Source organism: Carica papaya, chromosome 3, assembly GCF_054855325.1.
Source record: "Carica papaya isolate Zhongbai chromosome 3, ASM5485532v1, whole genome shotgun sequence".
Taxonomy (NCBI): Eukaryota; Viridiplantae; Streptophyta; class Magnoliopsida; order Brassicales; family Caricaceae; genus Carica; species Carica papaya.
In genome coordinates this window covers 17,277,563-17,349,651 of record NC_142311.1, presented here as the reverse complement: position 1 = coordinate 17,349,651, position 72,089 = coordinate 17,277,563, and the positions used below count along the sequence as shown (strand labels likewise).

Sequence of the window (72,089 nt, the reverse complement as noted above, 5' to 3'; positions counted from 1 at the left end):
ATCCCAAAGTGCCCCATCAATCCCCCACTGTGAGCCTCATGCACCAGTAATTCCCTGAGTGAATAGTTGAGTACACATAACTTACCATCCCTATAGAGGAAATCATTATGCCTATAAAATTTCTGGAATGCAGAATGCTCACATGCATAATAAACAGTGGAAAAATCATTATCATTAGCGTACATCTCCTTATTATGTTCAAATCCTAACAAGTTAGAGCTAAATGTAGAAATTAAAGCATATCTGCGAGATAATGCATCAGTAACAATATTATCATTACCTTGTTTATACTTGATTATATAGGGGAAAGATTTTATGAACTTGACCCACTTACCGTGACGACGGTTGAGTTTATCTTGACTTTTCAGATGTTTTAGGAATTCATGGTCTGTGTGGATCACGAACTCCTTTGGTAATAAATAATGCTGTCATACCTCTAATACTCTCATCAAGACGTACAACTCCTTGTCGTAGGTTGAGTAATTCAACGGTGCGCCACTAAGTTTCTCACTAAAATAAGTCACGGGATGCCCTTCCTGCATCAGAACTTCTCCTATACTAATACTTGAAGTATCACATTCAAGTTCAAAAGTTTTGTTAAAATTAGGTAAAGCTAAAATAGGTGCAGAATATAATTTATCTTTCAATAAAGTAAAAGTATGTTCTTGTTTTTCAGTCCATACAAATTTTACATTTTTCTTTACCAGTTTATTCAATGGTGCTGCTATGGAACTGAAATTCTTAACAAACATGCGATAGAAGCTCGCTAAACCATAGAAACTCCTTACCTCACTGGCTGATGTTGGAGTAGGCCATTCTTTGATTGCTTTCACCTTATTTTCATCTACCTCAATACCCTATGCACTAACTACAAATCCTAAAAAATTATTTTTTCACTGCAGAACATACACTTCTTGGCATTTGCATACAACTGTTCTTTTCTAAGAACCTCAAGGACAGATCGGGTATGTTGAAGGTGATCTTTTAAAGACTTGCTGTAAATTAGGATGTCATCACAGTAAACTACCACAAATTTATCTAGAAAAGGTCTTAAAACATGATTTATAAGTCTCATGGAGGTGCTAGGTGCATTTGATAACCCAAAAGACATTAATAACCATTCATACAACCTAAACTTGGTTTTAAAGGCAGTTTTCCACTCATCTCTAAGTTTCATCCTAATTTGGTAGTATCCACTCTTAAGATCTATCTTAATGAAAATAGTAGATCCACTCAATTCATCCAACATATCATTTAATTTAAGGATATGGTGTTTATACTTTACTGTAATTTTGTTGACGGTTCGGCAATCCGCATACATCCTCCAAGAGCCATCTTTCTTAGGCACCAATAACACTGGAATAGCATAAGGGCTCAAACTTTCTCTTACATGTCCCTTACCTAACAACTCCTCCACTTGCTGTTGAAGTTCCTTTGTCTCCTTACGATTACTTCAATAGGCTGGATGGATGGGAGTTGAAGCTCCAGGGATAAAGTCAATCTAATGTTCAATCCCTCATGGCAGTGATAGACCATTCGGAATCTCTTCCGAGAACACATCTTCATATTCTTGCAAAAGAGAGAAAATAGAATTAGGTAAAAAAGTGTCAAGGTCAGAAAAAGTTAGATAGGCTTTATTGTACCAAAGTACAATTAAGCTTTGTTTCTCATAGATCGCTCTCCTCACTTCTCTCACCCTCACATATAAACATTCTTTTCTATTCTCTCTCTCACTTTCTCTCATTGGGCCTTTTTTATTATTTTTTTGGTATCTTTTATGCTTAATGGGCTTTCTTTATTTCTTTCAGTCTCTTTTTCTCTCAGTGGGCCATTCTTTTTCTTTTCGGCTTCTTTTCCTTCTTTTTTTTTCCTTTTTCTTTTTTCGATTTTTCTTCAAAGGATTTCTTGAATTGGTTTGATCAGCATAGACCTCTTTTAGAGATAGAGGTGTCAAAATGTGTTTTAGGCTATCTAGACGTAAAGAATATTGATTCTTGAACCCATCGTAATGTACCAGTCTATCATACTGCCATGGTCGTCCAAGCAAGATATGACTGGCACGCATGGGAATGACATCATAGCATACCTATGGAGAAGGGAATCTTGACTTGCTTGTGTACACTAATTTCTCCACAATGTAGTCTATAAGGGTTAGGGTGTTTAGTACAAGATAACCCTAACTTGTCAACTAGTAAAGTATTGGCGACATTGTTACAATTGCCTCCGTCTATAATCAGACTGCATACCTTCTTATTCACATGACATTTGGTGTGAAAAATATTCTCTCTTTGATCGTTGGAGCTTCTGATGTAATTCTCTGTCATAATAAGATGTGACAAATCTCTTTCTCATATTAGACTTCATCTCTCTCCAAGTGGATATAGGTTGGTTTCCATCTCTTCTCCTCAGAGCAGTCACTTGATCCCATCAAACAAGTGCATAATCTGTGAACTCAACAGCTGCTAACTTTACTTTTTTGGCTTCACTATAGTTGTGGCAATAAAAAATCAATTCTACCTTCCGTTTCTACTTAAGATACGTCTCTGCATCATTCACTCCTCTAAACGGGGATATCTGCATCTTGATGGATCAATGTCATCATCTTCTCTGCAGATTTTTCTTCTACCGACTTCAATATTGTCGCAATGTGACTCGTCATCATCCTAACGATGTTGGCGTCTGGGATGACTACGGTTCCTTCCTCCATCTCTCTCATCCATTCTTGTTGCTTATCTTCAATGACTATGCCCAATCTATTGTACATGTCATCCATCATAGCCTCCATGCGTTCTTCCAAGGTCATAGGTCGGTTGATTTTACTAAGCTCTCATGTCTTCTCCTATCAAGTTGAGTGTTGGAATTGGATCTCTTGAATCAAGATAAGTAAAGTTGTCTTTTAAGACTCTGCAAAGAATCCTAAAAAGGAATCTTGTTCTCTAAAATTTCAGAAGTAAGCACACAAATGAAGAATATGTGATGCGCTTATGTTTATAGCTAAGTAGTTATGATGCAATTAACCACTTAGATGTATAATGGAACTAAAGCACTTAAAAAAGAATGAAATTAAGAGTAGAAAAAGACAATTATGGATTTAAAGCGTCAAGAATCCAATTAATCTCTGTGGATATAACCGAAATGTTATACCTAATTATTCTACTCCAATGACGGTTGCGCCCTATGACTTGAGTTTCTTTTATGCAGATACTAATGCAGAATATTGGATGTAATATTGGGAAAAAAAATAAATAAACCAAAGAGCTTTTTTGCTCTCTGCTTTTTTTTTCAATTTTTTTTTTAATTATAATAACACTGTAAAAATTTCTTTTGAAAACAAACTAAATGAATTAGCATTTTATGTAACGAGTGCTAATTTTATGTAAGAAATAAATGTAAATAGTAAATAAAAAAGATAGTAGATTTACCGAAATCTGGCTTTGATAACAACTGATGCGGAACTCGGGATCAACAATGGAATCCAAAACCTCGCATATACATCAGCAATCAAAAACTTAAAACTCTAAACAAACCTTCCCTACTTGACTCGTACTCAATAGGGGAGTGAAAACTAAGATAACTGGAAAAGAAATAAAGTATTAGAATTGAAAAGATGTCACGAGACTTATCTCGATAAGTGATTCCAATTCTTAACACAACAAATTTGTCGAAAACTGACTCACTCACTCTTGCAAGCTTGAAATCTTAAAACAAGAATACTTAAAATTTATTAATAAGCTGAATATTCTGAATTCAATTACAACTCTAAATTGAATATCTATTTATAGTGTAGGTCATGCAAATAATAAGGGAAAAATAATCTCCTAATTAATGGTAGAAATTAGATAAGAAATTAAATTTAAACTAGAATGGAAAACTATCAAGAATTAAGAAAATTACAATTAAAATAGTATATATATGATTTCTCTACGAGGAAAACTTTTAAATAAGAAATATCTTAATTAATTGTGACTGATTTAGGAGAAGAGATTTTGTCAAAATATTTTCACTTTTTCAAGTATTTTCATTTTCTGCGAGATTCGGCATTTAAAGAGCTTTCCTCTTTTTCAAAATAGCTTGTAATTTAGGAGCAATTTTCCATCTTTGCTAATATTTAATTGTGAAGATTTCTCATATGATTAGCAAATAAAATTTCATGAGAATTTTTTCTTTTCATGTCTTGAGATTTTTTTTCTTTTCTTGTTTATTTCCCTCATGCACTTGAGGTGAATATAAGATACTATTATACCTTTAGGTTAGTGGCTATGTTGTCATTTTTTTTCGGGCTTCTTTAATGGGTCCAATCCGATCTTCCTCATTAATTTACGCTTGGATAAAAAGTTGGAGAACTTGTTATAAACTTTTAGCTCTCCCCCTTGTAATGGGCTCACTTGGCATTGAAATATTCTCTCTGTCAACTTGATCCATGTCCATAGTCACCTCAACAAGCCTCTGAAAGATTCTTTCTTATATATTATTTAGTATTGGCCAGAGACAAGAATGCCTTAGGCAGTCATGTCTTGGTTTTTGATGGTTCTGGCAGGCCCTTATGGAATATCCAACTAATCTTTTGAATGATTGGAGAGTAATGAAGCTTTGTTGCCATTGTTAGCTCTTTGCCAATTTTATCACTGTTTTTCACCAAGAAGGGGGTGTTCTCTCTAATTTCCTTATTACAATCTTCTCTTCCAGTTTGATGTTCCTTTTAGATTTCGTGGAAACATATTTGAAAAAGAAAGGCTTTTTCCATAGAATTTTTTTATTTCCTGCTTAGGAAGTCACTTGGGGCAAAATTCTCGCTTTCTACAATCTTAGAAGAAGAGATAAAATTATAGTTAACGATTTTCCTTTTGTGATGGAAGAATACCCTGACCATCTCCTCCTTTCATGTGCAGAGGCTAGAAGGTTTTAGGATTTGGTCCTTAGTCTCCTAAACCAGTCTTGAGTGGTTAGTAGCTCAGTCGCTGGTCAGATTTTGGCTTGGATTACATTAGAGGTGGCAAGGTAAGAAAGGAAGCCCATTTCCCTTATTCTATATGCTTTTATGTAGGTGAAATGGAAGGAAAGCAACACTGAAGCTTCTGAGAGTGCCAGCTCTCCTTTTGGTTAGCATTGAAGATTACTGGTTTCGAACCCTTGAGTATTTTGTTTAGAGTTAGTTCTCTCCAATATAGAGATGATTTAGGGGATCTTTAAATATATATGTACAATTTTGGAAATGTTTGAAGTACTTTTATACAGGGGAGAGACCTCGGTGCGTTGCATATAATGCTCTTCTTTTTCTCTAAACAAGAATACTAAATCTAACCCTTCAATCTATGCCCATACTAGACAGCCAGACCCGAAGCCAAGCAACCTAGCAGTCAACCAGAAGGAAATCTCACAAACCTTGGAGGTCCAAAGATATATACCAGCTTCCAACCAGTAGAACTGGTATTTCCTTCTCTCCTCTCATCTCAAAGAAGCCTAGGTGGCTACATTGGAAGCTCTCATGCCAACCAAAATGGGAGGTAAAAAAGTTAGGACAGTGCACTCTTGATGAGAGAGAGTAAGCCGCCCACCCCTTTTTTCTTGGTTCCTTGAAAATTGAGATGATTCAATTATCATGAATTTTTATGTTTCCAAAAGTTAAAACCGGTAGAGACAAGTCTGTTGGGGGTTTCATTTATTTTCCCTTGAAAACAAAAAAACAGGAACAGTTATGTCCTCCAGGGTGCCTATTTCCTTTTTCTCTTTGACTTAGAGTGGCATAACAATTTGTTGTCTTTTTAAATAATACGTTTTCACAAGTTTGTGTGTAAATGGACTCAACTGTGTAGTTTTCTCTTGACTCTAGAGGTAATAAGAGACCGTATGGTTGTCTCCCTATAAGTATTAGTATTATCTTCAAGATGATTGCCACAGAAGATGCAAAAGATATCTTTCATTTTTATTCAGCGAGCATGACATGCATGCCGGGCAGGACTACTGCAAATGGTTTCTTCTATTTGGATTACCATTTTGTTTGGAATGGCTATATTTATCTCGTTAGTTCAAGCTTACAACACCATAGATACTTTTGGAATTGAGTACTGTGAAATTTTCTGTCATATTTTCCAAAGTGAATATCTCAGAATTTTTGTTAACCGTACTAAAATGTAATATAAAATTCATGATTTTTGAAAAACTATGCTTTATTTCTTGCTTTCAAGTTTAGATATCCTTTTTTTTTTTTTTTTTGGCTAGTCTAGACGGAGGGATTTGGAGAAAGCACCTGATTCAGCTTATATAATTGTAATGTGGTATTATTAAGATTGTTTAGCTAGTGTCCTATTTAGTTATTCTTTTATTGTAAGCTTTTCAATTAACTAATTTATTTTTATATTCAGTTTATTTCCTAGGAAAGCTTACAGTTCTCTTATTTTGATTATATTTGGTGTCTATAAGTAAAATATCTAACTAAATTTTTATTTACATTGTTATGGTTATTTCATAAACATTTGTAAATGAATTAATTATTTAAAATTTGAGATATCTAATAAGTATTGGATTTAATCCCTCAATGCATTACATTCGTTTGTGACATCAATTTACCACGTTAATGTTAGTAGTATTCTTAGTGAAATTCTTTTTTGCCGTAAATTTTTTTAATACATCAGTTATTTATTTATTTATTTATTTATTTATTTATTTATCTAAATTTTATTGCTTTATAATAAGAGAAAGAAACTCTAACTATTCAAGTAAAAAATAATTTATTCTAACACATTATCTGATAAAAAGAAGTACAATATATTAGTCACATCTAAAGTTGAATCAACTTTTCAGTAATTAAGCTGCTTTTGCCAAATTTGAACTTCAGTTTCTATAAATTTTCTACAAAATTGTGAGATAGATTGAACTTGAGTTTGTTGGTTTTTCTACTTCTTATTTCCTTTGATTTGGCATTTTCTTTTCTATCATGTTAGCCTTAGTTATTGATTGAAGGAAAAAAAAAAAAAAAAAAAATTGCTCTTGCCAATAACAATTGTTATTTGTTTAGCCTTAAAAGGAAAAAAGAAAAATTGTCTTACTGTTCAAGTTCTCTTGTTCTAACATGAATAATTTATTAAAGCTACAAATTCTTACACTTGTCCAGCAAGTGCGATCACTTGATAAAACAAGCAAACATCAAACGTACAACTGTGTTGCTTTACAAAAAACCTAGTAAATACACAAAAGAATAACAACTCCTGATCACAAACAACTACAAGAATACACAATAGCAACAATATAAACTTCTCAAAATGTAAGCTAGAAACATACAAGACTATTGTTATTTTTTAAAAAAATAAAATTCCTAAAACAACACTTGTTATACTTATTCCACGATCTTATTAAGATTATCAGCATTACTGCCTTTTTGACAAGCCTACCTAAACATACTAACAAAACAAAGTTGTGCTAATATTTTCCATAAAATAAAAGTTGAGGCAATTCTTAGTAGCATAAAAAAAATCCTTTAGAACTTTAATAATTGAAGCCGGCACAAGAGCATGTCAAAATTATTTCATTACTATAGCAACACAAATATAACAAATTGTAGCCTCCAAAAACGCTCTTGATTTAATACTCATGAAAAAACACCAGTTTAGAACGATCCTCATTTGCAATTAAACTTTATATCAACCCACAATATACTATCATATCAACTCGTCCCCTCGTACAAGAAACCTATTTATCTGTATGCTTTTTACAAAACATTAACATTCGATGATCCTTAAAAAAGACATTGTCTCACCCTCTCCATCCAAATCACACTCCTTAGCCCACTTAACAGCAATTCCTCCCATATCCCCTTCATATTTGACCTCCAAACAAAATTTTTTCCTGAACAAAATAATAAACTTCTTTATCTCCCACCACTTGGCTCCTCATAACCATCCTTGCCCCATTATCACAACATCTCGTCTCCTTTCATGCATAAACCACATATATTGAACATCTATCCTCTCTCTACGCAAAATTCCTCTTAATAACTTCACAACTTCACTTTCTACCTCATGTTTATAACTCCTATCACCACTTCAACATATTTTAATAAAATTCCTACAAAAACTAGAAAGGATATTAGGTAATAACATAACTTCATTATCACACACAATGAATGTTTGCAAAAACCTTAAGTAGGCAAAAGCTAGTACACCTCTGCAACAATTAAATTCGAGTCAACAGAAAATTTTACAACCAGACACAAAATTCTTTTTCCCACCTAATGCAATTTTAATAAGGCTATTTGCAAGTGAGTTTTTCTCTCGATTAATTTTTATGGCCAACACATTTACTAATTGTCTTTTTATATTCGTAATCTCATTTTTAGCATAATTTAAATGCCATAAATACATATTGTTTTTTCCCAATAAGTTGTTGCAAGTGAATTTCTCTCCATTATAAGGTTGTAGATCCTATCTACTAGATTGTTATGCAAAAATTAAGAAAGCTCATTTTATGCAAACAACTCAACTTGAATCAACTCTATTACTTAGTATTTTTTAAAAAACATCAGTCTTATGCCTTAAGACTCTACCAACCACTAGAGGCCTTGGTTTTCAAAGTGAATAACCATTTATATTAAATTTTCATGAATGAACCATAAGAGTAATTCACACATCAGATCTAGAAAAGTACTTCCTTTTACTTGAAACACATAAATCAAAGATAGAGAAAAAAATATTACTCACTGGAAGCTACTAAGATATGGGAACTCTTGCCTTGATTCACCAAGCCAACTATATTATAAGAAGATCCACAACAAATCTCTAACAATCTCTCTTCCATTTTCCTCGTAGATCCCTTTATCTACTAAATAACACCTATATTATTAAAAATACAAGTGAGGAAACGAGAGAAAAACCAGAGGAGAAGAGAAGAAAATTGAGGCAAAAACTAGATTTTTTTGTTGCATTCATCACCTTAAAAATGAACATAACCAATTGTCCATAACAGATTCTACCATAGTAAATATAGCGTAGATACCTTGGATACTCTCTTAAGTATTCTTAGACACATGAAAGACAAGATAATACACTAACACAAGCTTTCTACAATTTAAGAATCAAATAAAATAAAATATAAACCTAGATAAAATAAAACTTCTTTGGTTCACAACAAAAATTGTCAAGCTATCAATACTCCTTAGAAATTTTGTTAACAATCCAAACACGTTTGTTAAGACTTCAAACCTATGGTTAGGAAGTGGTTTGGTAAGGATATTATCCCACTGCTCTTCAAACTTGCAATATTGCAAACAAACTTCTTATTTTTCTTTGTTTTTTTTACAAAATGATATTTAATCTTGATGTATTTGATCTTGCCATGAAACACAACATTTTTAGCAATAGGCCACAATTGATTGGTTGTCGTAAAACATGATTTTAGCGTCATTTTACTTCTAATAAACACCATTAAGCACCTTTTGAAGCTAGATGGCTTAATTCACTACACTTTTGCAACCATGTACTCTATTCCTACTGTAGATTTTGTCATTGTTTCTTATTTCTTTGAATTTTAGCTTGTCATACCTAATCTAAGGTTAAAAGCATGACCTAAAGTGTTTTTCATGTCATCCATATAACTTTCCTAATCACTGATAGTGAACCTCATCAATTTAACTTCAATATTTTTTTCATAATAAATTTGATGCAAGAGAGACTTGGAAGGATTATTTTGACTCCTAAAATCTCACACAACATTGCAATCAGAAACTTAACCATCTAATTAATCCTCCCTACTTGAATGCCAATCAAAAAATTAAATGCAAAATAAGGTAACTAAGAAAAATTAAAGGAATAGAAAATATATCACGACTTACCTGATAAATTGATTTTAACTCATTGACTCAACAAGGTGGTTTAAAGCTCCCTTACTTGAAGATGCTTGAAGAATACTCTCAATATTAGCAAAAACTAACTTAAAAATGAATCAAAAATTTTATTAATATCAAAATTGAAGTTGTGATTACAAACTTAATGAAAAAACCTTTATATAGGTTTTTATTGATTAGTAGGATTAGAAGTAAGATTACATATTTCTACTTCAACTCTTAAACTTAATTAGATTAGGAAAAAGTAAATTAAATATTAAAATATTCTAATTCTAATCTAAACTCAAATAAAATAATTAAAATAATTATTTGAGGAGGACTCTTTCTCTCTTAACTAAACCTCTATATGATTTTATCATCTTTTAGATTTCAAATTTGTGTAAAAGTTCTCTTGATTTTTAGCATAGAAAACACATAGGGAAAAGGTAAAGTGAGAGGATTCCCTTTCAAACTCCAATTCCCCTTATCACCATGCCTCACCCGTACGGACAAGGTTTCCCGCATGCGCTCGGTCTGCGCGTATGTGTGGCTCCTCATGCGTGTGGCTAGTCGCGTGTGTGGATCACTTATCATGCACAAGTAAATGTTCCCAGTGAGTAGCGCAGCATCTCTCGCAAGCTTAAACTGCTTTCACGCATGCGGGTGGTTCATAGATATGGGTTGTTCATCCTACACATGTGTGCCATTGCGTGCGTGCTCAATAAGCTTCCAAGGTCATGATATGGCTTAACCCTTTTTCCTTTGGCACGATCTCCTTGGGTCGAGGCTTTCATTGGCCATGAGGCATTAGTTTTCCCTTGACTTGGACCAAGACAAATCTCCAAGCCCATAGGTTTTTGCTTGAACCTCTAGCCCACTTCCTTAATTTATTTTGGGCTTTCTTTATGGACGATCCCATTTAGAAAGATATCTAAGGGTGACTTTACTTTCCTATTTGGGATAATTCTGTCTAGGAAATGAAGCATACTTAGAATTATTTTCATTCTTGATGTGAACTTGGCGAGGCTCTTTATGGGCAATCTCTATTTGGGGGGGCATTTTTTAATGTGCTCTTGAGGCATGTGACTGTGTGATTACTTATAGCCTCTTGTCATCACACATGTACAAGTGTTCGGATTATAAAAATATTCCCCTATATAGAATTCCCACTTGTCACATGAATTGTTTTCGTCCGTGATCACATCAAAATTCCATAGTTAAAAATCTCTTATTACTTTAACAATCTCTTCCCAATCTTGAAATATAGTTCATTCAAAGAATTCATGAATCTTGATAGTAACCTAGTTGCAGGCATGATGTCTAGCCTAATTATTGTCAAGTAGAGTAAATAACCCACCTAACTTATATAAACATTTGTATTTGTTTTTATTGTTCCATCATCCTTGCTTGTTTTTTTTTTTTAGCTAGAGGATTGTAAACTAGCTTGTACTTTTCCGTTCTAAATTTCCTTAGAACATCTCTTGCATACTTTCTTTAATTATCAAACCGTTTATTTACACATTAGTGTGCTTATATTCCAAAGAAATATGACATTTCCCTCAAATCTATCATTTCAAGTTATTTCTTCATTTCTTTATTGAATATGTTCATTAATTCCATTTTGCTTATAGTCACAAAATCTATATAGAGTGAAGCAATCAAAATATCATTTCCTTTGTGTTGCACATATATGTGGCTTTATTTAAGCTCTTTTTAAATCCCAACATCGTCAAATATTCATCAATTCTACTATATCGGGCTCCTGGAGCTTGTTACAAGTCATATAAGGCTTTTTTCAACAAACACACTTCACCTTTGATTCTTCTATTCTTCAATCTAGTTGATTAAAAAAAATACCTCTTTCAATTAGCCATTTAAAAATACAAATTTTACATCATGTTGGTAAATTTTCTAGCCCTTTTGTGTTGCCAAGCTAATGATGAGCCTCATAATGTCATATCTTGCAACTAGTGCACATATATCTCTAGAATATCCTAAATTATTAAGAATAATATTTTACCACTAGTATTACTTTCAATTTATTGATTGAAACATCAACAAGCAATTTGTTCCTGAGCCCCAATCGAGTCCTATTGTAACATCTCCAGACATTCAAAAGGAAATACACATAATAATCTGAGTGCGGAAGCGAAATAAAAGATTTAGGTTAACATCGCTTAAATAATAACTTAAAAGTAATAAATAATATCACGGAATAAGTTCTCTAAAAAAATACAAGAAATGATAAAACTAAAAGAAACTATAAAACATCTAACATCTACTCGCTGTCTTCTTGTGGATCGGGCTCGAGAACCAAGTCCTCCTGATCTGAAATGCTTAAATAAGGAATGAGCTACACTAGTCCAGTAAGGACATCACACTATATCACCGTCACAGAAGCAAAGATTGGTAGAAAACCAAAAACAACCAATGGAGCACAAATTTTAAACCAATACATTTATTTAAAATAAAATCACTTACCCATTTTCTTACCCTTGGAGAACTTGTGAAAACAACCTATAAAGACAATAACATCATACAAATAACAATTTCATGCATAATCAGTAACATAAAATATATTATAAATCTATATTCATTAACAATAACTGATTATCATCATTTTTCGTTTTCACCAGCCTACTAATATCTATGGGGATCCATAGGAGTGTCCCTGTTACACGTGAACCATTCTTTTTAACAGTCTTAATTCCAGGACCGTCCTCATACTCCGTCCAGTATGAGTGCCAAGACATTAAATCTCAATACTCCGTCCGGTATGAGGGTGAAGCAGGCCGTCCCTATACCCCATCCGGTATGAGCGCCAAATGACCAAGTCTCCATACCCTATCTGGTATGAGACGACGTTCACGTAGGGTTTCCTATGAACCCGGTCCGTCCACCATCTCCCAGGATATCTAGTGAGGCTGTCACCTTATCTGTTTTCCCTTAGTCTCCGTTACCAAGTTGAACATATTCACATAAACAATAAACATGCACCTGATAATACAATCATACCTTAAATTCTAAAATCACACAGTGGTCAAGTAAGACAATAACACATACATTTAAAACAATAGAATAGATAGATCAGATACCATAATGCATTTAAACTGTAAAATAAATCAAGTAGGAATCGACAGAGAATAATATCCGATTTTCGGCTCCATTAGCAACCTTAATTAATTATGCATATCTATTAATTTACACAAAATACAGTATTACCATTTATTCGAACTTTAATTCCATGATAGAAAATAGGGTGAGGGGTCCTTACTTGATTAGACGCTGAAAACTAGATTGTTACTATGCCTACGAGCGGTCCCTAGGTTCCTTAAATTTTTTTTCGGAAACTGAAACGCGCTTACAGTACCTACACATGTCCCAAATAACTCAAAAAAATCAGACCCATGGCCTACTCGGCCAATTTTGAAATTCTGGCATGGCGACTCTGCCGTGCTCCGGCGGCGGCGTCACCTCCCGCGGTGGCAATCCGCCTCAGGTTGGTTATTTTTGGCCATTTTGGGCTAAATTCAGCCAAACTTGCATCGATTCCTGTGAGAAAACACACTTAGGGCCCTCGGTGGGCCGAAAAACATAGAAAACTGAAACTCACCGGCGGTGGGGCTCTCCGGTGCGGCGGCTCCTCCGGTTCACGTTGCGGTTGGGTGTTTTGCTCCGGTCAACCTGTAGAGGAGGAAATGGTGATCACAACGGTAGAAAAATCACATCGAACGAGAATTAGGAAGGGCCTCATCGGAGGCAAAAATCAAAACACCCCGCGGCGGTGCCACTGAGTTTTGGCGGTGTTTTCCAGCCAATTGGCCAGTGCTTTCGCTCTAATTTTGCCATGGGTGGGTTTGGAATCAAATTCTGAGCAAAGAGTAGATTTTTTACCTTGTTTGACGGCCAAAAATTGCTCCGGTGCAGAGGTGGGTGACGGCGGTCGGCTCTCTGGTGACTGGGCTATCTTTTCCAGTAATAGGCTCTGGCGGCTAGGGTTAGGGTTTAGGTGCAGATGGGGTTATTTATACCCATTTGCTTTTGATTTGGGCCGTCCATCACTTTTAATCTGGGTCATCCGATCGCGATTAAATAGGGAGTGAATCTAGGTCGTTTATCGCGATTCAATCTGGGCCGTCCATGCGCGATGCAATCTCGGTTGTCCGTGCGTGTTTTCAATCTGGGAAATCCGTGCGTGCGGGAACGGATCTCAGCCGTTCGATTGCGCGCACGCGGATTGCCCACATGGCTCCCTCCCGCGTGGCCTATTGCGCCAGTGTCTCTGCCACCTGGCGCGTCCTGGTTGGTCGGGGCTGCTGACCGAGCAGCTGACGTGGCATAATTTTTTTAAATTATGTTTTGACTCCTGATTTCTGATTTTTCTTTCAAAAATATCTCAATAACCTAAATTTTCACTCATTTTGCCCAAAATTATTTTTAATTAAATTCCTAACCAATTTTTTTTAACCCTTTTTATTATTATTATTATTATTATTATTATTTTCGTTAAAATAAATTAAATTCAATTCAATTCAATTAATACATATTTATATTTATATAGAATTGATAAAAAATAAAATAAAATAAAAATAATAAAAATAGTTGGGTGTTACAACTCTCTCCCCCTTAAAAAGAAATTTGGTCCCTCAAATTTGTCTCTTACTCTCGATCAAAAAACTTGGGGTACTGGGCTCTAAAGTCTGATTCTAGCTCTCATGTAGCCTCCCTTGGTGTGTGGTTCTGCTATATGACATTTACAAATGATATTTTCTGGTTACGGAGTAATCTACTCTTTCGATCCGTAATGCCGATTGGTATTTTCTTGTAGGATAAGTCCTTCTGGAGTGGGAGAGGTTCGTTGGCTAAGACATGAGAGGGGTCCGGGTTGTACTTGCGTAATATTGACACATGAAACACATTGTGGACATTGGAAAGCTCTGGAGACAGTGTTTGTCTGTAGGCGGCGGTACCAATTCTGTTTAAGACTTCAAATGGTCCAATAAATCGGGGGTTCAGTTTTTCCCTCCTGCCGAACCTACTAATTCCCTTGAAATGAGTGACCTTAAGGAACACCCCGTCGCCTTTTTCAAACGCTAAATCTCTCTTTCGGGTATCCGCATAACTCTTCTATCTGCTCTGAGCCATCTAAATGTTCTTCTTGATCTTAACTATCTTGGATGTAGTCTCCTCTACCAGCTTCGGGTCGAACAATTTTCTATCGCCCACATCTTCCCAACAAATTGGCGATCTGTATGGGTGCCCATACAACGCCTCATACGGAGCCATGCCAATGCTCGTTTGGTAGTTGTTATTATAGGCAAACTCTATCAGGGGTAGATGGTCATCCCAATGGCCCCCAAAGTCAAGAACACAAGCTCGGAGCATATCCTCAAGTGTACGGATTGTCCTTTCTGACTGTCCATCAGTCTGAGGGTGAAAGGCAGTACTAAGGGACAGCTTCGTTCCCATGGCTTGCTGAAAGCTATTCCAAAACCGAGAAGTGAAACTTTAGTCCCTGTCGGACACCACTGTCACTAGGACTCCATGCAATCTAACTATTTCCCATATATACATTCTTGCCAATTTGTCCAAGAGATCGGTCATCCTGATGGCTAAAAAGTGGGAAGACTTGGTAAGCCGGTCAACAACTACCCAGATGGCATTATGTCCTGAGCGTGCCTTAGGTAATCCTGTTACGAAGTCCATGGTGATATGTTCTCACTTCCACTCTGGGATCGGTAAAGGCTGAAGTAACCCGCCTGTGCGCTGATGCTCTGCCTTGACCTGCTGACATACCAAACATTTAGACACAAAGTCAGTTATGTCTCTTTTCATCCCATTCCACCAAAACCGGGGTCGCATGATTTGGTACATTTTAGTGCTTCCAGGATGCATGACAAACTTTAAGCTATGGGCCTCTATCATGATATCTCTCTGTAACTCACTGTTACCTGAAACACACATCCTGTCCTAGAATCGAAGTAACTTATCGGTGGAGACTCGAAATTCTGAGCTAACTCCCTGTTCTGCATCGTTCTTGAGGGCTACTAGGGCGGGATCAGCTGACTGAGTTTCCCTTATTCTCTGGATTAACTCAGGCTGGACGGTCAGATGGCCCAAACATGTGACTCTCCTCAAGTCCTGAAGTCGAACTTGTTGTGTGGCTCTAATTTGCCTGCATTCTGAGACTATTAAATGGGGTAAGATACCTGCACTTTTTCTGCAGAGTGCATCGGCTATCACGTTGCCCTTTCCTAGATGGTACAAGATGTCACAATCATAGTCTTTAAGAAGTTCTATCCACTTTCTCTTACGCATGTTGAGATCATTTTGAGTGAATATGTGTTTTAAACTCTTGTGATAGATATAGATCTGAAAGGTCTCTCTATATAATTAATGGTGCCAAGTCTTCAAGGCGTGTATGATTGCGGCAAGCTCTAAGTCATGGGTGGGATAATTTCTCTCATGACTCTTTAACTATCTGGACCTATAGGCTATAAAATTCTCATGCTGCATTAGAACACAATTCAAGCCTAGATATGAGGCATCATTGTAAACTGTATATCCTCTAGATCTACTCGGTAAAGCCAGCATAGGTGCAGTAGTCAGTCGCTTCTTTAGTTCTGAAAAACTTCTTTCACAGTCCTCATTCCACTCAAACTTGGCATTCTTCTTTGTGAGTCGGGTTAGAGGAGCAACTAGACTATAAAATCTTTATACGAATCTATGGTAATAGCCTGTCATTCCCAGAAAGCTACAGATTTCTTTAAATGATGTCAATTTCTCCAAGCCAAGCACCGCTTCAACCTTTTCAGGATTCATCGATACTCTATCTTTTGATATAATGTGTTCCAAGAAGGTGGTCTGCTCAAGCCAAAATCCACACTTACTCAACTTTGCATACAGCTTCTTTTTTTTTTAGAACCTGCAAAACCTGAGCTAGATGGTGAGCATGTTCCTCTCTGCTTTTTGAATAGAGCAGGATGTCATCGATGAACACGATAATAAATTGATCTAAGAATTGTCTGAAGACTCTGTTCATCAGATCCATGAAGATGGCTGGGGTGTTGGTTAGCCCAAATGGCATGACCAGGAACTCATAGTGTTCGTACCTGGTTCGAAAAGCGGTCTTGAGGATGTCTTTTGTCCTTATTTTCACCTGATGGTAACCTGATCGTAGGTCTATTTTTGAGAAGACCTGCGCACCCTGCAACGGATCGAAGAGGTCATCAATTCTGGAAAGGAGATACTTGTTCTTGATTGTGACCCTGTTCAACCCTCTGTAATCAATACATAGTCTCAACTTTCCATCTCCCTTTATGGCAAAAGTGACTTTAGCACCTCAAAGGGACACACTATGTCTGATAAAACTACTGTCTTGTAATTCAGTGATCTGTTTCTTCAGCTCCTCCATCTCAACACGGCTCATGCGGTAAGGAACAACTGAGATATACTGGGTGCCTGGCTGTAGATCTATGGTGAACTTGACTTCCCTATCCACTGGTAGTCTGGATAGTTCATCCGGAAACACATCTGGGAAGTCTCGAACTATCAGAATCTCTTGAATACAATTCTCTTTTTTGGGTTTGCCTAGTTAGAGAAAATAGCAAGGTTAAGGTACTCGACAAATAAGAAAACTTGCCATCAAGGAATAAGTATTAAATGATTTTATTAATTTGTAAATGGCTCTTCATTAGGAGGATTGAATACAACCTTCTTGTTAAAATAATCTACGATGGCGTGATACGCCGCTAGCCAATTCATCCCTAAGATTACATCAAAATCCCCCGTGTCTAATTCTATTAGGTCTACACTCAGTTTCCTATTTGCTATCTCCACAGCACAAGCCCTGTAGACAACTTCTCCCTATAGTGTTACACTCCCAGCAGTAGACACAAATAACATTGAATCAAGTTTATAAGGTAATACATTAAAATTGGATGCAAAAACAAGTAAAACAAATGAATGCGATGCACCAGTGTTAATTAAAACATGAGCAAGATGGTTACAGATAGTATACATACCTTGTACCACGTTCGGATCAGCTTCGGCATCCTGCTGGGTGAGGTTGTAAGCCCTGCCCTGGATAAGAGGTCTGCCCTGATTCTGGTTCCTTGGGCACTCTCTCGCATAGTGTTGGGCACTACCACATATGCGACAAGTGTTTGTTGAGGCGGTAGCATAGTCGGTCCCCGTGATCCTTGCTGCAATGCTAACAGATCTTACCACGTCCTGCCACTGGAGCTTGAGGGGGAGCTTGGACCACCGGTTTGGGCCTCTTGTTCTGTTGGACAGGTGCAGTAAGTGCTGGTCTGTGGGGTGGAGCTAAGGGTCTGTGGTTCCCTACTAACTGAGGGAGGGTGTGGAGGCTCCTCTCCATTAACTATGTCTTGGCCAGAATGACCGAGCAAGTTCCGAGCTCTAGTACAAACAAATGCTGCTTGATCTTTGGGCGGAGGCCCCACTGGAACCTCCTAGCCTTCCTGCCCTCATCCATCAACGTCTTAGGGGAGTATCGGCCCAACTCCAGGAACCTATGAGCATATTCTAACACTGTTATGTTCCCCTAAACCAACTAGACAAACTCCATCTCCTTCAGATATCGGATGTGCTCTGGGAGGTACTTTGCATGAAAGGCTGTTAGGAACTGTTCCCAAGTAACTGGAACAGGCACGGTGGTCTACTTGAGTTCCATCAGCGGTCTGCTTCTCCCACCAGCATGTAGGTAGCAAGGGTGACCCTCTACTCGGGAGTCACCTCTAGGGTCTTGAAGGCCTTCTCCGTCTCTGCCAACCAGTACTGTACATCTTCAAAAGAGGATTCCCCTACAAAAGTAGATGGGGTACCTCTCTATGTAGCCTGAGTCAATCATGGGAGGAGCTAGGTCCCGTGGAAGAGGGACTGAGCCACGCTGAGGATAGACTGGGGGGCCCTGTGGTGGTACTTGCTGATATGGTGGGGGCACTCGATTATACTGTGGCGGTGCCCGATAGTACTGTGGCTGGGGCACCAGATTATACTGCGGCGGTAGCACCGGGTGGTACTGTGGAGGAGTAGGGTTGTACTAAGTTGGCTCAGGATCCTCTCGCTGCAGTGGTGGCTCAACTTGTGGTAGCAGGGGAGGGTCAGGTGGCTCCCTCCTCTCCTTTCGGCCCTGCTGGGCCGCAATAAGTCTTTCTAACATCTCAAATATCCTGTCCACGTCTTTCCTAAGCGAACCCTCCCGTGCTTCCCGGTTTAATGGGGGTCTTCCTCTTCTCATCTCTCTATACCTGCGTTTCACAAGGAAAAGTTGAGTGATAATTCATTGTTTGGTGTTTCTCTAAGTATTATTATGTAAGGGACGGGTCCGAGGAACGCGACTCTGATACCAACTGTAACATCCTTTGAAATTCAAAAGGAAATATACATAATAATCTGAGCGCGAAAGCGAAATAAAAGATTTAGGTTAACATCCCTTACACAATAATTTAAAAGTACTAAACAATATAACGGAATAAGTTCTCTAAAAGAAATACAATAAATGAAAAAAATAAAGGAAACTATAAAGCATTTAGCATCTACTCGCCGTCTTCTTATAGATCGGGCTCGGGAACTAGATTCTCCTGATCTGAAATGGTTAAATAAGGAATGAGCTACACTAGCCCAATAAGGACATCACACTATATCACCGTCACAGAAGTAAAGGTTGGTAGAAAATAAAAAATAACCAATGGAGCACAAATTTTAAACTAATGCATTTATTTAAAATAAAACCACTTACCCTTTTTCTTACCCTTGGAGAACTTGTGAAAACAACCTATGAAGACAATAACATCATACAGATAACAATTTCATGCATAATCAGTAACATAAAACATATCATAAATCCATATTCATTAACAATAACTGATTATTACCGTTTCTCATTTTTACCAGCCTACTAATATCCATGGGGATCCATAGGGTGGTCTCCGCTACACATGAACCATTCTTCTTAACAATCTTAATTCCAGGGCCGTCCCTATATCCCATCCGGTATGAGTACCAAGACATTAAACCTCAATACCTCGTCCGGTATGAGAGTGAAGCGGGTCGTCCCCATACCCCATCCGGTCTGAGCGCTAAATGACCAAGTCTCCATACCCCGTCCGGTATGAGATAACGTTCACGGTAGGGTTCCCTATGAACCTGGTCCGTCTACCATCTCCTAGGATATCTAGTGAGGTTATCACCTTATCTGTTTTCCCTTAGTCTCCGTTACCAAGTTGAACATAATCACATAAACAATAAACATGTACCTAGTAATACAATCATACCTTAAATTTCAAAATCACACAATAGTCAAGTAAGACAGTAACACATGCATTTAAAACCATAGAATAGATAAACCAGATACCATAATGTATTTAAACTGTAAAATAAATCAAACAAGAATCGACAGGGAATAATGTCCGATTTCGGGCTCCATTAGCAACCTTATTTAATTATGCATATCTATTAATTGCACAAAATATAGTATTACCATTTATTCGAACTTTAATTTCATGATAGGAAATAGAGTGAGGGGTCCTTACTTGATTTGACACTGAAAACTAGATTTTCACTACGCCTACGGGGGGTCCCTAGGTTCCCTAAATTTTTCTCGGGAACTGAAACGCGCTTACGATACCTACACATATCCCAAATAACCCAAAAAATATCAGACCCAGGGCCTACTCGACCAATTTCAAAATTTCAGCACGGCGGCTCCGCCGTGCTTTAGTGACGGTGTTGCCGCCCGCGGTGCCGATCCACCTCGGGTTCGCTGTTTTCGACCGAATTCAGCCAAACTTGCATCGGTTTCTGTGAGAAAATACACTTAGGGCCCTCGATGGGCCGAAAAATATTAAAAAATCGAAACTCACCAGCAGTGGGGCTCTTTGGTGCGGCGGCTCATCCGGCTCACATTGCAGTTGGGTGTTTTGCTTTGGTCAACCTATAGAAGAGGAAATGGTGGTTACAATGGTGGAAAAATCACATCAAAAGGGAATCAAGAAGGGCCTCATCGGAGGCAAAAATTGAAACACCCCGCGGCGCCGCCGCTAAGCTTCGGCGGCGTTTTCCAGCCAATTGGCCGATGCTTTCACTTCGATTTGACCATGAGTGGGTTTGGAATCAAATTATGAGCAAATGGTAGAATTTTTATCTCGTTTGGCGGCCGAAAATATCTCCAGCGCGACGGCGGATGGCGGCGGTCGGCTCCTTGGTGGCTGGGCTGTCTTCTCCAGCGAGGGGCTCTAGCGGCTAGGGTTAGAGTTTTGGTGCGGATGAGGTTATTTATACCTATCCGCTTTTGATCTAGGCCGTCCATCGCTTTTAATCTGAACCGTCCGATCGCGATTAAATAGGGAGTGAATTTGGACCGTTCATCGCGATTTAATATGGGACGTCCGTGCGTGATTCAATTTGGACCGTCCGTGTGCGATGCAATATGGGCCGTCCGTGCGCGTTTTTTATCTGGGCCGTCCGTGTGTGCGGGAACGGATCTCACCCGTTTGATCGCGCGCACGCAGATCACCCACGAGACTCCCTCCCGCGTGGCCTCCCACGTCAACGTCTCTGCCACCTGGTGCATTCTGGTTGGTCGGGGCTGCTGACCGGACAGCTGATGTGGCATAACTTTTTAAAATTACGTTTTGTTCCCCGGTTTCTGAATTTTCTTTCAAAAATACTTCCAGAACCCAAATTTTTACTACTTTCCCCAAAATTATTTTTAATTAAATCCCTAACCAATTTTTTTAACCCTTTATTATTATTATTATTATTATTATTATTTTCATTAAAATAAATTAAATTAAATTCAATTCAATTAATACATATTTATATTTATATAGAATTAATAAAAAATAAAAATAATAAAAATAGTTGGGTGTTACACCTATTACTTTATTCTTTGCATCCTTCGGATTAAGCATCCAAGTTTTGTTTTCATGAATCATTCTTAACTCCTCTTCCATCTTAAATTCTTTAACCTGCAATACTTTATGAATGATGCATGAAAGAAACCCACAACATTGCATATCCTTCAGTTTATAACATTATATTAGGTTGTGTTTAAAAAATATGTGTGACATTTTATAACCTTAAAAAATTAAAAAGAAAAACAAAGAGAAAAAAAAGGTAGAAAAGAGAAAAAAAAATAGAAAAGAGAAAGAATAAAAGAAGACATTCAAGAGAGAGATTCACAAAAGAAAAAAAAAATTAAAATTCTCAAAAAGAAAAATAGAGAATTTCGATAATCTATATAAATATATTAAAAAAAATATTAAAAATTATCACGCGTGGATTCCTCAATTTTTTAAAAATAAAATTAATATAACAATATACATATATATTGAAATAATATTTATTTTTAATTGATTACAAAGAATTCAATTATATAATTTAATTATAAATTTTATGAAAGAATCTTATCCTATTTTAATTAAAAAAAATTTAATCGAGTACTATTAATCATGTATACTAATTTAAATATGTAATTGTTATCTATAAATTTTTAGCTAAAATGGCAATATATTATTATAGATTGCATAAAATTATAATTATAATACTTAGATTAATTAATTACTTAAATTTTTTGAATATAAAAAATAAATTAATTTTTATTTGACCACAAAAAGTACATATATATAATAATTATCAATTTAAATATTTTTGTTGATTACAATTTCTAAAATTATATACTATATATAAATTCATGATCACCTATTTTTCTCTAATACATTATTTATCACATAATTTTTTGCTGAAAAATAAGATATGATATTTTTCATTTTATTAAAAATTATTTTAATTTTTATTAAATTTTTGTTTGCATAAAATAATATTTCTGTTATTTTTGTATAAATAAATTTTTTTTTCTAAATTATATCATGTGCTTAGAGCAGAAAATCTAGTTTAAAATATTTTAAAAAAATCGATTGGTGGAGATTTGTTTTCTTTTCTTATTTTTTGTAAGATTAGAGATTGTTGTTCTTTATCTTAAAAACCTAACATTATAATATAGAAATAATTTACCCATACGTAAAATATTTCATAATTCAAAATCTGGATCCTTGTATGGGTTTATGGAAATTTTTGTTTCACTGTAGGAACCTCTGATGTGGATGAAAGAATCGGCTCCCTGGGCCACCATAGATAGAGAGACGAAGTTAGTAAACAAATCTTAGAGACAGAGAGAGAAGTTACGAACACTAACCTCCATATAACTTTTGTTTTTCCAAAAATTTGAACCTCCACGCTAACTTTAAGAAAGAGATTCAAGGACAATTGTCTCAATTATTACTTCGTTTGATTTCAGATTCTCGCATATTTTCTTAGTGAAAGAAAAATATTAGATGAATGGCGACCGAGACTTCTACGTCGTCATCGAATTCAAGAAGCGCAGGGGAATCTTATATTGGGAGCTTCATCAGTTTGATTTCGAAGTATGAGATTCGCTATGAGGGCGTCCTTTATCATCTCAATGTCCAAGATTCCACTATCGGCCTAAAAAACGGTGCCTATCTCTATATACCTTTGTTTATGAACATAAATAGATGGATATGCTTACTTTTTTCTCACACATGTATGTGTTACTTTTTCCACCCTTACATGTATGTTTTATGGTGCGAGTTCGTTACTATGTTCCTAACTACCCTGAACTTCTTGTGCATTTCTTAAAGTAGAGTTCCTTTTTACATCTCTATATATAGGCAGACATTCACATTTTTATATAGACAACTTTCCAAGAGTATGAACAAATTTTCGTTCATTTCTTAATTTAGGGCTCTTTTGTTTTATTTCCTGAGAGCATTGTTATTTTATGTTTGTCTCAGCTAAAATTTCTAAGTTATAGTAAATAGGATTTTTAATTGGCTTAGCTCCCGAGAGATAAAAGTAAGAAGAATTAGTCTCTTTTATTTTGATTACTACTTCTCACATCTGTATAAATTCCACTACACCAAATTACGAAATCATATTATTAGTCAATCCAAATACTTCGTCAGTGGTCATAATGTTTGATTTTTCTTACTTTGTTGAGAAAGTTGAGAGATAAAACCATTTTCTGTTGGGCATGAAATGATTACGTCAGTCATTATTTACTTAATGGATGTTTCAATAGCATAGTAGTCTCAGAAGGATGAAAAAATTTAGCATATCTACGTTCGGGTGTGGTTGTTGAGTCTATCTCGTGGTGTCTTTGGGTCTTATTGTGATATGGGACACTAGGTTGGCATCTTATGTTGACTAAATCGAGGGATTATTTTCTGTTTCAGCCCTTTTTGAACAATTTATGGTTCTCTTGTGCCTACAGGTTGACTCATCCTTGTTTTTAATCCTTTCTTTAGGAGAAACTTTTTTATGTCTCGGCTTTTATAATCCCTTTTAGAGCTTCGAGGTGACTTTAGTGTAGGCAAAGATCCCTCAGAGAAGTTGGGTGGGAATATATAGCGACCATGAGTGTTGTCAATGACTATTTGGGATTGCGAGCTAAGAGACCTTCATCTCTTTTATGCCCAATTTGAATGGTTGTTAAATAGGGATAGGATTTTTTCGTCTTGCATGGATTGGTTCCTATTTTCTTCTTCTTTCGTAGAAAAAGAAGAAATATAATTGGAAAGGAGAGACACAAATAAAAAGGATTAAGTATCCTTTAACAAAACCAAAGAAAAAAAAAGAAGAAACAAAGAGAAAGACCAGTTAAACCTTGGAAAGAATAACCAATCAATCTCTATACAAAGCTAAAAGAGAATTATCCTTGAAACATTTTTTGGCCTTAGCCTAAGTAGAAGCCAATATATGAACATTTTTCAAATAACAAGAAAGTTTATTTAGGATCTCGAAAAATTCTTACACTTCTTTCCAGCAAAGTCACTCATAAACCAACAAAAATTGCCCAATCCAAGGAGATTTGAACTCTCTCTTCTTTGCTGGAATCATTAGTCTGAAAGAGAGGAAAGATTGGTTCCTATTTTTTTATAGTTGGAAAGACTGTTTTCCTGATTTTGTCCAAGAGGTTTATGATTACTAGTTCTTTTGGAGTGTAGTCGTCTAAGTAGGGTCCCATCCCTTTTTAAGAACATCTTGCCGACTCACTTTAATTTCTGAGAGAACATCAGAACTTGGTGCTTGGAGAGTATGCTGGTGGGTTTGAAGGGTTTTAGGTTCACGAAGAAGTTGTAATTCCTCAAAGGTAAGCTGAAGGTTCAGGATAAGGAGGTCTTCTTCTAAACTTCAAACTATAAAAAATAATGTTCTTCAAGAGATTTCCTTTCTTGATACAATGACATTTTCTAATCTTAATGATGACCAACTTGTGAGATGTCCACCCTTAAAAGTGAATATGTGGAGTTGCTTATTAAAAAATATATTAGCTAAATGAAAAAATAAAAATAAATGGATTTAAGGGATGCCGACTCTAGACTTCTTGATTAGAGTGGTTAGTGGGAAGAGGATGAAGAGTTCTACAAAGAAACTAGAACTTGAGTTGGGGGGGGGGTGTTGGGGTAGAAGAAGGAGAGATTAGAGGGTGATTTGGTCTTCGAATCCTAATTTAGTAGAAGTTTTATGAGGATGTGACCATCAATCAACCTTTTGTCGAGGGCCTAAATTGGTGTCCGGTCAAAAGAGAACGTGCTACATGAGTAGATAGACCTTTTTAGAAGTCTAAATTAAAAGAGGTATTTGGGTTTCTGGACTTAATGGTTTTACTATTGTCTTTTTCCAGAGTTGTTGTTGGGATATCATTAAAGGTGATCTAATTAAGGTGTTTGGTCATAGGATCAAACCAAGAGTGTAGAACTCATACATGGCTTATTGAAATTGTGGCTTATTAGAAGGAATTTATGGGGGGTTTCTTTCTCCTTTTGGTTTCCTTCCTTTCTCTACTAACAACTTGTTTGATCCTATCTTATTATGTCAATTGTTTTTAAAATTATTAACGTCGTAAAATGATTATTTTCTAAACAATCAGGATACTGAATTTATTTTATTTATCTAATTGAAGTAACATTCACTAAGAAAACTTATAACTAAGAATGCTCAGTATTAGTTTAGTTGCATAAAAAGTAAAGATGCATCATAAAGGCAGTGTGAGTTGCATACGGGTAGTTGAGTATCATTTATAATTAGTACAATGGCACCATATATGATCATGGAAAAAAATGAAATGTCATCGGATGAAGGATTGGATTGAGAACGTCTTTAAAATGGTTATTGTAATCTATTACCATGAAAATAGGAGATGAATTATACTAAAAGACCATATGTGAATTTTATTTTATTTTTTGGGAAATAAAAAGGATATTATTAGGTCAGTTAGGTAACTAACTGTTTGGCCACCTTTGTCAGGTTCTCTTAAGTTGAGGACGATCCTCTACTGCCAACATAATCTACAGTAGGACTAACCGACAACCACTCATGCTCTAGCCACATGGCCTTGTTACATCAACCAGACTTGGATCCTGTCTCCTTAGTGTTCAAGGATACAGAGGTGCAACCTATAGAACATATACTGTTCAAGGTCGTGACTATATGTGAATTTCATATGTGTAGCGAGTACCATCTATAATTAGTATAAACGACATTAAGGGATGATCACGGAGAAAGAATTAGTACTCCTAATTCTACTTGTTTATTGAGATTTGTAGTTCTCTCTCTCTCTCTCGCCCTCTTTCTAAACCCTAACCTGTGCTCAGTCTTTGTTCGGCTGCCTTGGCCGACCAAAACCCTAACACATGAACTCGTATGGTTGGAGGTATCTTTACTTAGAAGGAAAATCCTTTGATTTATGCAGCGAAGGAAAAAAGACGGAAGGGCTACGGATTACGGAGAATGGGAGAGGATTCCGAAGGTCGATCTTTTTGGACAAGGAGGAGTTTGCATGGTTTCTCGATGCATTAGATGATTTTTGGTGGAAGTGTAGACCGGTTACCTGGGCGAAACATTTGGTGAAGAGAAACTATGAATTATGGTTTTCTTATGATTCAAATCGACGAGGGGAATACCTAACTCTGACTGTTCAAGGAGATAGGAGGGTGAAGACAATTTTTTTTCCTGGAGGTTTGCAGGGGAAACGGTGGTGGAAGTTATTCGTGGCAGCATATGAACTGCCGGACAAACCAGTCAAACCGTCTAAGGACTCAGAAGCTGGAGAAAGCAAGAAATCAGAACGACCAAACGAAAAGGTTGGCCAAATGATTTTTCCTTGGAAAACTTCTGTCCACTATCCTCACTGTAACATCCTGATCAACGCCAATATGGCAATGGAATTCGAGGGCAAGAAGACGTACCCGGCGGCGGTATATGCTGTTGAGGGTAGTGCGATTCGGGTAGGGCAGAGACAATCTGAATCTTGTCGGGTTGACCCGAATAGTCACTACGGTCCACAAATTGGGTGTACGGTTAGTGTCTCAAACGACAATCCCAAACGTCGTTTTGGTAAAAGAGGTGATAAGGGTAAGACCCTCGTCGTGTTGGGTCGTTCTCATGCTGATAAAAAAGATGGGTCGGGGGAAAAGAAAAGGTATTCATGGAGAGAAAAAGGGAAATGGAAAATGAAGAATGATGTTAGCAGGGGCCTTTCTGTTTGCCTGGATCCGAATGGTGCTGTCTACCCGACCCGGGGAGGCATCTAGCTCTAAGGAGGAGGATTTCTTTTTTCCTAGGGACTCGACAGATATTAAAGAAAAGGGAAGTGAGAAATTTGGGCTTGACAAAGAAGAAACAGATGTGGAAAATGAGAAAAGGGTGTTTGGTGTTCAGTGTCTATGGCTGAGAGATAGAGAAGAAGAAGACATCTATTCAATTTTCTCCACAATGGAGGAGTTTGAAGATGAAGGGAAGACTGATTTTGAAGTTACAGGTGATGAAAAGGAAAACCTGAAGGAGAACCAGGACTTAATGGTGGTCGAAAATGATTTGACCATTGACACTTTTCACGACCCAGAGATTGAAGAAATTATTCAATTGAGTTTAGAAGGTATCAACATATCAAGCCGAGAGGTGAAGTATTGTTCTCAGTGGATCATAAATAAAGTGAACAAGTTCAGCAAAAAGATGGGTGTCTCTCTAGAAGGTATGGAAGATTTTTCATATTTTTTCTTCTCTGAAATTGAGATACGAAAAATGCTTGTGGGTAAAGCTGAGCCAGCTTTAACTGAGAGGAGAAAAGTTAGCTGTGGTACCCCTAGGATGCTTAAAAGATTGGAATCTACCATCAACTATGATGGAAGGAGGAAAGAGGGCAAGAAAGCTGGAGGGAGTAAGATGTGTTCTGAATGATAGAGAAAATTGTATCTTGGAACGTTCGTAGGATGAATGATAGAGGTACAAGACTGGTTATTAAAGGTTGTCTGAAGAGATGGAAGCCTATTGTTGTGTGTCTGCAAGAAACGAAAATTGAGGATTAATCCTCTGTTACAATTATAGTTTTTGGTGCGAGAAAAACTGGGCTTGGCATGCAGTTCCTGCGAATGGATATGCGGGAGAATGATAATTTTTTGGAAGGAGGAATGAGTAAACTATTTGGATGTCATCATAGGCGAGTGCACCATATCATGTATATTCAGCAATTGCAAAGGAGATATTGAGTGGATGTTTACTGTGGTCTATTGTAGAGATATTAAAGTGGAGAAAACAAAATTGTGGGATAAATTGGAGATGTGCAGAGCTAAATGGGGTGGCAGATGGATAATTGGCAGCGACTTCAATTTGACATTAAAAAGGGAGGAGAGGAATGGTAACAATTTTTCGGTGGCTGATGCTCCAGAGTTTAAAGAGGTTTTGGACGAGGTAGGGATGGTGGATTTACCGATATCTAAAGGGCATTGGACCTGGTCAAATAAAAAAAGTAAGTTAAGAATTGATAGATTTCTGATGTCCTCAAATTTCCTGCTGGAGCTGACTAATGTAAGCCAGAAAACTCTTGCTTGACCCACTTCTGATCACTATCCTATTTGTTTGGAGGCAGAGGGGATTCAGTCGGGACCTGTTCCTTTCCGGCTTGACAACAAATGGCTGAAAAAGAATAGTTTCCGCAGTTTGGTGGAAAATACTTGAAAAAATTGTAGTGTTCAGGGCTGTGCCAATTTCAAATTTGCTTACAAGCTTAGGCACTTGAAATGTGTCATTAAAGTTTGGGCTAAAGAGGAGGTGATGAAAGATAAAGGTGGCTTTGAAAATATCTTGGCTTAGATCAGCTCTCTGGATTCTAAGAGGATAGTTTCGGGCTGACTGAAGAGGAAAAGAATATGAAGGGTAGATTAAAGATTCAACTTGCCCCTTATTTAAAGGAGGAGGAACTGATGTGGAGATAGAAATCAAGAGAGAAGTGGCTGGAGGAAGGGGACCGCAACACAAAGTATTCCCACGCTTTGGCCGCTCACCGACGCAGAATTAATTTCATAGAGGAGATTATTATAGATAACAAGAAGATTGGGGGGAATTTTGACATGCGAGAGGCTGTAAAAGAGCATTTTACAAATCTGTACTTGGAACCGCATGTTTGTTGGCCGAAATTGGATGGCTTGCCTTTTCTCAGTATCTCTGCAGAGAGCAGACAACGCCTGAAAGAAGACTTTACAGCTGATGAGATTCTTGAGGGGCTAAAATCCTGTGATGGTAATAAAGCATTGGGTCCCGATGGTTTTAACATGATTTTTTTATAGAGTTTCTGACATTTGCTTAAAGAGGATATATTGGCTGTTTTCAATGATCTGCACAAAAAGGGTAAGTTTGTTAAATCTTTAAATACTGCATTTATAACTCTTATACCCATGAAAGGTGGAGCATGTGAATTTAAAAATTTCAGACCTATTAGCTTGGTTGGGTGCTTGTACAAGCTAATTGCTAAGGTGTTGATTAGAAGATTAGTTAAAGTGTTGGGTGAAATTATTGGTGATTGTCAACATGCTTTCGTTGGTGGTAGGCAAATCCTTGATGCTGTTTTTGCTGCTAATGAAACGGTTGATGAGTTGAGTAATAATAAGGATAGGTTGGTGTGTAAACTTGATATGGAAAAAACATATGATCATGTGAATTGGTACTTTGTGGATTACATGCTTTAGAAGATGGATTTTGGCAAAAAATGGAGAGATTGGATGAAAGCGTGTATCACCACCATGTCTTTCGTTGTTTTGGTTAATCCCCTTAAAGTTTTTTCATGGCTACTAGAGGTTTGAGATAAGGTGATCCTCTCTCCCCTCTCTTGTTTATTAATGTGATGGAGGCTTTCAACGGGTTACTTAACAGCACACGAATAGCAATTAATTAGGGGTGTGTCGGTGGGGAGAAGAGGGGCTGTCACTGAAGTTTCTCACTTATTTTTTGCTGATGACACTGTTATTTTCTGTCAACCGGAGTTGAGAAACATTCTGCACTTGAGATGTGTGCTTTTGTGCTTTCAGGCTGTGTCCGGTCTTTAAATTAACTTACATAAGTCTGAATTGGCAAAAATTGGTGGTAGTGGAGATGTTGGTTCTTTTGCTGCGATTATGGGGTGCAAAGAGGTAGAATTTCCATTTAAGTACCTTGGCCTTTCTCTTGGTGCTAAGTACAAAGATCAGTTATCTTGGAATCTGGTGATTGAATTGTTTGAAAGAAGACTTGCGGGGTGGAAGAAGAATTTTCTTTCTAAAGGGGGGAGATACACTTTAATTAAAAGTACAATGGCTAATCTCACTATTTACTTCCTATCGTTTATCACTATCCCCGTTAAGTGGGAAGATGTAAAAAAACCTATCAATTTTGGGGGTCTTGGAATTAGGTCTATGGTCAACATGAATATTGCTTTACAAGGAAAATGGTTGTGGAGGTACTTGACAGAAGTTAATAGCTTGTGGAGAAAGATAGTTCATGCTAGATGGGGCATGTATATGGATAGGAAAGAAGACACATCGAAGAAGTTTGTGGAGAAGAATTCTGATGCAATGGGGCAATTTCCTGCATTGTATAACCTGGAAATTGGGAAGAGGAAATTGGTTCATTTTCTAGGAAGACAATTGGATTAGGGATGTCTGCCTTTGCAGATGGTTCCCCAGAATTTTTGGCATTGCCCAGTCTAAACAGATGGTAGTTGAGGAAGCTTACCGAGTTGCTAATGGCAGTATTGTTTGGGAGATTAATGTATGCAGAAATTTGAATGACTGGGAGGTTCAAGAGTTTGAGGATTTGTTGTTGTTGTTGGCTGAGCTGTCTGTTTCTAATTCTGATGACTGGGCTGTGTGGAAGTTTGAAAAGAACGACGTTTTTTTTGTCAAGTCATATTATCATCATTTGAATAGAAAAGAGAATGTTTTGAGATGTAACTTTCCTGCCAAGCAAATTTGGAAAACCAAGGCTCCGCCCTGCATTGCCTTTTTTGCTTGAAAGGCTTGTTGAAAGAGGATTTTAACTATCGACAAGCTGAGAAGTAGAGGAAGGGTGCTCATTAATGGTTGTTATTGTTGTTTAAATGCAAAGTAAACATGTAACCTTCTCCTTTTTTGGTGTCCGATTGCTCATAGTTTTTGGAGCTTTGTTTATGGCCGTTTGGGTGTGGATTGGGTTATGGTTGGGTCTGTGGAGGGTGAAATCTGGGCGTGGGATGGTTTATATGTAAAAAATAAGATTGCTAATTTGATATCTCTGTCTGTTTTCTAAATCATTTGGAAGGAAAGAAATAGTAGAGTTTTTGATAGTGTTAAGAGTAGTATTTTTAACATAAAAAATAGGTAGTTTCATTATTTTGGGTCTATTTTGTTTGGTCATGACATTATCAGTGATATAGATTTTTGGAATGTTATTAACATGCTAACATGATTGTAAATTTTTTGTAAATGGGCGGTACCTTGTCAATATATACTATACATTTTTATCTAAAAAAAAAGGGATGATCACAGAGAAAAAGCTAATATATGATTGGATGAACTAAGTAATTAACCATTTTTTGAGTGATATAGAAATGAAGGAATAGTAGGGGTTTTGAAGGAATTGAGGTTGAAATGCATAGAGGATTAGAGATAGATGGTTCTATTATTTTGGGTATATTTTGTTGGGTCATGACATCAATGGAGATGAAGATTTTGTGAATGTCATAGATTCTTAAACACAATTGTTAATTTTCTGTAAATGGATAGTACCCCCTTGGTACTTTGTTAATATATATACTTAATACTTTTTATTTAAACAAAATGCTTCAATGAACTAATAGATGTCGTGAATGTTTGCTTCTATTGGTTATAATTTTAATTGAGGCCTACACGCATTTCCTCTCTCCTAACTCTTCTGTCTCCCAGTTGTAATTTTCTTTCTCCCTTCTAATGTACCTCCAACTACTTATTGGGTTTTCCTTAACAGGGTGTTGTAAATTAATACAGCCACCTTTTTAGGCTTTTTTTCTTATATCTAAATTGTCAATTATTTTTCATATTGACATGTGTGCATATCATGTAATTGAAGATAAGCCTTGTATTCTTTAATTTCTCTGTATTGTAGTGAGAGCTTTAACACATACAATGTTATTAAAGATCATATATGTTTCCTTGAAATCATTCTTCCAGAAATTTTTCTTGTGTGATCTTGCAGTAAGGTCTTATGGAACAGAGGGGAGGAAGAAGGATGGTTTGGAAATTCCACCGAGTAAGAAGATGTATGAATACATTCTATTTCGTGGAAGTGACATTAAGGTATGTAAGATTTGGTTACTGTTCTATTTGATCTATCATTTTCTTTTCCCATTTATTTTATTCTCTTTACACGTTAGTAATGATCAATTTGGTAAATGTATGGTTTGTTGTTTTCTATTTCTGTTATGTCTTTCCTCTCTAGGATACGTTTTTTGGTCTTCCGCTAATCTCTCAAACAATGCTGTTGCCAATTTGGTGAATGTATGGTTGCTGCTCGAGTGTGCTGCTGTGATGCTTGAGTGGCCGCTGCTGGGATGGATTGCTGCATACCCAAGCTACCTCTGCTGGGTTGGTGAATGTACGGTTGCTGCTTGAGTGTGCTCTTGTAATGCTCGAGTGGCCACTGCTGGGATGGATTGCGGCATACCCAAGCTACCTTTGCTTATGTGCTCTTTATTTGCGCCCGAGGATTAGCTGCTTTACTATAATCTGTCTTTTAATGGTTGCTGGTTAGCTGCCACTGATAGCATTATCATGCAGGCTTTGGGAAATTTTAACAGATACAAATTTGTACTGAGCTTTCAGGGTTCTGCAATCTTGGATTTGAGGTTTTGGGAAAATTCTGAAAAAAAATTGCAAAAAAAAAAAAAAAAAAAGATTTGTGCAATGTGAGACAATTCATGAGTTCTAAGTTGAAATTTGTGATGGAATTATTAAAAGAAGTATTGAAATAACAAGATTTTCTTTTAAATTTAGTTTTGTTTTTTACGAGGATTTTTTACAAGAATATTATTGTAATTTAACATATCTTGTGATATATCATAGTCGTGTTAAGTGTTTTAAACAGTAGCTGTTCATTTACTTAATGCATCTCCAGTGGATGATATAGAGCTTACTCAATTTGTGTTTAGCATTCTAGGAATTTCTCTGGCACGCGTTTTGCACACAAAATCTGGAAAGCATTTTTTTTTCCACCCTTCATACTTAAGTGATGGATGGACTGTTACCCAACCAGATTTATGCCATTCTCATCACAACTTTGGGAGTGGAGAATATGTTTGCACTTTTGCTATAATGTCGCAACTAACTGAATATGGCTGCTTCTTGCACTGCCACTTTTCTAGTTCCAGCTTCAACCATTTTATTTCTTTTGGTTTTTGATTCTTGTGGCACTTCTATTAAGTAAAACTGTTATTGATGCATATGAAGTGCCACAAAATTTAATTTTCCTTCTTCATCGAAGCATATTCACTCATTCATGCCTTTCCTTGCTGCCATTCAGATATTAGATGATTCTTGTGGCATTTTTATTAGTCCAACTATTATTGATGCATTTGAAGGACCATAAAATCTATTTCTTTTTCCTCGAAGCATTTTCACTTATTCCTGGCTTTCCTTGCTGCCATTCATAGATGATGAATCACTGGCAATTATGGTTTCTCATGGATAACTAACTTGTTTTTAGTATTTAGGCATATGATATTGATGTCCTACTGCCAAGGTTCCATTTCCCATTAATAGGGTATGCCAGGACGGATGCATATTTATATAATCTGTCATTTTATAAATTGTATTAAGATCAAAGTATGTTTCTGATCCAGGATTTGCAAGTGAAGACCTCCCCGCCTGCCCAAGTAGAGGAACGGGTTTATGATGATCCTGCCGTCATTCAGGTATTATTCCATTGCTTTCTTGCATGTGCCCTGGTTATCTTTGAAATAATAAAATCCATTCTAGTGCAAATGATGCTGGGGTCACTTCTTCACCATCATTTTCAGTTTGGTGCTAGAAGCTTGATGGAGACAATGCAGTGGCAGGATACACCTCCTGTGGCCAGTCTAACTTTACCACGGTTTACCTCATTCTTATCAATCTCAAGATTGCCAAAGATAAATGTTTGTTCATCCCATTCCACACCATTCCATCAGCTAAGTGAAATGAAAAACTGATCAGTATTTTTCATGCTCTGCAGAAGCCTATTCCTTTTCTATCCACATTAATTGTATCATCTCCATTGACAATGCAGAATTTTAAGCAAATGCCTGACATAAATGCTTCACCAGTTATGGGATTAACAGATGCCTCTGGATGTGTTCCCCCTTTATCTTCTATTGCATCTCCTTCTATGTGCCCTAAGTTTACACCTGCTATTGCTCAAGGACAGTATTCTGCTTCTGATGTTTCATTCTCTCAATCCATGGAGGCATCGGTGCCATCTCATGCATCTCACATCGGTGATGAAAGTCTACCTTCATCATTGTTTCTTTCAAAGAACACAGTTGATGCTCAGTTTGTTAGTAAAACTATCTCTGACCACCATACTTCCAACCCTGAATCAGTTTGTCAAGCTCCATCAATGCTTTATAATGGGTCATCTTCTGCGAGTGCTGTTTCAGGCCCATTGTTAACTACAACCACATATTTTTTAGCTCCGCCACAGTCTTTGTTAACTCCAGATCAACTAGTGCAGCCTCGACTGTATCTGCTTTCTTCAATGCAGAAAATGCATGCTGATCAAAAGGATATTAGTGGTTTGCCACCAATAATATGTAATGCTTCATCTATGGCATCTATTTCTGTAACTCAAGCTCCATTATTGCCTCTACCAGTTTCAACCCAACAGGTTTGTTTTGTCTTTAATGCCATTTTCAGAAACAATTAATTAAAACAATTTTAAAATGCTTCAATTTAGTTGTATGCTTAACTAAGGGAAGTATGTTTTCCTATTTTGATGATTAAATTATCATCTTAGTTCTTTGTTTTAACTTATAGCGAAGTGTTATTATAACACTGTCTATTTCACATTAATAATGTTATGAGAAGAAATTTGGTATGTGCTTATGACGTAAAAATCTCAGAAGCGCCAACTATTAGCACTTCCGAGTGATGAGCCGAGCTTGTTGTGGGCTTGTGATTTTATGAATGTTGCCAAAGCCAATCTCAAATCCACTATCAGTTGAGTATAAGGATTTTGTTTGAATTGGATCATATATTGTAGCTGGTTCTATTTGTTTTGGATCATGAAGATGAGATCCATTTAAGAAAGGGATGCAGAGTGTTACAAACTCCCTTTTTATGTTCTTCTAAAACTGGTCTCTCTATTTTTCACTTGTATCAATGAACCTGAATGAACATACACGTGAAACCATACGCCTGACGTAGGCTTAATTCATCTGTCAAAAGGTTAACAAAGAGGAGATCCCCAATCCATAGATCTTCATAAAACAAGATACAAGAATCATTACCTTGTTAACTGAGTACGACGGAGGAAAGTGCCATAATCGCTTTCCAGGAACTCGTGGGTTGAGGTATTCTTATGGAAACCATACCTAGTCTTGACCTTAAGCTACTGAAATAAGGTCTGAAAGGCCACTGTAGCCAATATTGACAGGTTTATATATAAGAGATTCTCGTTATCTTTGATCCAAATTCATGAGCTAGAAACTTCTACAGTTCTTCATTTCTTCTCCACCATTATTTTCCATTGCTATATCATCAATATAGACAATGGGTACGGTAATCTTATAATCATTGTGTTTGAAGAACATGGTACAATTAGTGTTTCTCTGATGGTACCAAAAGGAAGCCATGACAATTACTAAATCTGGGAAACCATTTTCGTGGGGATTGGTTCAGCCCACAAAGTACCTTCTTTAATCTATATACTTTATGCTACTTGTAACACCCAAGTATTTTTTTTTTATTTTATTCTTATTATTTTTATTTTCATTTATTTTTTTTTTGTATTTGAATTTTTTAGATTTTTATTTAATTTAATTTAATGAAAATAAAAATAATAATAATGATAAAATTGGGTAAAAATATTATTTGGATTTAATTGAAATTGATTTTGGGAAAAATGGGTGAAAATTTGGATTCTGGGGGTGTTTTTGAAAAGAAAATCAGAAATCGATAGTCAAAACGAAATTTAGAAAAGTTGTGCTACGTCAGCAGCCACGTCAGTAGCCCCGCCCAACCAGGACATGCCGCGTGGCAAGGAAACACTGACACGGGATGGGCCATGTGGGCGATCCGCGTGCGCGCGATCGGACGACCCAGATCCGTTCCCGCGTGCACGGAGGACCCAGATCAAACGTGCGCATGGACGGCCCAGATTCATGAGTACGGACGGCCCAGATTCATGAGTACGGACGGCCCAGATTCAATCAAAAACGGACGACCCAGATTGCATCGCGATGGACGGCTCAGATTTAATCCCAATTAAATCGCGATCGGACGATTCAGATTTAATCTTGATGGACGGTTGAGATTAAAAGGCAAATGGTATAAATAACCCCACCCACACCTGACCACAAAACCCTAGCCGCCACTGCCTCGTCGGAGAAGAAGAATCAGACGTCGGAGGAGCCGGCCGCCGCACCAGAGAAGTTTCCGACCGTCGATCAAAGTAAATTTTCTCCTCCTGGCTCGTTTTTCGATGCTGAGTCCGCCTATGTCCAAACCGGAGCCAAACCACTAGCCAAACGGCCGAAAAACCCAGTCGAAGTCCGGCGGCGGCGCCGCGACTCCCTTATGTTTTTGTCTCCGATGAGGCCCTTGCCGGCCTCCCTTCGATGCAAATTTTATACAATTGTGATCGCCGTTCTTTTCTCTACAGGTTGATCAGAGCCAAACATCAAAACGTGACTCACGCCAGAGGAGCCGCTGCACCCGAGAGCACCACCGCCGATAAGTCTCAGTTTTTCTTAATTTTTTGGCTCACCGAGGGCCCTAGGGTTGTTTTATCGCAGGGACCGATGCAAGTTTGGCCGAATTCGATCGAAAACGGCCAAAAACGGCCAATCTGAGGTCTGATTTGGGATTTTTTTGGGACACGTGCAGGTACCGGTAGTGCGTTTCAGTTTTTTGAGAAAAATTTAAAGAAATTAGGGACAGCCCGTAGGCGCACTGTAGAATCGATTTCAGACCCCGAAACAAGGACCCCTCACCCTATTTCCTATCACGGTATTAAAGCTTAATAAATAATTAAACGGTATTTTGAGACTTCATAGATGTATAATTGATTGTGGTTGCCAATGGAGCCCGAGTCTGATACAGTGTTGGTCTGTTGTTGTTTGATCTAATTTTCAGTATTAAATGCAGTATGATGTTTAATGTAATTATGTTATGGTCTCGTATGCATGAATCATGGTTTCTTTTATTATGCTTTGTATTATGGTGAATCCGATACTGTGTTGTCTTGTTTGGTGTCAATTACTGGTTTACATGTTGTGTATGATTCGATGATTGAGATTAAGGAAAAAGGCATAAAGGTTATATGAATTGATAAGTAAAAAATGTGGACAGCCTGATTAGATATCTTGGGAGATGGTGGACGGATTGGGTCCGTAGAGAACCCTACCGGGAACGTGGTCTCTCATACCGGATGGGGTATGGAGACCTTATGTGTTTTGGCGCTCATACCGGAAGGGGTATGGGGACGACCCGTTTCACCCTCATACCGGACGGGGTTTGAGGTTCATGGTTTTGGCGCCCATACTGGACGGGGTATAGGGACGACCCTGGAATCAGGTTGTAATGTTAATGATTCACGGATAGCGGGGATCCCTTATGGATCCCCATGGATGCTAGTAAGCTGGTAAAAGAGGAAAATATGTTGTTTAATGATTGAAATGCAAAGGCGTGGTAAGTATTATGTTATAAAGTTTATATGATTTCATGATGATGATAATGTTATTGCTTTCATATGTTGTTTTCATGGATCTCATCGAGGTAAGTGGACAGTAAATATTTTTATGTTAATAAACGAGTTTGTTATAAATTATGCTCCATTGGTCATTTTTGTTTTCTACCCACATTTACTTCCGTGGCGGTGAGATAGTGTGATGTCTTTACTGGGCTGGTGTAGTTCATTCCTTATTTAACCATTTCAGATCAGGAAAACGTTGTTCCCGAGCCCGTTCAGCCGGAAGACGGCGAAGGGGACGCCTAAAGACTTCATAGTTAAATCTATAGTTCTTATTTTGAGTATCTCTTTTAGTTAGTTTGTTCCTTCATATTTTGAGTACGTTTTGGTTATTGTGTAAAAGATGTTAATTAAAATTTTTATTACGCTTCCGTATTTGAAATTTTTAATACATACATTTCATTTAAATTTCCGGAGTCGTTACACTACTCTTTTAAACATTAGATTAAGAGCTTGAATACTGGCTTCTTCTTCCAAATAGCTACGCATTTTTAACATCATGTTGTTGAATGTCTTTAGTCAGGATTTGTTGCACATGATTAGAGGATTTTGATAGTTTTCATTGTTGCAACTAAGGCAAAAATCTCTTGATAATCAATGTCGTATGTTTAGGTGAACTCCGTTATTAACAACTGAGGTTTAAGTGCCTCCTTAGTGAAACTTCTGCTTGAGTTTTTGTTGTGAAAAAGTAGAAGCTGGCTGAACTCTAAAAACCAAGAGTGTCTTTTAAGTAAAAAGAATATATGTTATTGGCTTTTCATAAATTAAACTTAAAGCTAGAAATAAATGCTTTTGAGATATAACTTGTGTTGTAAGAGGTAAATAATATTTTTAATGAGTGTACTCATTAATTTCATCTTTTCTCAATTTAGTAATGTAATTTTTTAAAATAAGAATATAACATTAGTTTGTTATTAGTAGTTTTTTATTTATTATAAATTATTTAACTTTTTTTTTAAAACTTAGTTAATGGTAATTTAATATCAATGTTTATATTGAACAAAATAAGTAAATAATTAATTAGAATATTTTTTGATATTGAATATTTTTTATATTGAAATTATTTAAACAAATTTTATGAAAAATTTTAATACTATTCAATTATTGTAATAATGAATTTTTTTTCTTACATAATTTCTTTGATTGTTTCAAACTTTATGAAGATGTAAGTAGGAATCCCTTTTCTGAGGGCAATGAGAACATCAAGATAATTAGCATTTCAATCTAGGTTAAGAGGATCAGGAGTAGTAATTGAATGACCAATTTCTTCAGGGATTGAATCCAGTATCAGCATCTGACTAGATATACTGTATTCAAGAATCTTGTGTCTGTGGGAGTAAGTTCTCAACTCTGACGTATCTAGTTTGTCCAGATTAAGATTGTTCAGGTTTCTAACTGTATAATTAGGAATTGAGGTCGGTATAAGTAGAAGCAAGTCCAAAGACAGGAAACCTTATATTACTTCTTATTCTCTAATCTACTTTCAAGAGATTACTGGAATAGCCAGGAATATTGGTTTGAATTCTCTGAATTTGGCATCCATATTGACAAGCGGTTTCCTTGTGGAAGGAATAACATTTATAACCATTTTGTTTTCTGGAGTAAAGACACACCTAAGAGCTCAGGGGTCTAATTTTTTCTATGCCCTCTTATGGCAATATATACCCAAAGAAGTGAATTAATAACTTCTAAAATTTCTAACGGGTTTTTTAAAACTAATGGTTTCAATGGCCTTCGATTAATACGGTAAGCAATGGGCAAGACTGGATCTCCCCATGAGGTAACAGGACGAGATCTTGCAAGTGTGTATGTATTCAGTACTATTATCAGTTCAAAAAATTTTGACTTCTGCATCCAACTTTGTGTGTAACATGTTGTGGAATGACTTAAAAGAATAGAAAACCTTGTTTTGGCATGTAAAAGGTATGCCCAAATTATTATAGTGCAAAAATTACTAAAGTTGACAAATCAACTATAGATAGATAATGACACAATTTAAGTGCGACCTATGCATTAAATTGAATAGTTATAAAAATGACATAAATTTTAGTTCTAATCAAATGATAAAAAGCTCGTGTAGCTTTTGCAAATTCACATGCAGGGGAGACCAATGACTCGAAATTGTAACTTTTAGATTAACTAGAATAAGTTTTTTTCTAAAAAGAAAAATAATAAATAACTTAATCTCTTATACAACTGGATAGCTTGTCAATATCCAGATAGAAACTTGCCTGCCATGCAGGGGAGACCAATGACTCGAAATTGTAACTTTTAGATTAACTAGAATAAGTTTTTCTCTAAAAAGAAAAATAATAAATAGTTTAATCTCTTATACAACTGGATAGCTTGTCAATATCCGGATAGAAACTTGCCTGCCATAGCTCAGATTTCGGAGGGAATCAAAGAGCTGTTACTCTTCATTAACATATAGAGCCTATCTTGTAGTCTACTAGAAATAATCTTTTTCGTTTAATTTTCTGACTTCTTCCTAAAAAAAACAAGTAGTGTAGAATTTAGCTTTGCAATTAATGTCATTGGCGCTTGCACTTATGGACAAAGGAATTATTAGAAAAACCCGGAACATGAAGGACAAAAGACTGTGTAATGGAGTATGTGCAAGTAATAGGATATTCACCTGTCATAGATGATAAAGACCTGTTTGCAATATGGAGTTCTTCATTAGCTGAGCATGGTGTATAGGTTTCAAAGGTCTTTGAAGAGCCTGTCATATTCCGAAGCTCCAGAACCTACATGATATACATGTCAATTTTTTCTTTAACATTAGCAAGAAATGTAGTACCTGACTTAATGAAGTTAAACTGGGTTTTGGATGATTGAGATTCGAGCTGTGATAAAACACAGCTTAAGTTATATATTTGCATTGGAAAGACGTTCAACTCTAAACTTACTGGTACCTATTTTCGCAATTCTCTTTGCAAACCTTGTCTGCTGCTATGGTTCCTGCTATTTTTCCTGCTGTTTGGAACCTCCTGGGATATCGACTCTCTTTGTTCACAAACGAAGGCAAGGCACGTGCACTCTGCATGGAGGCTTGATGCCATATGCACTGTTACTTTATGCTTACAGGTGTCTTTATCACTGAAGAAGGCAAGAGACGTGACCCTGCAAGGGGACTTGGCATTATAGGGCGGCATCCTTTTCTGGATACAAATGACATGTCAATGTTCTCTGCCCACAACCAGAGGCTAATAACTCCAAGGAAGATTGATGTGAACCAGTGCATTTCAGCACTCTCTCTAGTTCCTGTGTTGGAGTTGTCTCTCTTGGTTTGTATGCATAGCACTACTTCATCGGGAAAAATAAAGCCTGAGCTGAAGTTGCCTGCAGGGCACCTGAGGAAAAATGAGGGCAATGAAGTTTTTTCTGAGAAGTTTACTTCAGGAATGTGAAGCCCTTGGGAGTTTGCGAGATCAGTTCTGGAAGTGGCAGCAATGACGGCATGACTCTAATGCCACGTTGATAATGGTAGAATCAGGTGGAGAGGATGTTTATCTTTTTTATATATTTCTAATATGGATGTTTACAAACTACATATACAACATCCTTGCACATGGAAGCTTAGCTAAAGATGGTTAAAATAATAAAGAATTTAATCAAGGGGTTTATACTCTAATGTAGAAGATATCAGTATAAAAGAAAATAGAATATTCTTGATATTCTTGAGAGTGTCACGTTGGTAATGATTTTTCCCCCTTCTGAAATAAGCATGATTTTAGATAGTCTGGATAGTGAACATGTTAGAGCACCATCTTGCATTTTGGAGTACATCTGAAAAGCATCTTTCTGGATCTCTCAGTAGTTACGAGATATACAATTCCCAGTGATTTCAAGTTGCATTATAATCATTGAATCTTCACCCGTCTGTCTACGCACTAAATTTTGGATGTTCTGGTTTTTGAACATGTTCCAGTCAAATGGGTTTTTTTTTCCTCTTACGAAATTCTCAGGACCTATGGCCATTTTGGATAGTTTTTCTCCATTCAGTGAATATGATGAATTAAATCAGAAGCTCTCCAGTTGACGTACTTGGCATGGACTTAGTTGTGAGCCCATGTAGATTTGATGAATATTTAGAGATTTTTAATATTTGTAGCAGATGTAAAAATTGGAAGCAGGGTTTTGGCTGCGAAGATCAACAACAATGAACTCCAATTGATTTTGTAAGGTTCAACCATGGAGTCCGAGAAAAGAAGTCCTAGGGAGTGGAAGCTTTGGTACACGTGGAGAAAGTCTTTTGTAGAATCTCAAATGAGCAGTATATATATATCTAGTATTTATACGCAAAGGCATTCCTCATTAAGGAGGTTCAAGTTTTCTATGAATTCCTAAAAATCTGGAAGTTCATAAGAATTAGAAATCAACTAATCTAAATTGTTAATATAGAAATAGGAACTATATGTGCTACTTGTATGTATCTATTTCTGTAAGAAGAGTATAGATTTACAGATTTCCAACTAGATAAGGATAAGTGATTTGCTGCCCTTAGGAGTAAGAATATTTGATTGATATTCTATTGATACATTTTTAAATATCTGTCTCCATCTTTGTCATTGGAGGCCATTTTTAAATACATCTCCATAAGATCCAATGGCTGAGACAGAGAGGTATCTGTACCATAAAAGTACCTAGAAACCTCTCAAAAAGAGAGCGTCAATACAGGCAATATATTACTGGTCTTTGAATTATACTTGGCCCTTGCCTGATCCATCCTTAGCTGCACCTCTTTTTACTGTATCTGAGTGCTTTTATTTGCTGTGTTTGCTACCTGAGTTGGCTGTAAATATAGATATATTTGGTTTGTTTCAATTCTGAAGAGATGGTCTGCAGTTATCTATTATAGCATGCTAGAGTTCATGTGAGGCATTTCATCTTTGGCAAATCTGGTGACTTGATCAATTCTGAGAATTTACTTGTAGTCCGACTGATTTTAATTATTTGTTGTTGGTTACTTTGCAATCCCAGTATTCTTCAACACTATTTACTGAAGAATTTGATTTTGAAGCAATGAACGAGAAGTTTAAGAAGGATAAAGTGTGGGGCTGTCTTGGCAAAGGAAAGCACAGGGACAACTTGGATGGTTTGGAGCACAAAGTTATTGATGAAATCTTTGTGGACAAGGATTTTTCTAGTGCTGTAGTGGATCATAAGGTAAGAGCACAAAGGTTTGGTTCTGTATGTGCATGTGAGAGATATGCTCTATGTCTCTGTGACTCAGGTTTGTTTGCAACCATCTACTTAATCTAATGTGTAACGTGGTGTGTCCTTTACGGCTTTTATGTGCAGCCTGCATATAAAAAGGATGAATTTTTTGACACAATTTCTTGTAACTCACTCACTAGTGGAGCAAGGACTGGACACAACTGTTTTTCGGAGACAAGAAAACTAGATACTGAGGTTTCCTTTATTTTTATGTGACCAGCAAGTGTTAAAGAGAAAAGTTAAAGTAAATAATTGATCTACTTTTGGATTATTTATTAATTTTCAGCTCTTTACTGGTGCAGACTTTTGGAAACATCCAGAGGGGACCTCGTCCAAGTTATGGTGGCTTTGGTGCTAGACATGGAGAGAACTATAGGGGTTTATATAACTGGGGAAGGGTATATGACTGGTAGGAGGGGCTGTGGTGGTAACATGCACTTTTGTACTTTGAGTCACCTAGTTTCGCCTTTTGGGTCATGAGGAAATAATCTTTTTGTAAATGATGAGTCTTAGTATGTAAGGATTACCATATTTAGAAGAAAATATTAGCACAATTGATGGTGGCAAGTTCATGTTTTTTTTTTTGGCCTATGAACTGCTCGGGTACATCTAGGATATCAAAAAAATGTTACAGACAGGCAGTTATAGCTTCCTTAGTACTTTGTATCAATGGTTAAAACATATAACCACTAGTCATAAATCATTCTTTATGTTTCAAGTCTCCTATTCATTTTCTCATCATCGTTTGAGGTTATTATGCTCTGGGTTTACAAGATGGTAAGTATTTTCCATCCTAATGAAACCTTTTATTGGTTTCGGTTCTGATGTTGCTGCCTAAAAGTAATTGTGACATAACTGCCCTCCAGAAGGGAATGCCTCGGTGGTGATTGGTGACTTTTATGGTGAGAGTTACTGTGCTTTCAAATTTTTTAACCGGTAGATTTCATTGTAAATCAGAATCTTAATCAGTCAAGACAGTGTAAATCGTGATGATTGTATTAAACTCTATTATTATAGCTTTCTTCTGATAATGGTAGAGGGTGAGCTGGAAGAATTCTGCTGCTACTATTAGGTGAGCAATTTCCCTCTATGGATAATGAGGCAGAGACATGGACTTGCATAACTTTTGAACTGGGCATTTGGTGGATGATGTGGTCTCTGTGTATTCTTTTGGTGTTCCTATGCATCCTGCAGCTCTAATTTTGGATTGGACCTAGACCAGGTGTTCCATGATGAGATAAGTTTGTATCACAGGTTGTAGCAGTGTTAGCAATGTGCTGCAGAAATTGGAGCATTTAATTTTTAAGATGTTACATGTTTGGACCTGTGCAACTGACTGAAGAAGGGGGGAAATTGCATTTAGGCACAGCAAGTTCAAACTTGGTAAAGAAACGCTGAGGAGAGATATGGCAACTCTGCGCTTCCTAAAACTCAACCTGAGCTGCAATTTACGTGAGAAGATCCGGGACCTGTTCTGGATTTGAGGTGAGTAATAGTAATTTTTTGCATGGTTTTGGCTTCTCCAGTTTTTTTCAAAAGGTCAAGATTCAATCTGACTGTTGTGTGTGGATTAATTAATTAAAATATATTTAATTTAAGGTAAAAAATTAATTAATCATTTCAGTAACAAATTTAACAAAGAAACTTTATATATAGGTGCGATATGTTTGGAGGACTTTTTAGGATTTATAAGAAAAGAGATTGAACTAGTTGAAAAAAGAAAAGAGATAGGACATGGTGGTTCAGTTCAAATCGAACGGGTCATAGATCTTTGTCATCCTCAGCCGAAAATGATATGGCTTTGGGGTACTTGTACAATTATAAGGCTGTAAAGCCGTGTGATCTTTTCTATTCATTTTTTTGGAATAGGACTATATATTTTTTCGGGCTCAAATGCTCAAACGGAGCCTGTCCGATTCTCGTTTTTCTATTTAGACATAATTTTTTGTCTATTGTGATTCTTCTACTTTTAAAAGATATCTAACTCTTCTAGTTTAGTTGTTGTTAAATGACTATTAAAAGAGCATTGGTGATGTTTAATGAGGCGTTTACATTATTTTTCTCCAAATATGATATCTACGTTATTTCTTCCTAAAACCTTGAAAAAAAAAACTCTCTTTCTTTTACATCTATATGATATAGTATGCTTTATGGATAACTCAGAGTTTTAAGGAACTATCTTAGTTCTCGAGAAAGAAAAATTATCTATACTGAATTATTGCAATTTATAATTATTAGAATTGTCGCAGATAAACTTTTAAATGAAAGAATCAATACAATTAGGATATATATCGTTTATGATTAAACCACTTTAGTCGTGACAAAATTTTCAATTGGAAGCTTGGTAGAATTTTATTTACAAAGCCTTTAAGTAAATAATTTAATATTCAGGACTAGTTAATTACTCAGTTAGTAAAAATATTTAATTAGTTAATTAGATCAATTTAACTACATATGCCTTCATTAGGAAAAATGAGATTATCAATTTTGACGAGCACATACTCTAAAACTCATTCAGGATAACAACTAATCTATTGGATAGTTGAATTATAACACTTGTTTCTTTTAAAGGACAAATATTTAATTTTAAATAAATGGATAAAGGCATGACATTTATTGATGCTTTTAAATTATACATGGCTTTCTTTACTTCTAAAGTGCCTATCTTGTAAGAAATAGCAAAAATATCTTATTCCTTGCATTTGGGGGGTAGTTTTATCTGAATTATAGTTGAAACATGTTCTTCCATACCTATCCTTTTATTGTAACTCAACATTTGTTTTTGGTGCACAATCCCTTTAAAAACTTGACATATCGAAGTACTTGCTTAATTATATTGAATAAAAGAATGTTTACTTTGACTTTACAAAAAGTTTCTAGGATCTCATTGTCTTTTCTTTCTTTCCTTAATTGTGCAAATTTTTGTGGAAATGGTGGAGGGATTATGAACGATGCTGGCTTGTCAAAATCTGGCATAGCCTGTTGGCCTTATCATCAACAACTATTGCTGGTCCTGTATTTTTCTATAAGCCTTATCGAAGGCTTACCCGACTAGGATTTTCTAGTAACTCTTTACCATTTCTCAATGTAATAGTACTTATATTTTACATTAGATTGACCTTAGTTTTGGATGACACTTTGTCTTAGGATTCTAGCTTACTCAGATGTTGCTAATTAGCTTATTTGGGTCTCTAAACTTTGAATGTTGGCTCTTGTTTTCTAATGAAATTGTTAGACAACTAGCAAGTGATTTAACAATTTTTTTAAGAGACACTTTATTTTGGAGGTACTGGTTGTTATTGTGTGTACGATCTTGGCTGGTATTGTTGGATTTATTGCCTTGCTCCATAGCCAAAGTTAGGATGATCCTTGCACGCCAAGTTATAAGTGTTAGAAAATTGGTAACATCTCCTTTGTGTTTGACTTAAAAACTCTTCTATGGCATAAACATGCTGTTGGTAATCTTTTTGAAGTGTAAAACACATATCCGTAGGATGTCTAGATTGCGCATAAATTCTACAAACTCTAACATGCTGTGTATTAACTACAATCATATTTTGCACCAAAGTAGTTAGTTGTGAAATTTGAGATTTAAGAGAAGAAATACTTACCTCATTCACTCTTCTTGGAGTGTCTCGGGTGTTCTCGAATTGCTGCGAAGTGACAACTATATTTGCTATCAATTTTCTAGTTTCTCGAGATATTTTGTTCATTACAGCACCAACACTTGCTGCATTTAATATTTGTCTTTATATGGGCAACAGTCCTTCCAAAAGATAGTGAATGAGAGATTATTTTAAAATATCATGTTGTGAGCAACTTGCGCACAACCGTTTGAACCTCTCCCAATAATCGTGTAAACTCTCATAATCCCCTCGATAGATTCCACGTATTTTTCTTCTAGTATCGGCTGCTTGAGATACTGAAAAGAAGCAATCTATGAATATTTTTACCATCTTTGTGCAAGTCGTTATTGATTTAGGAAATAGGTAAAACAACCAATCATTGACTGCATCATCCAAAAAAAAAGGAATGTCTTCAATTTTATTTACTCTTCGGACACTCCGTGTGGCTTTATGCTCAATAAGTATACAACATGAAATTTTTTGAGGTGCTTTTGCGAGTTTTCATTCTCTAAACCTCTGAATTTGGATAGTAAGTGAATTATGTTAGATTTCATCTCGAAAGTTACGTCCAGATCTTGAAAAGTGATGCAAAGGCGTTGTTAGTTTGTGGGTGGGGCTACCAACTTTTTGCATGTGTGTTCTTGTTCCATGTTTTCTGTTTTGGGTGTAGCGGATGGAGTATTGTCTTAATGTGTCTGTCTTTCTTCTATGGTATTTTTTTTACACTTTTGGCGATTTTCTCAATCTTTGAGTCATAAAGAAGTAATTCTCCACGATCAATCCTCGTATTAAAAAAGAAAAATAATAAGTTAATCTTAATTCTTCGACGAAACTAAAATTTGATGAGTGTCGAATCCACCAAAAATAAACTTCTATTTAACTAATAAAACAAGATTGTAATAATGGTAAGTAGGGTCTAATCTAGAAATAATTAGACAAAGGGAGTTGTGTAGAATCCAATATGCAAAATATAAAATAAATAATAAGCAGAATAATATTAAACAACTCTTGGCTGCAAGTTAGAAACTAATTCAATTATAAATTTTTTTTCTAGTTGACAAAATAGCTAACTCTAATAACGTAATTGATAATAGATATAAGGATTTATTTTACTTAAAATATAGTAAATCATTTATACTTGTCGGAAACGTTCTGATAACCGATCAATTCCTTATTTCTAAATCAACCAAGAAACATTCATTAGTTGGTTTTTCGCTAGCCAAATAGTCTTAAGAACATCTACAAGATTTAACTTATCAACGACTTTAAAAATTAGAAGAACCTGATTCAAGTTACCAGATTCATCTACATGAACTGATCAACTAGATTACTTACATCTTTAGTGCCATACTGATTGCTACTAACTGTTGGAACCACTCAAACAATTACGGACTTCAGAGGTTTGGCTAGTTGTTTCCTGCCTCTCCAACGTTCAGCAGGTCTTGTTCATAGATTAAACTAATTCGATCTCACAAATTTATCACTGGAGTTCATTAGATCTCAACTAGAAAAAGAAAATAAGTTAGCCACTAATGGTGGACTTCAATACAAAAGAGCTTTTTGAACATTAAAGAAATGAAGAAGATGAAAAGAGGGTGCGGGATTTGCAGTTATTACTGTGTGAGGCCTCCGAAAGAAGGAAGATGATGAACCTACTTGGGAGCTGCGATTTTATAACCTAAGGAAGGTAGGATTTTTTTTCTTTTGTTGATTAAAGATCATTTTCCTTGATTTTTGGCTTATCCCTAACTTTCCAAAATAATATCTCCTTCATTTTCGATCTTGAATGTTGGTTGGAAGGAGATTTTTTTATATTTAAAAAGCGTGCACTTTTATTTAAGTTGGTTATTGTGCGTGACCCTTAGCCTTGCTCAAGATTAAATTGTTTAGGGCATGACCTATTGCTGTCTATTGAATACAAGTCTTCCTCAAGGTTTATTTATGAGCTGATGACTCTTTTTACGTACTCTTCTCATTTTCATACTGTTTTTTCTTATTTCATCTTTATCTTTTATCCTACAACAAAATATAGAAAATAGTTCGGATTAGATAGTTTACTATCAAATTTAACTACTCAAAAGTGGGTGATAATGATGTCATTTTTAGGCATTATCAATCAACTTATCAAACAATACTTTTAAATTTGAGAAACAAACATGTACAATAAATTAGTTTTACATAGATTAGATATGACTTGTTTTATCTCATAGATCGTGGGAGCATTTTGCTGTACATGTCTTTGTTCTAATTCGACCTAGAGTTAGTAAGTTGTATAGGTGTATAGCATATTAGATTTGATGTTTGTTGATTGTGTATTCTGTATCCAATTGGTGACGATATCATTGCATTGTAACTAGTGTTCCATGAGTGGATCACTAATATATGCCAGCTCCTTCAAACTTCCATCTATAAACCCTGGTTTATTCTTGATACATAACAAATGCTTCTTTGATTTGGCCCTAGTGTGATAGCTATTTACATCTTGTAATTGAGTTATGGGCAATATGTTAGAGCTTCGTTCCTCTCGATGTCATACAGACAACTTAGATGAGAAGGATCGAGAATGTTTCCACTTGATGCGAAGTGCTCTTAACGAAGGAGAGAAGTTTTGTTTTATTTGAGTTCTTTTTCTCCATTTGCTATAGTACCATGAAAGAACTCTAAATTTCTGGTGGTAAAAAAAAGATCTTCACGAATCCGTGAAAAAAAAAAATCAGAGAAATAAGGAAGAACAAGATGCTTATAAGAGGAGAGATGATAAGATGAAAAACTCTAATGAGGTTCTTTTCTTTTTGGTTTATTATTCATTGATGCTTTTAAAATAAAAAAAGGAAACTTATATACCTAAGTTAAAATGTGGTATGCTTACGCCATATCTATACAATGCACATCTTATATATGCATAGACAATTTCATGTGGGGATCTTTTCGCAAGTCACCTATACTTGCTGAATTTGTGGGCTTAGTCCGTGGGCTTGGATAACATATATTTCGATAAAGTACATAAGAAGTATATGTACAGTTAATACTTTTAAAAAATGGTATCAAAACTAATTTTGTACGTACTTATTTTAATATTTTTAAATTTGTTCCAAATAAACTCTTGTGACAAATGACTGTTTGCATCTTATTGAAATCATGCACATGTGAATGATGACATGACTAAGAGGTTTATAAGATGCATTTTTGAAATAAGTCCTTGCTTTGATTTTATATGTATGTAAGTTATGTACTTTCAAACCTTTTTCCAAATAAATCATCACAACAAACAATCAATTAAGACCTATTAAGATTGTGCACACGTGGCTAATGATGTTGCTATGTTTCATATCGTTGTACAATTTTTTGTTAATAAATATTTTATTTCTTTTGATTTTTAGTAATATTTTTTAATTCATAAGCTAACATTTAAATTATTTAAAAAACAAAAAATAAAATAAAATATCTCCACCTTCATGTGCTAAAACTCGATCTTCTCCCTCAAGTTCTCTTCCAATGATCGCCTTCCTATATTGCTGACGTTGTATGATTGAGTATTTCCTGTTTTTTAAGAGGATATGGCTTCACGTGCGACATTCTATCTAAATCAATTGTTGCGTTGAAGGAATATAATATTTATAAAAAAAAAAAAAAAGGAAAATCATTTTTCTTATTTTATTTATGAAAATTTCTGTCTTTTATTAATTAAATAATGCTTCCCAAGAGCGCCAACTCCAACTCACGTCTTTCTTTTTCTTAAAAAACATATATGATTTCTTTATTTAAAAAAAAAAAAAAAAAAAAAAACATTTACATGAGTTGTGGAATCGGAATCAGATGAGAAAACCAAGTGATCTTACCCTGTAGAACAAAAAAAAAATAATGCATATGTATATATATACATATACATATATAACCCAAAATGCTAAAGAAAAAATAGTGGTCAATTTTTTTTATCAACTTGTGGAGCTTTGTGCTTTTTCCATCATCCACTTGTTAACTACCATTTCAAAATCTCAAATGACTTGGGCATGTACTTTTCCTTCTGGTTCAACTTGTAATTTTCTTGTCATAAAATGGACTGCCCCCAGCATGGTTCCTATAGAGATTAGAACCAGAAAACCTGATCCCATAAACACTCCATCTTTGACCAGGTAGCATTCCCCCTCCACCCACCCTTTACCATACGACTGCGTTTTGCTCATGCTTGTTGCTGTGCTCACCAGAATTACACCAATCCCAAAGCTGCTCCTGCATGCATCCCATAGTTTAATACAATAATTATTATTACTAAATTCTGAAATGCAAAATAAGAATGTAGTATTTCTAGGCGTTGAACATGAAGTAAACTCCAGCTGTCCACGTTGTATAATTGTATTATAAATTATTATCAGTTATCACCCATTTATGTTCTTATAAAGTGTCTGGGGAGCCTATTAGTTATCATTTCTACTTCACAGATGCAATATAATCTATTCATTCTAAAATTAATCACGTCTTTTTTTTATGTATTATAGTTGTATAATTGTATTATAAAACATTTACAGGTCCAACAAATTCTGTTCAAAGTTATTTTTTAATAAAAATAAGATTAAATTAAGACTTCAAACTCTTATACCCATCTTATATCATTAATTGAATTGATTATTTTAAAAATTCTAAATAATAAAAACTGATTAAATCGATTATTTAAATTGTAACTAAAGAAAATAAGAAAGAAAATGTATATATTATAGTAGCACTTACCAAGAAAAAACCAGAAGCGCTGTGGCGACTGCCGGTATTCTAGCCTTGAAGTGGTTTATTTTGTCTGTGGAGCAGCATATGTTTATGCCAATTACTAGGGTTCCAATGATCTGAGCAATAGAGAAACAGAGCAACGCTGCAAATCCTAATCCATATGCTTCACTGCCTGGCAGATAACACAATCTCCCGTCCCACTTGAGATCTTTCCTCTACAAAACACGCCACCCAATTATCTATTAATTGATGAGATGAAGTCATGAATATATATGTATATATATATATATATGTTGTACCTTTGCTTTCTTCACCTCGGCAACAAAACATGAAATGAAGGAGACAAGGCCAAGAGAGATGATGACGCAGACGAGCAGGAGGAACCCGAATCGGCTTTTATCCATATACAGCCTGCAATTCTGTGGAGCAGCAAGAGGATTTAGAGAGATGAAGAAGAAAGCTTGGAGATGACTCAAAGGATAGAAAGAAAGAAAAAGGTGAAGAAGAAGAGAAATGTTGTTGGTAATTGGGTTCCTTCCTTTCTGGTGGTTGACTCTTCCTTGCAACCAAGTCTTCCATTGCTTCCAAGGGGAGAAACCATGCCAGTCTTGTTGATTTCTTTTCGGAATGAGATGGTCAACAACTTGTTCAATGACGACTTTATAAGGAATATGATGTGGTAGCTTAAAGACTAATAGAGAAGCTAGTGGGAATTGCTTTAAAATTATTTGTATATTATTTAGTGGGTTTTGTTGGCAACTGGGGATGGTGGGATCACAATTGATTATAAAGCTGATGTGTTGAAAGTTTATTTATCATGGATTGGGCATTGAGTCAGAAGGGGAGAGAAAAGAGAGGAAATGGAGGGTACGGATTAAGGTTATAATCCTATATTTCTTTCTCTCATTTTTATTCGAAAAAAAGAAAGAAATTTGTTGTTTTTACAAATTTATCCTTTATAATATTGTTATTATTAAATATTATGCCTGACCAAAAAAAAAAGAAAAAAAGAAAAAAAAAAAAAAACTAGAAATACATGAATAACTGAAACATTTAAGAAAAAAAGACTACAAATGTATTTAGCCACCTGAAATGTCTAAAAATGGTTGGAAAAACACTCAAGTACTTGACCAGAAACTTTGGTAAGAAAAATATCTAAAATCACAGTTTTATACCAATAATATGTTAATTTTATTAAGATTTATTTTAATTTATTAATTATCATATGATTTTATTTTTTACTTTTATTATCTTTATTTTATTCTATGAGAAAAGGAAAAATAAAAGAAAAAGAAGAAAATAGAAATGGAGAGACAAAAAAAAAAAAAAGAAAGCGTTTAATGAACCCAAACCCGAACCCAATTGAAAACTTAACTAGAAGGCCCGGCAGAGAAGAAAGGAGAAGCCACGCAATATCCGTCCAGCCAATAAAAAATGGCGCCATTTCTTCCAGGGACTTTTCACCTTTTAACGAACGCCGAGATAAAACATTGTGAAACGAAGAAAAAAGACACCTAGAGTTTCTGCAGAACTGAAAAGGAAGAGGAGAGAAACAGAGGGTTGGCGGCAGATGGAAAGGAAATACGAGGAGGAGATCACGCACGCGGGATTAACGTGCGAGATCGGTGAGCGCAACTGTAAATGAAGGGGTGGTGATGATTCTTTCTTGGCTATATAAAAGGGGTCCCAAGAGGAGAAGAAACACAACTTGTTCTTTTTCGTGGTGGCCCAGAACGGTAAAGAAGAAGAAGAAGAAAAGGTAGATTTGGTTAACAGTATAGTCTTTTTATTTTGTAATTTGGGATGCTACTAATTATTATTGGAAAAGAAAGCATACGAAATTGGATTCTTTTCTTTTTTTACTAAATTTAACTTGATTATATAAGTTCTTGTATTTTTCATTTTGGGTATAAGTTGAGTTCAAAAGTTTCATTGGTATTGTGAAATTTGATCGTCGCCATGATTTCTATTAGTTAGTTTGAATAATTTTGATTTTGATTCTTCTAGTGTTTTGGACATAAAAGATAAATGGTTCTAAAAAGTATACTTTTAACTAAATTCATTTTATGTTGTTTAAATGTTTTGACGTTGCCAGATCTTGAGGATGCCTAATTAACACCATTCTTAACATGGGTATTATTTCAATGTGATTATCGTTCTATTGTCTTTGTGAAAAATGATTGATTCTTTCGGGAGTAACTCATGGAAGGGAGAAAAAAAAAAAAAAAAAAAAAATTCAAGGATCGAAGTTTCAAAGGACTCGTCAATTTATATTTTGTTTACATAGTTTTTATTTATTTTGATGTATTTCACTCTCTCATCCTTAATATTTCGTGAAAATATTATATTTAATTATGAGTAAAAATCAAGTTCATACATGGTCCACCTTAAATTTTTTTAGAAAAATTAATTTTCACATGCAAATTATTTTGCTACTTAGTCTGCAGTATAAGACATCTAATGGGGAACCTACGATCAACTAATGCAATATGAAATTGCACATAAACAATTAGCACAAAAAACTTATTTCATAAATAAATCCTTTTTACTTAGCCTACAATTAACATGTGATTAGAATTAAAATAATTGAGATAAACAAATGAATTAGAATGTCATAAGAAATATTCTGAAAATTAAAATTAATTCAAGAAAATAAATTAATGAAAACATCATAAATTAACTTGATAGGTAGACATAAATTCTCCACTCAATAATAAGTCTAAAGAAAACTTCACAAGTTGACAAGGTAAAAAGCTATGTACTTTATTGATTTTAAATTTCGATGCTTACAACCAATTAATGAGGCTATTTATAGATGCAGGTCAATAGAATTACAATGTAAACTAAATCTCCTAAATAATTGCAAATGCTTATCTAAGAAGATTATAAATTATACATTTAAGAAAATAAGACTTATTGATTGAGATATGACCATTCATCTTGAATTAAAGAAGATTTCTTGACGATTAAGTTGAGATGTGGCCACCCATGAGAAAATTTCTTGCTTTAATTATTAGATGTAATTAAAATAGGGGAAGATTGCTTGAAGAATATTCGACCATGCTTAGACATGAGAAGATTTCTTGGTTTCTTAAGAGTTTAAAGTGAATTTGTCCATGATCTAATGGATCTGCCATGATTTTGTCTATTTGGTGGTTAATCTGTTCATGATCTTGTGAATTAAATATCCTTGATTTACTATGTTTTTTATGAAAGACATATCCATCCATGATCTTATGTGGCCGATTGGCAATGAGAGGAAAAGGAAAAAAATCTCTCTTGTATGAGAGAAAATCTCTCACAATGGGAAAGAAATTCTCTAGATTGTAGGACACTATAGTGGCTGATTCTTTTCTTACCTTGGTGGGCTCATATTCTTCCTTTCAAGGCCTTCAAATTCTAACTCAATACTCCATTCTTCATGAATCCATCCTTTAACAGACACTTGAAAATCTCTCTTGAGTTTATTGCCCATGTTCTTGTGATACTCCATCCTTAAAGTCCAAATGCACCTTAAAGTGGATTCATTATAGGATTTTCCCCATATGGACTTTACTTTTTTTGAATTGGATCTTGAGACCCACTTAAATGGACCTTACCGTATAGATCTTTGAGTGTATGGACCTTCCAACGAGTTCCATTAATCATGAGGCCTAAACCATGGCCTTTTAAGCTCATAAGACTATAAGTTTCACCTTGATCTCCTATGAAGCTGTGAGCCCTCACGTAATTCCCCATATGGCCTTGAGCTTCTATGGAAGCTCTCATATGGCCATGAACTCCCTCTTGGATTAAGTCTTACTCTCTTTTAATGTTATCATAGCATTTTAAGCTCATGTAACCATAATTTCTTTTGTGGTCGTGAGGTCTTACGCTTATGTAGCCATGATTCCCTTTGTGGTTGTGAGCTCTTAAGCTTATGTAATCTCCCATATAAGCTTGAGTTATGTCTTGTCCATGAGTTGTTATTTGTGCTATCGGAATTGATATCAATAGATGTTTCACATTTTGTCACCTTATATCACTCTGAACCTTATGATCTCAAAAGTAAATAAATAAATTTCTTAATATTATGATTTTTCTCCAAATAGGATTGGTGGTGACTTCTTATATTTTAAAATATAAAATTTATACTTTTACGTAGTTTTTTTTTTCATTATGTTCGGATACCCTTGTTGTGATAGCTTAGTGACTCCACTAGGATTAATTGAATTTTCAATTAAGGGATCATGGATGTGTGCTAATAACTTATTGTATTTTGCACGTTATTTTGAATTTTTTCTTATATTTGGGATATATGTGGAATCCTGCTGAAATACCAATCCTAGGAACTATCTTTATAGTACAACTTCACAGGAATGCTCTACTTTGATATGGGGATAATATGTCCACTCTCATTGTGTCATTGCATATAAGAATATCATTTAGTAAATTTGGATCAATTCTTGAAATTGATAATCAAATTAAAAAAAAGGGTTATACTAGTAAATTAAGAAAACAACATTTATTACTAACTTTGAGGCAATTTTTTTTTGAAAAAGTTGCAAAGAGTAACTTGAAACTTTCTAATTTATAAGTCATGTTTTGTCATTCATATTATTGCTTTTATCACATTTTAACTATAAGAAGCCTTAAATTGGTTGCGGATTCATTAATAAATGACGATCGTTTTTACGAGAAAAATAAAAAGCTACATTTATCCATGAATAGTGATAGCTTTTCAAAAGAAAAAAATTCGTATTTATAATTAAATAATTTTCAATTTGTGTTTTAAAAAAAGGAAGAATAAAAACAATAAGTTTTTTTTTGCTTTTAAAAAAATAAAAAAAATCAAAGACATGAATTTAGAAGTAAACCCCTCGAAAAGAAAATGAAATGCAACTTATTAAGGTGAAATTTAGTTTATTCTTTTCCTCATCCAAAAATTATCATTAGTTAATGAGTGTGCGACTTAATATTACATGTCTTTCCTCATTATTTACATTACTAACTTTAATTTAATTTTTTGTTTTTCTCTATTTTTTATGCGTACTCTTTATACAAATAGACAATGCAAAATAAATCTTCGATAGAAAAAGTTACTTTTGTTCTCAATCCATACTCAACTTGACTAAGAGCACACAATATAGAAGGTCGTAAAAATTCTTAATGTGAAGAATCTACATATCTAGTAATCCAAAGATTAAATGAAAATGATCAAATGATGGATTCAATTAAAAATACTTTACAACTAATATTGGAAAATGTTATTGTCCTTAAAAGTAATCCGCCATCATCAAAGCATCAAAAACAATTTCAGTAGTCATTAAGAATGCTCCATAAATTCAAGAACAATCTAGAAATCAGGCACTACTAGCATTACTATCACAATAACTTGTCATGATCAACATTATTTAGGGAAGTCATAATGTCCTTACCCAATTTATTGAGAGATATGAAATGTTAAAGCATACACATTACCTAGAAGGAAAATTAAGTCAATATAAGGGGCAACATTGGTAGATCCTCTAATTAGTCTTTTTTTGTATTTAGTAACTGATATTGAATTTTCTATAAGTTCAAGGTACTAGATTGTGCCAAATATGTTGGAATATGATATATAAAGATGCAATTGAAGGAGTATAAAATCAAAATGACAAAATACATCTCTAACTTGAAATTCATGGTCTCTATTTTCAAGAAAGCCTTATTAGAGCAACAAACATATGGTTTTCTATGCTAGATATCACTAGAATCAGTTTATGCGACGAATTAATGAGATCATTTTTTAGTCAATACATGGTCACCATAAATCTGGCTCCACAATAGAGTAACTGCAAAAAATGGAGAAAAGAGGGACAAAAATCTTCAGAGATTATGTGACATGTTGGAGAAATATGGTTTCTCAAGTCTATCCTTAAATTACTGAGAAAGAGATTATTGAAATTTTTGTCAAAATGCTGAGAGAGATATATGCAGATAAGTTGTTGGGGCATCTAAATACTAATTTCTTTGATCTCGTATTAATTGGTGAAAACATGAATGATACTCTGAAAATGGTAGGATAATTGACTAAAATGCTTTATAAAACATTGTAGAATTGCAACAAGAAGGAAATAAAAAAGGCAGTTAAAAACAAAAATAATACTAGATGAGGTCTATATGGTAAACAGAAGATAACTCATATATAATCAGACAGAGAGTTTAGGTATGACTGTCATCCTGTCTATAAACTAGTGCATTATCATAAACTCCTAATCTCACTAGAAAAGATTTATCACCAGTTATTGGTGTAAGAAAAAATTCAAATAAAAGCTCTTCCATCATATTTGAATCTACCACCTAAATAGTTTGATACTTAATATTAAATGTGAATATCATATGGGAGCACCATACCACAACCCAAATGATTGTCTCTAATTAAAGCATAAAATATAAAACTTGAAGGATTTGTGAGTGCTCTTATTTGTCCATGGGAATTATGTGGGAGCGAATATTATTTCAAATCTGCTGTTAGAGCAAGAGGACAAATGAACGAATACAACATAATGAAAATTGCAAGATGATGAGTTTAATTTCATATATCATCAATTTTCGCAATTGCATTGTCATTTCACTTTTATGGTGTATTTCTTTTTTAAAATGAATAATAACATTTTTTCCTTCTTTGGACTTTTTTTTGCTAATTAAATCTTTTTTTTTCCATGCAAGGTGCAAATAACTATGAATAGATTAAATGTTATTAATAATGTCTAAGTAAAAAGTCAACAAGCTACAAAGTTTAAACCATTATAACTCAAAAATAGACATCTGTTAAAAAATTTAAAAGTAAAAAGTTGGACTTAATTCATTAAAGGAACAAAATCCATTTTTAAAAAGGGGCAATGAGAAAAGATATTAAAGAATAACATGACAAAAAGATTAGGTGCATATGATAGTGATCAAGTTCTGTCAATACCTCATACAAAACGTCTTTTAAGAGTATTAACAGTGATGACATCATCAACCTCATTTAACCAAATTTAATAGAAAAAACAAAAATTAATACAAAAAGGAAAAAAAAAAGATAGGAAAAATAAAGATAAATTGAGAATATGATGGATTTAGTTGAACATTGGTCCTTGAAGAGGAGAAATAAGAAAAAATGGGAAACAAGGAAGCTATTGGGCCTCATGGCCAAAGAGAGGCTCGACTTAAGAATTCTGCCTCAAGAGGAAGCCGAAAATATCATATGGGTATGGGTACCTATCGGTTACACATGTGGGCATGCACATGTGCAAAACAAGGTACTTACACATGTAGGATTTCTCCCCACGTAGAGAAGCACATAGAGCGTGTGGAAGAGCTACGCCTTCACGTAGCAAGAGTGTGCATGCACGTGCACATTAGCCAAAAGCACGCAAGGACAAGTACATGTGTGAGTGGCCCCTGCCGTATGCCCAGATGACTGCGCACAAGCGACTAGTAGCCTGTGCATCAATTGCATGCAGCTAGGTTGGCAGCCACCAATTGAGTTCGAATTAGACTCTTTTCTCCTTTTTTTTTTTCCCTATTTTCCTACAATTCTAGGCTCCAATGACTTCTACAAATTATCCCATGTGATTAAAGTGCAAAATTAAAGGTGAAATTCCACTCAAATTGGAAGCCTAAGGAAGATAAAGGTACATGGAGATTTTGATAAGGAGAGAATAATATTTTAAGTATTATTTAATTATTTTGATTATTTTATTAATTTTAGATATAATTATTTATTATTTTGTTTAAGTGTTTTAATTAAATTAAACTCATAGAATTAAAGTAGGAATATGTAATCATATTTTGAGTCAAATTCATAGAATTAAGCCTATAAAAAGGCTTCAATCCTTAGGTTGTAATCACAACTTGAGTTCAATAAAATTTTAAAGCTTTTATTATGTTTCTAAATTAGCTTTGGCTAATTTTTGAGAGTGTTCTTTAATTTTCTTTAAGTTAGGGAGTTTCAGAAGACTTGTTGAGGCAAAGAATTAGAATTGACATATCAGATAACCCATGGCGTCTTTCTTTATTCTTTTTATTTCTCAATTATCTTGAATTTGTATTTATATTGTTGGATATAGTTTAAGTAGGAAGGGTAAATTAGGTAGTTAAGCTTTCTGGTGTCATGTTGAATAAGGTTCTAGGAGTTAAAATAATCCATCCCCCGCCTACTTCATTTGGTATGAGAGCATTGTGCTACTCGGATTAGGTAAGGTCCCCCATCAATAGGGAAAGTGAGGTGAGATCCGTCTCCGCATGGAAAGAAAAAGAAGGAGGAGAAATAGATGGATGGCGGTTGAGAGTCACATATTCTCGTGCATGAATGAGGAAGATTGAGATAGGAAGGTAAATGGTGGATGGAGGAGGAAAGGGTCGGGAAACTGAACGTGATTAGCAGAGAAGAAGAACCCGAGAGTCATTTGATTTCCTAGACACCTACCATGGCTGGAAATCGCACATCTAAAGGTAAAAATCGGCCTCTATCGTGTCTTTGTTCCTTTTTTTTTTTTTAAAAAGTAACATATTGATTAACACACATGGTTTTAGTTATTTAAGAGAGAAATTAATCAAGAAGTGACCAAATTTTAGAGAAGACTGCAAACCCCAACCGTGAAGGAATTCTAACACCATTTCTAACTTAACCTTAAGTAAGTGTGTTAGCACTCTAAAACACAAAGCCCTAAGTTTGAAAAGGTTGGTAAAAATTGCTTGCTCCTGATGTTTGGTAGTAAGGTGCATGCAGGTTTGGGAGGCAATAGGAGAAACAAAATCCTAACATTTTTCAAACAGTGTAATCTATTGGGATAGGGTTTAGAGCATTGAGTTTTTCAAATTTCTACATGCTTTAATTTTTAGCCTTGTATGAAGGACTTATTGAATGTGTTTATTTTCTATTTGAATGATGTTACTGAATTTGCATGTTTGCATTTTGCTTGCACCTTTGCCCCTGCTTGAATGATGTTTAAGGGATTGCATGGTGAAATAAAGTAAATTAGTTAAATAAAATAAAGTTTTGGACGATTAAGAAAGAAAATATAAATCAGGTTAGTTGACATGTGTTAATAAGATTTTAATATGGATAATTAGTGAACTTGCAAATGGAAATTTCTTTGACTTGTGAATTGGGAATCGAGTGCTTGATATGCATGACAATAAATTTAAAATCTGATTGAAGTTGTGATAAAGAATATAAATTTAAGTAGAAAGTAAAAGAGATTTGTTTGGGTTAACATAATTAAAACCTTAAAATTTTGCTTAATTAATAAAGTGTATGATTGACAACTAAACATATTAAATTGGGTAGGTGAATTTGGTATCAGTGCACATACATAGTAATAAGTTAGATTTGATGAATTTCAATGAGTTAGGTTAAAGGAAGTGGCACAGTAACTTGTTTAATAATCTAAAGAAAAATGAAAATAGATAAGAAGTTAAGTGAAATTGAAATAGACTTATTAGATTGTAAATATTGAATAAACCATAGGAACAACATGAATAAAAGAAATATATTAGAAAAGGAAAAGAACTTAGACATTAATGATTTAGATAAGATAAAAATTGTAGAAAGAATTATGACTTTATAGAAAAAGTAAAACAAGAAAACTATTTAGTGAAAATAGAAAATGCGATTAGTTAAATAAAAGGAAGGAAAGCACGTGCCTCAGGAAAATTTAGTGAAAATGAATAAAGATTAGAATAAGTATATGTGTGTTGAGTAAGAGATGAGAATAAGGTGGGTAAAATAGGGAAAACATTAAAAGTTTTGGTGTGTTAAAATAAGACAATAAGTGTAGAGATATTAGAAAGCTAGAAAAGAGAATTCAAAAGTGTTAATAAGTACAGTTAAGGAGTAAGGAAATTTTAGAAGAAGGAAAAGACAATTTCAGAGTGTAATTAAGACTTTAAAAAATCTGTTTAGCTGGATATCAAAAATGGAGGGTGTGTACGTAGTTGAAATTTAGCAGGATTTACGGTGAACCTTACCCATGGATGCTAAATGCCCCCAATCCAACCGTGGATGGGGTTGTGTTATGTGATATGGGTCACACTAAAAAAAAAATTCATATTAAATCCCAGTAAGAAAATATACTAAATGAAAAATTCGTCAAGAGAAAGATTTACGTTCAATATCTCAATATCAGAAGGCAACAAAGGAAATATTTGTTTTAAATCCATTAACACGAACAAAAAAATATTTACTTTTGAAAGCAATTTGCCTTAATTTCCGCAATATTTGAAGACAGTAGGTCATGCGAGATCAATCAATCCCATCCAGCCAAGTTCTGTCCAGCGAGCCAATAAAAGCACTATTTCTACCAGGGGATTTCGGCTCTGGTGAAAACCTACAAGTGAGTGTAAAAATGATTTCTTTCGTTATAGATTGTAGAAAAATGAAAACTATATCAGTAGTTTGAGTTTGAACAAATGAAAACTATAAAGCCTAATGTGTAAAATTAAGAAAATTTTAGGACGAAATTTAATCATCTTTTAACAGTTGGAGGAGTAAATAAACACAACAATAATCAAAATTAGCTGAGCATGTAACGCCCAAATAATTTTAAATTATTTTTATTATTAATTTTATTTTCTTTTGTTTATTTTAATTTAATTTAATATAATAATAAAAATAATAATAATTGTAAAATTTGGGTAAAAAAATATTATTTGGATTTAATTGAAATTGATTTTGGAAAAAAAATGGTGAAAATTAGGATTCTGGGGGTATTTTTGAAAAGAAAATCAGAAATCGGGGGTCAAAACAAAATTTAAAAAAATTGTGCCCCGTCAGCGGCCCAGTCAGCAGCCCTGGCCAACCAGGACCTGCTGCGTGGCAAGACCACGTCGACCGGGGAACGGGCCACGTGGGTGATCCGCGTGCGCGCGATCAGACTGCCCAGATGCGTCCCCGCGCGCACGGACGGCCCAGATCAAGCGTACGCACGGACGGTCCAAATTTAACCAAAAGGGACGGCTGTGATCAAAAGGTAAAAGGGTATAAATAAAAACCCCCACACTTGACCACAAAAACCCTAGCCGCCTGCCCTCGCCGGAGAAGACGAACCAAACGCCGGAGGAGTCGGCTGTCGCCGGAGAGCCGCCGCACCGGGGAGTTTTTCGACCGCCAATCGAGGTAAATTTCATACCCCCGACTCGTTTTTCCACGCTGAGTTCCCATGTGGCCAAATCAGAGCCAAAATCCCGGCTAAACGGTCAGAAAACACAGTCGAAACCCAGCGGCGGCGCCGCGCCCCTCCTCAATTTTTACCTCCGATGAGGCCTTTCCCGGCCTCCGTTTGATACAATTTTTATATCACCGTGATCATAATTCTTTTCTCTACAGGTTGATCGGAGCCGAATCACCAAAACACGAACCTCGCCGGAGAGCCGCCGCACCCGAGAGCACCGCTGCCGGTAAGCTTCGGTTTTTCGTAATTTTTTTGCCCCCCGAGGGCCCTAGGGTTGTTTTATCGCAGGGACCGATGCAAGTGTGGCTGAATTTGGCTGAAAATGGCCAACCCGAGGCGAATCGCCGCCGCAAGCGGCGGCGCCGTCGCCGGAGCACGGCAGAGCCGCCGTGCCAGAATTGCGATATTGGCCGAAAGGGGCCCTGAGTCTAATTTGGGATTTTTTGGGACACGTGCAGGTACCAGTAGTGCGTTTCAGTTCCCCGAAAAAAATTCTGAAAAAATTAGGGACAACCTGTAGGCGCACTGTGGAGCCGTGTTCGAACCCCGAAACAAGTGAGGACCCATCACCCTACTTCCTATCACGGTATTAAAGTTCAATAAATGATAAAACGGTATTTCATGAATCAACAGATGTGTGAAATTGTTTAAGGTCGCTAATGGAGCCCGAGTTTGGTGTGTTTGTCTGTTAGCTGTTGTTTGGCCTATTTTACGGTTTTAAATGCAGTATGAGGTCTTATGTTTTCATTTCATAGTTTCGTGTGCACATATTACCGTTTTATTGATTATGGGTTGAATAACTGAGAACCCGATGTTGTATGTTGTCTTGCTTGTCATAAATTACTGGTTTGCTTGCTTATTTACGAATTGATGATGTTGACTGAGGAAAAGGGGAATGAAAGGTTATATAAATTGATAATTGTATAATGGGGTCAGCTTGACTAGATATCCTGGGAGATGGTGGACGGACCAGGTCCGTAGGGAACCCTACCGGGATTGTGGTCTCTCATACCGGACGAGGTATGGAGATCTTATGTGTTTTGGCGCCCATACCGGACGGGGTATGGGGACGGCCCGTTTCACCCTCATACCGAATGGGGTATTGAGATTTATAGTTTTGGCGCCCATACTGGACGGGGTACGGGGACGGCCCTGGAATCTGATTACAAGTGTTAAGGGTTCACGGATAGCAAGACCCCTATGGATCCCCATGGATACTAGTAGGCTGGTAAATAAGGAAAAATATGTTGTGTAATGATTGAGATGCAAAAGGCGTGATAAGTATTATGTTATACAGTTTCTATGATTTCGTGATGATGATAATGTTATTGCTTTCGTATATTGTTTTATGAATTTCACCGAGATAAGTGGATAGTAAAGGCTTTTATTATTGATAAAAGAATTTGTTGTAAACTATGCTCCATTAGTCCTTTTGTGTTTTCTACCCACCTTTACCTCCATGACGGTGAGATAGTGTGATGTCTTTACTGGGCTGGTGTAGCTCATTCCTTATTTAATCATTTCATATCAGGAAAACATTGTTCTCGAGCCCGTTCCGTAGGAAGACGGCGAAGGGGACGCCTAAAGACTCCGTAGTCATATTTATCGCTTTTATTTTCGAGTTTCTCTTTTAGTTAGTTTGTTCTTTTATACTTTGAGCACGTTTTTGGTTTTAGTGTAAGGGATGTTTAATCAAAATTTTTATTACGCTTCCGCATTTGACCTTTTTAATACACATATTTCATCTTAAATTTTCGGGGTCGTTACAGTTGGTATCAGAGCCGCATTTCCTCGGACCCATCCCTTACACAATAGTGCCTTAGAGAAATACTCACCGATAGATCGTTACTCAACCATTCCTTGTGAATGCAGGTACACGGAAATGAGGAGAGGAAGGCCCCCACTAAACCGAGCGGCCCAAGATAATTTGCTTCGGGAGGATTTAGACAAACTATTTGAGATGGTGGAAGCTCTCGTAGCTGCCCAGCAAAGGCGAGAGGAGAGAAGGGAGTTACCCGGACCTCCTCAGCTATCGCAGTTGAGCCTCCGCTACAGCAGGCTGATCCCGAGCCACCCCGGCAAGAGCCTGTTCCTCCACAGTACCACCCGGCACCACAGCCGCGGTACGACCCGGTACCACAGCCACGGTACCACCAAGCACAGCCACAGCACATTCTAGTACCCCCACCACATCAGCAGGTGCCACCACAGGGTCCCCCAGTTCACCCTCAGCCTGCCCCAGTCCCTCTACCTCGGGACCCCGCTCCTTTCTTGATTGACCTCGGTTTCATAGAGAGGTACAAAAGACTGAACCTTTCTACTTTTGCATGGGGATCCTTTTTTGAAGAGACCCAATACTGGCTGGCAGAGACTGAGAGAGCTTTCGAGACCTTGGGAGTAGTTCCTGAGCAGAGGGCTGTCATTGCCTCCTACATGCTGGTAGGGGAAGCAATACGCTGGTGGGAGCTCAAGCGGACCACCCTGCCTACACCAGTTACTTAGGAGCAGTTCTCAGCGGCCTTCCACGTGGAGTATCTCCCTAAACACATCCAACACCTGAAGGAAATGGAGTTTGCTCAATTGGTCTAGGGAAACATGACAGTGTCGGAGTATGCCCGTAAGTTCCTGGATCTGGGCCGATATGCCCTGGAGACATTGATGGATGAGGGCCGAAAGGCCAGGAACTTTCAGTGGGGTCTCCGCCTGGAGATCAGGCAACACTTACTGGTAATGGAGCTCGAGACATATTCAGCAGTCCTAGCAAAGGCGTAGATCATAGAAAGGAGCTTCGACACCCACCCTCAGCTAGCGGGGAGTTCCCGACCCTCAGCCCCACTCTGCAGGCCAGCACCTACCGCGCCTGTCCAACCCAGTAAGAGGCCCAGACCCGCCATCCAGGCCCCTCCTCAGGCTACGGGGGCAGCACGTGGGAAGATCTGTCAGCACTGCAGCAGGGATCACGGGGACCGACCCTGCTACTCAGCAACACCTGTCGCATATGCGGCAGTGCCCAGCACTATGCAAGGGAATGCCCGAGGAACCAAAATCAAAGAAGGCCTCCAATCCAGGGCAGAGTTTACAACCTTACCCAGAAGGATGCCGACGCAGACCCGGACGTGGTACATGGTATGTATACTATCTCTGGCCACATTGCTCATGTTTTGTTTGACACTGGTGCATCACATTCTTTTGTTTCACATGTTCTTGTTTCCAAAATTTGTGTATCACCTGATAGACTTGATTCATTATTGCTTGTATCTACCGCTGGGGGGGAGACATTGCTAGGAGAGGTTATCTACAGGGCATGTGTCGTGGAGATAACAGATAGAAAATTGAGGGTAGACTTGATAGGGTTAGACACGGGAGATTTTGATGTAATCCTAGGAATGGATTGGCTAGCGGTGTATCACGCCACCATAGACTGCTTTAACAAAAAGATTGTATTTAATTCTCCCAACGAGGAGCCATTTATAAGTTAATAAAATCATTCAGTACTGATTTCCCCTTATGGCAAGTTTTCTTAATTCCCAGTGCCTTAATCTTGTATTTTCTCTAACTAGGTAAACCCAAGAAAGAAGTTTGTATCCCAGAGATTCTAGTAGTCCGAGACTTTCCAGACGTATTTCTGGATGAACTGCCCGGTCTACTAGTGGACAGAGAGGTCGAGTTCACCATAGACTTACAGCCAGGTACCCAGCCCATCTCGGTTGCTCCTTACCGAATGAGCTGCATTGAGATGGAAGAACTAAGGAAACAGATCACTGAGTTACAAGACAGTGGTTTCATTAGACACAGCGTTTCCCCTTGGGGTGCCGGAGTTACTTTTGCAAGGAAGGGAGATGGAACGTTGAGACTGTGCATTGATTACAGAGGGATAAACAAGGTAACAATTAAGAACAAATATCCTCTTCTCCGGATTGATGACCTTTTCGATCAGTTGCAGGGTACACGGGTCTTTTCTAAAATAGATCTACGATCAGGTTACCATCAGGTAAAGGTAAGAACAGGAGACATCCCCAAGACAGCATTCCGAACCAGGTACGGACATTATGAGTTCCTGGTCATGCCGTTTGGGCTAACCAACACCCCGGCCATCTTTATGGATCTAATGAACAGGATCTTCAGAGAGTTCTTGGATCAATTTATCATCGTGTTCATTGATGATATCTTAGTCTACTCAAAAAGTAGAGAAGAACATGCTCATCATCTTGCCCAAGTCCTACAGGTCCTCAGGGAAAAGAAGTTGTATGCAAAGTTGAGCAAGTGTGGATTTTGGCTCGAGCAAACCGCCTTCCTGGGACATGTTATATCGAAGGAAGGGGTATCAGTGAACCCCGAAAAGGTTGAAGCGGTACTTGGTTGGGAAAGGCTGACAACAGTTAAGGAAATTCGCAGCTTCCTGGGGATGGCAGGTTATTACCGCCGGTTTGTCGAAGGGTTTTCTAGTCTAGCAGCTCCTATAACCCGACTCACAAAGAAGAATGCAAAGTTTGAATGGAATGAGGACTGCGAAAGGAGTTTTTCAGAATTGAAGAAGCGACTGACTACTGCACCCGTGCTGGCTCTACCGAGTGGATCAGGAGGGTATAGAGTTTATAGTGATGCCTCCTATCTGGGCCTGGGTTGTGTCCTGATGTAGCATGGAAAGGTTATAGCAATGGGTCCAGACAACTAAAGAATCATGAGAAGAACTATCTTACCCATGACTTGGAGCTCGCCGCAATCATACATGCCTTGAAAACCTAGGACCATTATTTGTATGGAGAGACCTTTCAAATCTATACCGATCATAAGAGTTTGAAGCACATCTTCACTCAGAAGGATCTCAACATGCGTCAGAGAATGTGGATGGAACTCCTCAAAGACTATGATTGTGATATCCTATACCATCCAGGTAAGGGCAACGTAGTAGCCGATGCCTTCAGTAGGAAAAGTACAGGCACCCTAGCCCATTTGATGGTTTCAGAATGCAGGTCAATTGGGGTCACGCAGCAGGTTCGACTGTGAGATCTGAAGAGGGCCACATGTTTGGGCCACCTAGCAGTCCAACCTGAGTTAATCCAAAGAATAAAGGAAGCCCAGTCAGTCGACCCCGCCCTAGTAACCCGCAAGAAGGATGCAGAACAGGGAGTGAGTTCAGAATTCCAGCTCTCTGCCGACGGATTGATTCGTTTCAAGGACAGAGTGTGTGTCCCAGACGACAGTGAGTTAAAAAGAGACATCATGACGAAGTCCCATAGTTCAAAGTTTGTCATGCATCCAGGAAGTACCAAAATGTACCAAACTATGCGACCCCGGTTCTGGTGGAATGGGATGAAGAGAGATATAGTTGACTTTGTATCTAAATGTTTGGTATGTCAGCAGGTCAAGGCAGAGCATCAGCGCCCAGGTGGGTTACTTCAGCCTTTACCGATCCTGGAATGGAAGTGGGAACATATCACCATGGACTTCGTATCGGGGTTACCCAAGCCGTGTTCAGGACACGATGCCATATGGGTAATCGTTGACCGACTTACCAAGTCTTCCCACTTCCTAGCCATCAGAATGACTGATTCGTTGGACAAGTTGGCAAGAATGTATATCCGGGAGATAATTAGATTGCATGAAGTCCCAGTGACAGTGGTATCCGACAGGGATCCCAGATTCACTTCTCGGTTTTGGAATAGCTTCCAGCAAGCTATGGGAACAAAGCTATCTCTTAGTACTGCCTTCCACCCCCAAACTGATGGACAATCAGAGAGGACAATTCGTACGCTTGAGGATATGCTCCGAGCTTGTGTCCTTGACTCCGGGGGCTATTGGGATAACCATCTACCCCTGATAGAGTTTGCCTACAACAACAGCTACCAAACAAGTATCGGCATGGCTCCATATGAGGCGCTATATGGGCGCCCGTACAGGTCACCGATTTGTTGGGAGGAAGTGGGCGATAGAAGATTGTTCAGCCCGGAGTTGGTAGAGGAGACCACATCCAAGATAGTTAAAATCAAGAAGAACATTCAGACAGCTCAGAGCAGACAGAAGAGTTATGCAGATATCCGGAGGAGAGACCTAGCGTTTGAGAAAGGCGACCGTGTGTTTCTTAAGGTCACTCCTTTCAAGGGAATTAGTAGGTTCGGCAAGAGGGAAAAATTAAACCCCTAATATATTGGACCCTTTGAAATCTTAGACAAGATTGGTACCGCTGCCTACAGACTAGCACTGCCTCCTGAGCTCTCCCGAGTTCACAACGTGTTTCACGTATCGATGCTACGTAAGTACAACCTGGAATCTTCTCATGTCTTGGTCCATGAACCGCTTCCGCTCCAAGAGGACTTGTCTTATGAAGAAGTATCGGTTAGTATCACAGACCGAGAGAGCAAAATACTCCATAACCGAGAAATATCATTTGTAAAGGTTGTGTGGCAGAACCACACGCCTAGGGAGGCTATTTGGGAACTGGAATCAGAATTTAGAGCTCAGTATCCCCATTTGTTCGACCAAGAGTAAGAGGCAAATTTGGGGGACCAAATTTCTTTAAGGAGGGGAGAGTTGTAATGCCCAAATAATTTTAAATTATTATTATTATTATTATTATTATTATTAATTTTATTTTATTTTGTTTATTTTAATTTAATTTAATATAATAATAATAATAATAATAATTGTAAAATTTGGGTAAAAAAATATTATTTGGATTTAATTAAAATTGATTTTGGGAAAAAGGGGTGAAAATTAGGATTCTTGGGGTATTTTTGAAAAGAAAATCAGAAACCGGGGGTCAAAACGCAATTTAAAAAAATTGTACCACGTCAGCAGCCACGTCAGCGGCCCAGTCAGCAGCCTTGGCCAACCAGGACCTGTCGCGTGGCAAGACCACGTCGACCGGGGAACGGGCCACGTGGGCGATCCGCGTGTGCGCGATCGGACGGCCCAAATGCGTCCCCGCGCGCACGGACGGCCCAGATCAAACGTGCGCACGGACGGCCCAGATCAAGCGTGCGCACGGACGGCCCAGATGCAATCGCATGGACGGCCCAGATGCATGCGCACGGACGGCCCAGATGCACGCGCACGGACGGCCCAGATGCACGCGCACGGACAGCCTGTAGGCGCACTGTGGAGCCGTGTTCGGACCCCGAAACAAGTAAGAACCCCTCACCCTACTTCCTATCACGGTATTAAAGTTCAATAAATGATAAAACGGTATTTCATGAATCAACAGATGTGTGAAATTGTTTAAGGTTGCTAACGGAGCCCGAGTCTGGTGTTTGTCTGTTAGCTGTTGTTTAGCCTATTTTACGATTTTAAATGCAGTATGAGATCTTATGTTTTCATTTCATAGTTTCTTGTGCACATATTACTGTTTTATTGATTATGGGTTGAATGACTGAGAACCCGATGTTGTATGTTGTCTTGCTTGTCATAAATTACTGGTTTGCTTGCTTGTTTGCGAATTGATGATGCTGACTGAGGAAAAGGGGAATGAAAGGTTATGTAAATTGATAATTGTATAATGGGGTCAGCCTAACTAGATATCTTGGGAGATGGTGGACGGACCGAGTCCGTAGGGAACCCTACCGGAATTGTGGTCTCTCATACCGGACGAGGTATGGAGATCTTATGTGTTTTGGCGCCCATACCGGACGGGGTATGGGGACGGCCCGTTTCACCCTCATACTGGATGGGGTATTGAGGTTTATAGTTTTGGCGCCCATACCGGACGGGGTACGGGGACGGCCCTGGAATCTGATTACAAGTGTTAAGGGTTCACGGGTAGCGGGACCCCTATGGATCCCCATGGATACTAGTAGGCTGGTAAATAAGGAAAAATATATTGTGCAATGATTGAGATGCAAAAGGCGTGATAAGTATTATGTTATACAGTTTCTATGATTTCGTGATGATGATAATGTTATTGCTTTTGTATATTGTTTTATGAATTTCACCGAGATAAGTGGATAGTAAAGGCTTTTATTATTGATAAAAGAATTTGTTGTAAACTATGCTCCATTAGTCCTTTTGTGTTTTCTACCCACCTTTACTTCCGTGACGGTGAGATAGTGTGGTGTTTTTACTGGGCTGGTGTAGCTCATTCCTTATTTAATCATTTCAGATTAGGAAGACATTGTTCCCGAGCCCGTTCTGCAGGAAGACGGCGAAGGGGACGCCTGAAGACTCCGTAGTCATATTTATAGTTTTTATTTTCGAGTTTCTCTTTTAGTTAGTTTGTTCTTTTATACTTTGAGCACGTTTTTGGTTTTAGTGTAAGGGATGTTTAATCAAAATTTTTTATTACGCTTCCGCATTTGACCTTTTTAATACACATATTTCATCTTAAATTTCCGGGGCCGTTACAGAGCATATTTCCTAAAACCTCAAATCTCAATAATATAATTCTAGTCATATTAAAAGTTTGAAATTTAAATTTTATTAACAGAACAGTTTACTAAAATTAAATAGCTAATTAAAAATTCTTTGTTTGAAAAATTAAAACTTTTCATAAATTGTTTTTTTTCTAGACAACTTAACAAAGAATGTAGAATGTGAATTCTATTTTAATCAGATACATAATTAAAATATCTTTAAAAATTAAAAATTTATATTAGCTGTCTAATAGAAAACTCACTATCAAAAGTACTAATATTTTTTAAAAACTGTTCTCTACAATTAATATAATTGATTTGCCACCACATATTTATTCGCAGCTTAATAAAAATTACAGATTATTAATTATAAGATAAATTGATAAATTAATCTCCAAAAGTTAATATTTATTATAATTTGATCTTTAATTTTTATTTTATTTTTATAATTTGGTCCAATATGTTCCTACTTTTTTAAAATATCCATTTTTTTAACAGAAAAAAAGGTTTAATTTAGTTACCATATTTGAATGCTTTAAAAACAACTCAAAAAATAAATTTAATTAATTAGTTAAATTAATAACAATTTTATGACTATTTTTATTATTATTATTGATTTATTCATTTAATTAATTGGTTAAAGTTATTATTTTAATGTTTTTTTTTTAAAACGTCTAAATATATCTTAAAATTTCAAATTTTTTCCTTAAAAAATAGAAAAAAAATTAACAATTAAAATAAAATAGGAAAAAGCTTGAAGTTGATTTTATTAATCAACCAAAATTTCTGTTAAATTATTAATGCAAATATGATTAAGGATGTCATATCCAATTCTCTAGAAATATATATAAAAAATTATAGTACTATTAAC

The 72,089-nt window shown here is 36.3% G+C and overlaps 3 protein-coding genes and 1 non-coding gene across 10 annotated transcripts in view; 2 read left to right on the top strand and 2 right to left on the bottom strand.

Annotated features, from left to right (window-relative positions):
- LOC110819974 (uncharacterized) overlaps positions 1–6,536 on the top strand; it is a 12,330-nt gene extending 5,794 nt beyond the window's left edge. The window contains exon 3 of one of the 3 annotated variants that reach the window (XM_022049336.2): positions 6,225–6,536. In XM_022049336.2, coding sequence (XP_021905028.2) covers positions 6,225–6,265 — 41 coding nt within the window. In that variant the 3' untranslated portion in view covers positions 6,266–6,536. Of the gene's footprint in view, positions 1–4,889; positions 5,927–6,219 lie in introns of those variants that run through there. The other 2 variants (XM_022049350.2, XM_022049342.2) reach the window with 2 other exon arrangements.
- A 19,592-nt stretch (positions 6,537–26,128) lies between these two features.
- On the bottom strand, positions 26,129–26,344 carry LOC148266763 (small nucleolar RNA U3). Its single transcript, XR_015818183.1, has one exon. It is a non-coding gene; the product is annotated as a small nucleolar RNA U3 (small nucleolar RNA).
- DCP5-L (decapping 5-like protein) lies at positions 26,197–44,066 on the top strand. 4 transcript variants are annotated; one of them, XM_088216178.1, is made up of 8 exons: positions 26,206–27,893; positions 32,381–32,481; positions 34,023–34,094; positions 34,200–34,316; positions 34,448–35,044; positions 43,112–43,297; positions 43,433–43,543; positions 43,651–44,066. In XM_088216178.1, exons 1-8 carry the CDS (start codon positions 27,380–27,382, stop codon positions 43,759–43,761), a joined length of 1,809 nt encoding a protein of 602 aa, XP_088072304.1. In that variant the 5' UTR covers positions 26,206–27,379; the 3' UTR covers positions 43,762–44,066. The 4 variants fall into 4 exon arrangements, with proteins under 4 accessions (XP_088072305.1, XP_088072304.1, XP_088072303.1 ...); XM_088216177.1 differs by having other exon boundaries at positions 26,207–27,893; positions 34,394–35,044; XM_088216180.1 differs by having other exon boundaries at positions 27,751–29,437; positions 34,394–35,044.
- Positions 44,067–50,789: 6,723 nt separating this feature from the next.
- On the bottom strand, positions 50,790–52,569 carry LOC110825481 (protein MODIFYING WALL LIGNIN-2-like). 2 transcript variants are annotated; one of them, XM_088216182.1, is made up of 3 exons: positions 51,993–52,569; positions 51,700–51,908; positions 50,790–51,198 (listed from the first exon to the last, which is right to left on the bottom strand). In XM_088216182.1, exons 1-3 carry the CDS (start codon positions 52,095–52,097, stop codon positions 50,970–50,972), a joined length of 543 nt encoding a protein of 180 aa, XP_088072308.1. In that variant the 5' UTR covers positions 52,098–52,569; the 3' UTR covers positions 50,790–50,969. The 2 variants fall into 2 exon arrangements, with proteins under 2 accessions (XP_088072308.1, XP_088072307.1); XM_088216181.1 differs by having other exon boundaries at positions 50,790–51,204; positions 51,993–52,551.
- Positions 52,570–72,089: the final 19,520 nt, after the last annotated feature.

Bases quoted from the DNA above. Each gene is read 5' to 3' on its own strand.
- LOC110825481 (XM_088216181.1), bottom strand. From the start codon at position 52,097: ATGGATAAAAGCCGATTCGGGTTCCTCCTGCTCGTCTGCGTCATCATC. The intron at 51,909-51,992 runs GTACAACATATA...CGTGTTTTGTAG, and splicing joins CCGAGGTGAAGAAAGCAAAG to AGGAAAGATCTCAAGTGGGA. The intron at 51,205-51,699 runs GTAAGTGCTACT...GGATGCATGCAG, and splicing joins GCGCTTCTGGTTTTTTCTTG to GAGCAGCTTTGGGATTGGTG.
- DCP5-L (XM_088216177.1), top strand. From the start codon at position 27,380: ATGATGTTAGCAGGGGCCTTTCTGTTTGCCTGGATCCGAATGGTGCTG. The intron at 34,095-34,199 runs GTATTATTCCAT...CATCATTTTCAG, and splicing joins ATGATCCTGCCGTCATTCAG to TTTGGTGCTAGAAGCTTGAT. The intron at 43,298-43,432 runs GTAAGAGCACAA...TTTTATGTGCAG, and splicing joins GTGCTGTAGTGGATCATAAG to CCTGCATATAAAAAGGATGA.